At 42.5% G+C, this 60,948-nt stretch overlaps 4 protein-coding genes, 2 long non-coding RNA genes and 2 pseudogenes across 8 annotated transcripts; 6 read left to right on the forward strand and 2 right to left on the reverse strand.

Moving 5' to 3' along the window:
• The first annotated feature begins 29,192 nt into the window (after positions 1-29,192).
• On the forward strand, positions 29,193-31,546 carry LOC117190202 (annotated as a pseudogene).
• A 1,549-nt stretch (positions 31,547-33,095) lies between these two features.
• Positions 33,096-49,738, forward strand: LOC117189498 (23 kDa integral membrane protein-like). Of its 2 annotated transcripts, XM_033394634.1 has the most exons (6): positions 33,099-33,200; positions 34,659-34,786; positions 37,570-37,749; positions 37,820-37,981; positions 38,053-38,247; positions 38,319-38,700. In XM_033394634.1, the coding sequence occupies exons 2-6, from the start codon at positions 34,727-34,729 to the stop codon at positions 38,388-38,390; spliced, it is 669 nt and encodes a 222-aa protein (XP_033250525.1). In that variant the 5' UTR covers positions 33,099-33,200; positions 34,659-34,726; the 3' UTR covers positions 38,391-38,700. The 2 variants fall into 2 exon arrangements, with proteins under 2 accessions (XP_033250526.1, XP_033250525.1); XM_033394635.1 differs by lacking the exons at positions 37,570-37,749; positions 37,820-37,981; positions 38,053-38,247; positions 38,319-38,700 and adding exons at positions 49,100-49,291; positions 49,355-49,516; positions 49,580-49,738 and having other exon boundaries at positions 33,096-33,200.
• Positions 33,512-34,590, forward strand: LOC117189497 (annotated as a pseudogene).
• On the forward strand, positions 39,460-44,161 carry LOC108159375 (23 kDa integral membrane protein). Of its 2 annotated transcripts, XM_033394637.1 has the most exons (5): positions 39,460-39,624; positions 39,689-39,853; positions 39,916-40,817; positions 43,366-43,546; positions 43,603-44,161. In XM_033394637.1, exons 1-3 carry the CDS (start codon positions 39,592-39,594, stop codon positions 40,168-40,170), a joined length of 453 nt encoding a protein of 150 aa, XP_033250528.1. In that variant the 5' UTR covers positions 39,460-39,591; the 3' UTR covers positions 40,171-40,817; positions 43,366-43,546; positions 43,603-44,161. The 2 variants fall into 2 exon arrangements, with proteins under 2 accessions (XP_033250528.1, XP_033250527.1); XM_033394636.1 differs by lacking the exons at positions 39,460-39,624; positions 39,689-39,853; positions 39,916-40,817 and adding an exon at positions 43,142-43,303.
• On the forward strand, positions 40,735-46,329 carry LOC108159370 (23 kDa integral membrane protein). Its single transcript, XM_017292598.2, has 3 exons — positions 40,735-40,817; positions 45,549-45,740; positions 45,794-46,329. The coding sequence occupies exons 1-3, from the start codon at positions 40,758-40,760 to the stop codon at positions 46,229-46,231; spliced, it is 690 nt and encodes a 229-aa protein (XP_017148087.2). The 5' UTR covers positions 40,735-40,757; the 3' UTR covers positions 46,232-46,329.
• On the reverse strand, positions 44,097-45,340 carry LOC117189495 (putative nuclease HARBI1). Its single transcript, XM_033394633.1, has 2 exons — positions 45,155-45,340; positions 44,097-45,101 (listed from the first exon to the last, which is right to left on the reverse strand). The coding sequence occupies exons 1-2, from the start codon at positions 45,271-45,273 to the stop codon at positions 44,180-44,182; spliced, it is 1,041 nt and encodes a 346-aa protein (XP_033250524.1). The 5' UTR covers positions 45,274-45,340; the 3' UTR covers positions 44,097-44,179.
• On the forward strand, positions 46,390-47,245 carry LOC117189500. The gene is made up of 4 exons (XR_004473421.1): positions 46,390-46,497; positions 46,608-46,790; positions 46,857-47,067; positions 47,124-47,245. It is a non-coding gene; the product is annotated as an uncharacterized LOC117189500 (long non-coding RNA).
• LOC117189499 lies at positions 49,275-49,732 on the reverse strand. The gene is made up of 2 exons (XR_004473420.1): positions 49,650-49,732; positions 49,275-49,594 (listed from the first exon to the last, which is right to left on the reverse strand). It is a non-coding gene; the product is annotated as an uncharacterized LOC117189499 (long non-coding RNA).
• Positions 49,739-60,948: the final 11,210 nt, after the last annotated feature.

Genomic DNA, 60,948 nt, shown 5'->3' on the forward strand with positions numbered 1-60,948 from the left:
ATTCTGAAATAAATCCTTCAGCAGAGTGCCCAAAAATTACAGCTTGAAGACGACTTTTGCTGCCAACAGGACAATGATCCGACGCATACTGCCCACAATGTTAAGCTCTGTTTGCTTTACAATGTACAAAATGAGCTTCGATCGCCTCCTTAGTCCCCAGACCTGAATCCCATAGAACATCTATGGGATTTACTCGATCGCAGGATTCGTAAGCACACCATAAGCTCTAAAAACATGTTGAAGGAAGTTATCCTGGAGGAATGGGGCAAAATAACTGCCGAGGACACCAGGAATCTGGTTGACTCAATGCCTAGACGTCTCGCAGATGTTTTAAAACGATATTAAGATCCCACAAAATATTAACAACTTAGAATTTTAGTCGTGTACGCAGAATTGTTAGAGTGTACGCAGACTTTTGAGGTGTCAAATTTGTCTTATGTTTTTTTTAATGATTTTTTTTTCCTATTAAGTTTGTTTTATTGAATAAAAAACAAATGTAGATAGGTTTAGAAATAAGCAAAGAATATTATAAAAAAAAATCTTTGCCCAAAGTGCCTTATATAAGAAGTTATCTGCAACTAAACATGAAAATGTAGTTCGTTTTCTAAGTGTACGCAGAGATATGCGAGCAAGTGTAAGTAAAATCTTAACAGAATTGTATTAAAATTTTTTTTATGGGACTGCTCAATTGATTTTTACAGGGGTTTGAAGTTTGAAAAGTGCTCTGGTTCATTTAAGCTGTGAGGCACTATATGTAAATTAAATAACTGCGGTAGCGGATTGTGTTTTTAAAAAGTTTTTATTTTACTTCTAACTTCACTGATATAGATTTAAGTAGAGGGTCACAAAGGATTCCGGGCAAAGGGTTTGCGCGATCTTAATTTTTAGCTCGACTTTGCGGTGTCGCTTCTGGATCAAGACTGACTTGAACTTTCTGATCTTTGCATCGTTGATCCCTTTCGGGAATAGTTTTTCTATAAACATTTCAATTGATTTCGCCATCCCGAGTATTGGATTTCGTCATCCAAAGAGAGAACTGTAAAATGCCTAAAGTGCAGGATCTGCAGAAAGCCGGGAGTGAGATTGTTTATGAGAAGCCGGGTGTGGGCAAACATTGGTTTTCCATTTAGGCGAGTGTCAAAGATTGGGATTGCGGCGGGAGCCCTTGAGATTGTACATCTTAGAAATCAATTAGGCGGAGGCCCAAGATTGAAATTGTTTTCGTTTTGGAAAGCCAAAGATTGTTTACAACTCGTATAAGAGCTCAATAGAATTGGGTACGTTAACTCCCTCCATTCTCTAATTTCTTCTGACAGTATTTGAATGTTGCTTTCCACTATTTCTTCTGACGGTATTCTTATTGATTTAATAAGTACAAATTTGGTTAATTTATAGCCGAAGTAAAATAACATTATCAATATCAAAATGATTAAGAATAATGTTGTTAATGGTAAGGCCGTATTACCTAATGTTATAAAGGGATTTAAAATATTAACATTATCAAAAGAAAATTGCTTATCATTCGATTGTATATAATCAACTAATTCAAAATCGCTATATGTATGATGCGATATATATCTTAGAATTTTACCCTTATCATTTATGTGGGTTATATTATTTATTAAAATTGTGTTGTTGAATATAAGGAGATACGAACCTAACAAAGTAGTATTGTCTACGATATTTTTGCCTGAAACTAATATGGCACCATCCTGAATGATGTCTATTTCTTTGTTTTTTTCCCCTTTTTTAGTGCAGTTGGCTTTAAAGCCATTAAGTAAATTGGTGAAACAGGTCTTCTTTAAATTTATTTGTGCGTAATTGTTAAAAGTTTCACTTTTAAAACTATTCATTAAATAGTATTTCTCCTTACATTCACAAGCTTTTTCACTTCTAACTAACATTCCATCATTTTGTGAGATGGCTCTTGCATGGTAAAACTTGCAAATATCTTTAATTTCAGGATATTTTATGTAAATGATTATTAAATCAGCATTTCGAATTTTTTTAACCGTTGCAATGTCCAGCAGATCAGACAGTTCAACAGGATGTTTTTCATGCTTATAAATGTCCTCTATTTCGTTTTTATTTAAAATTTTTGTATTGAAAATGTTTACTTTTAAGAGGGTTATGGTATCAACTAAATTTCGTAGGTCAAAAGTTATTAATTTTAAACGATGCTTTCTCAGTATCGTTTCTTCATTGAAGATGACATTTTTTAATGAATTTGATAGCAATTCAATTTCTTTGAAAAATTTGGAATTTATTACAAATTGTTTATTATTATTTTCAGTTAATTCATTTACTTTATTTTGTATTTTCAAAAAGTCGTCTTGATCAGGGCTGCCTGCTATCCATTTCCAAATGGTACCTAATTCATTTATTCCCCTTTCATTCCGTTTTGGAACTAATTCTGAAATCATTAATTTTAATAGACTTAAGTCCATTGATATTTCCCACTCATCGTCTGAATTAATTGATTTGTTGACATATTTGGATTCTTTATCAATTATCTCTCTACAAAAACTCAAATTAGTAATATGGAAAAGTTCAGCGTATGTTTCATAAGTGTAAACGTCTCTGTCGTCTTTGAGCAATAGATAGTCACTATGCGTATAGTCAATTACTTCCGAAGTCGTCAATATAACAAAAGTCAGTATTAGTATATTCGCATACATTTTCTGGAAAAAAAATATTTAATATTTGATGTTATCTTTATGTATAATTCTGTTTCCATTGTTGGTTATAATTTTATTCGGTCGATTTTCCTTAACTACCTGCTTTTTGTATCGGGATTGAAGTTTATTTCTTTCCCCGAATTTCTTTTCATAAACTACTTCTCCTATTTTATAATCTTTTTCTCTTCTATCTTTGTTATGTAGCTTAAGCATTTTGGTCTGAGCTTCCTTAAGTAATATTGGATTATGCTTGTGTTCTATTTTGTTATTCAATATGTCATATGGCATTTGATTGGTCGTTGAATGTATCGTCAGGTTATATTTCAGTGCCGCCCTTATTATTATTTCTGAATAATCTGTTAGATTTAGTTCATCCTTGATGCACCGCGCTATTTCTGTTAGTGTGGAATGTACCCTTTCTACCTGACCATTTGAGGTGCTGTGTCTGGGATCAGCATAATAAATAGTTAAGTTTCTTCTTTGTATGAATGATCTAAATTGTGCTGAAGTAAAGCTTGGTTCGTTGTCAGTCATTAAAGATGTTGCTAACGGAAAGTGTTGCAAAATTTCCATTACCTTATTTTTAATGTTTAATTTACTTTGAATTTCCTTGACCACCAAGTATTTGGAATACGAATCTATACAAGTTATGAATGTTAGGTTTTGGGCATAGTATATGTCTAAGTGTAATTGATCTCCTTCTTTTGCTGGAATGGGAGCTTCCCCAATTGGAATTTTTACAGGGTGTCTGTGATATTTGTTTTTGTTACAGATCTACCAATTTTTTATATATTCTTTTAATTTTTTGTGCAGGTTTGGCCAATAATACAGCTTAGTTATTTGTTTGTAATTTTCGTCTAGTCCTCTATGGGCTCTGCAATGTGTTTCTTCTATAATTATAGCTTTATCTTCTGAATTTACTACATCTTGGAGGAACTTTCTCGTGAAGAGAAATTTATTTATGAAGTTTTCCTTTAGCTTATTTTGGATAAGGTATAAATCTTCTAAAGTGCAGTGTATTCCTGTGGTTAAGTGAGGCTGAATAAATTCTTTTAAAATGATTAGCAGATTGTCTACCGTATCAAATTCAATAATATGTCGGGTATTTTCATAAACTCTTACTAACTCATGAACTGTGAATCTCCCTTGCGCTAATAGTAGCTGCTGTTTAAATTGGTTTAGAGGCTTGCTAGTCTCTTGAATGACGTTTTCAAAACTACTCTCTGCTGAATGCTGAGTATTTATGTCTGATTCTGATTCTGTCTGGTCGACATCACTATCTGTCATATGATTTATTTTAATCCTAGATAAAGCGTCCGCTACTACGTTAGTTGAGCCTGGCTTATAAATGATTTTTGGTGTGAAACTTTCTATGAAGTAATACCAACGTTTCATTTCAACATTTGGATTTTTTTGCGACATTGCAAAGGACAAAGGTTGGTGATCTGTATGTATTTCAATTCCACTCACTCCGTATAAATAATTTCGCAAATTTTTTAATGCCCATACAATAGCTAATAATTCCTTTTTATTAGTAGCATATAATTGCTCGGTTTTACTTAAAGTTTTAGAAATAAATGTTATGGGATTCCCATCTTGCGACAAAACTGCACCTATTGCTATGTCCGATGCATCTGTGGTTAATGTGAATTTTTTATTGTAATCTGGTTGTACTAATTCAATATGTGCTATTAAACTGTCCTTTAAATTATTAAATGCTCCCATTGCTGGTTCATCCAGCTGTATTAATGTTTTCTTGGATGCCCTTCGTGAAACTTTCCCATTTACTCCACTCAGATATTTTGTTAATGGTTTGGCAATTGTAGCATAATTTCGGACAAATTTTCTGTAATACCCTGTTAGTCCTAAGAAGCTACGTAGCTCTCTGATATTTTTAGGAATTGGATAGTTTTGTATTGTGGAGATTTTGTCTGGATCTGTTTTAATGATATTTTGGGAAACAATATATCCCAGAAATTTGGTTTCCAATTGAAAGAATTTAGACTTTTCTAGGGAAATTTTCATGTTAGCGTTTTGCAATATCTGTATTATATGAATTAGATCTTTATAATGTTGTTCTATAGTTTTTGAAAATATTATTATATCGTCCATATAGACGTGACAAGTTTTCCCAACTTGTTCTCTAAGTATATCGTCCATTGCCCTTTGGAAAATTCTGGGAGCGTTCGTCAATCCCATAGGCATTCTTAGAAATTCATATTTGCCGTTATTTATGGAAAAAGATGTTTTTTCAATATCTGATTCGCTCATTAAAATCTGATAGAAACCTGACTCTAAATCAATGGCAGAGAAATACTTTGCCTTACCTAAATTGGCAAGGATTACTGAAGGATCTTGCATAGGGTATCTATCCGGTATGGTGTTTTCATTAAGTTTCTTAAAGTCTATTACTAATCTATGTTTAGGAGTTCCGTCCTCATTTACTCCCTTCTTTGGTACTACTATTACCGGTGAATTATATGGGCTTTTACTAGGTCTGATTATACCTTCATCTAACATTTTACTTATTTCGTTATTAACGAAATCGTTAACCGAATAAGCGTATGGATACTGCTTGCCATATACCGGTCTATCATGTTTAGTGTTAATCTCTCCTTTTATACCCGTTCTGAACGGTAACTGTAAATTTATATTGGCATGGTCTTCTTCGATGATAGATACCATTTTCTCTCTGAGATTTTCTAAATTGTCCTCTTTGTAGGTTATTGTGTTAAACAATTTCATTTTTTTCAATTCAGAATTTTCATAATTTTGAATGTCGGATATTTCTACGACGGCGCGTTCAGGATTTTTGCATCCCAAACTTTTAAATTGTTCATTGTCGGATAATTCAACGACGGCGTGTTCAGGATTCTTTAATCCCAAACTATTCGAACTTTTAGTGTCGGATGATTCAACGACGGCGTGCTCAGGATATTTTAATCCCAAACTATTAAAACTTTGGATGTCGGATAATTCAACGACGGCGGGTTCAGGATATTTGAATCCCAAACTATTGACGGATAATTCTTCGTCGGCGTGCTCAGGATTTTTTGATCCCAAGCTATATAAACTTCCTTCTACCTTTACTGAATCACTTTTCATTTCTTTTTCTTCTTCAAAATATTTTTTTATTATATATTCCTTCAACGGAAGGATGGTTTTTCCTTCTATAAAGGTTAATTTGTTTAAAGAAAGGACCTCGTCATATATTAGTTTCTCCTCATTGTCTTTATAACTTAAAGTCCCCTTTCCTGTATCAATAACAGCTCCGATTTTCTTTAATAGGTTAAATCCTATTAGTAAATCTGCCTCCATTCCATCTATTTCATAAAACACTTGTTTTGTGTTGAAAATAGTTATATTATGGAAATATTTAATTCTTGAAAACCCATTCACTGTAGCAACTTTCTTATAAATTGATAATTCTTTTTTATTTTCGTAAATTCCCTTTTTTATATAACAGGAAGTTGCTCCCGTATCTATCAAAACTTTTAATTCTCTGTTTATTTTTTTATCCACTCTTTTTAAGTAGGGCAGACCTACTTCGGGGGCTGATCTAAAAAATGGTCCTCCTCAATGTTATTTATCCGCATTGCTTTATTAGCCGGTTGTTCCGACATTTCGTTTGGCTTTCGTTTCTGCGCCTGATTTTCGTTTGACTGATTATTCGGTACTGCGTTTGCCCTAAAATGCTGTGCTTGGTTATAATTGTTATTATTTCTCCTATAATAACCGTTAGTATTCTCCCGATAATTTATATTATTATTATTTCCCCTGAATTGATTGCTGTTCTGTCGGTTCTTGATTTGTATCGATTCGTCTACATCCATTGGTTCTGGGGCCTGATTTTGTTGTCTATTACCCAAGAAATAGGGTTGTCCCCATGACATGTTATTCTTCTGAAGATCCCTTTTTTGGTCGAATGGTGAACTATTAGTCCTTGGTTGTCGTTCGTTGAATCTTAATGTATTGTAGTTATTATTCCCTGAATTTCTGGGGCCACTGAATTGGTAGGCAAATTGGGCCCGAATGTTATTTGATTGCAATTCCTGTACCTTTGCCAAGGCATTCGGTAAATCTGGGGGATTCAATGAAAATAGGATTTCTGCAATGCCGCCGTTTAGGCCAGTGACAAAAATGCGTAAGGCATTGTCTCTAATTTTCTTATTTGATTCTTTCGTGATTTCACTGTCCTTTCCGTGAGTCATTATTGTCTTATTTATTAACAAGGTCATTTTCTTGTTAACCTCGTTATAGAAATCTATTATTGAAAGGTTCCCTTGTCGGAGAACGCTTAACTCCTGTTCTATTATGTAAATTGGTCTCTTGTCTTTTGTTTCTCAAAATTGTTAAGGCAATATAATATTGCTTACTTCCTTTCTTATATAACTTCACTGCAGTTTCTGCAGCTTCCCTCCATCCTACGTATTGGTTTAATCCACCATTGAAAATTGGTAGGGATTCTATTACCTTTAATGTGGTGTCATCTTTTATTGTCTCGTCTTTTGTTTTTGCCTGATAATCTGATACCTGATCGGATTTAGTTTCTATTTGTTGTTTTAAATTTACAATTTGCTCCTGTACTTGTGAAATTTGAAATGCTATCAATTGTTTGACCAGATCTGCAGTGAGATCGGTCCTTGTTTGTGAGTTAATCATTTTTAGTTTTTCAAAATCTAAAGTTAGTTGATCCACCTTAAATTTTTCTTATATGTTTGTTTTTATAATCTAATATAACCTAATTGAACTTATATATTTATTAATAAAACTTTTGCTCACGAACTATCCGGTAGGGGTCGTCCGTCTTAGTTTGGCTGACAGATCTTCGAACGGGTCTTCCTTCTTGATTTGGCTGACAGGTCTTCGAACGGGTCTTCCTTCTTAAATTTCTTTGTTTAACTGGGTCTTCTGGGGGTCTTCCTTCTTTGGTTTAGCTGATAGTTTCACTTTCTTTGTGTTTTGGTTTGGTTGGTTTTGTTTAAAAACTTTGGTTTTTTTGGTTTTTTTGTATTTTTGAATTGTCTTGCAAAAGCTAAGTATTTATTTGTATTTTGTATTGTATTTGTATTTGTATTTGTATTGTATATTGTATTTATTTTTGCACACCCTAAGCTCCGGTTTGTTTCCTTTTTATCTCACTTTTTCTTATCTTATATCTCACAGTCACTCCGCGTTTTTATATCTGAACGATTTATTCCATTAATTAATTGTCCTTCGGGTTTCGGCACGACGCAACACTTTTATTATTCGGTGCTTTTTATACAACGTCGCCCCACGTTGGGCGCCAATTAAATAACTGCGGTAGCGGATTGTGTTTTTAAAAAGTTTTTATTTTACTTCTAACTTCACTGATATAGATTTAAGTAGAGGGTCACAAAGGATTCCGGGCAAAGGGTTTGCGCGATCTTAATTTTTAGCTCGACTTTGCGGTGTCGCTTCTGGATCAAGACTGACTTGAGCTTTCTGATCTTTGCATCGTTGATCCCTTTCGGGAATAGTTTTTCTATAAACATTTCAATTGATTTCGCCATCCCGAGTATTGGATTTCGTCATCCAAAGAGAGAACTGTAAAATGCCTAAAGTGCAGGATCTGCAGAAAGCCGGGAGTGAGATTGTTTATGAGAAGCCGGGTGTGGGCAAACATTGGTTTTCCATTTAGGCGAGTGTCAAAGATTGGGATTGCGGCAGGAGCCCTTGAGATTGTACATCTTAGAAATCAATTAGGCGGAGGCCCAAGATTGAAATTGTTTTCGTTTTGGAAAGCCAAAGATTGTTTACAACTCGTATAAGAGCTCAATAGAATTGGGTACGTTAACTTGTATGTATGTACATATATACTTCAGCGGTCGACACGCACACATTACATTGCGTTTGTGTGCGTTGACAGAAGTCAAACTAAAACAAAAAGTATTATTGTGTTGCTGCCGACCACTGTTACAAACGCGTTGTGCCGGGTCGCAGTTTGACATGATCGTTCATGTTCTATTACGTGATCCGGTGTTTCTTGCGAATCATGCCCGCTTTAAGTCCGTTTGCGAGACTTTGGTCGTCGCTCGGTTTTTGACCGGTAAATGCTCGTTTCGAAGTCCGTCTGCGAGCATTGGCCGTGCCGTCCCCTGATGTAAATACATACATATGTACATATGGAGGTGTACATGTATGTATGCGCATGCGAGCAGACAAGAAATGCACACAGACTGATGTATTATTTTTCTATTCAATTAATTAGGAAAACAAAAGGTGAAGCGGAGATTGAAATAAATTATGACTCTGTCAAACGCACTTTGTAAAGAAAGAGACAGCCTTTCTTGCCAAAGCCTCCATCTTCTGCAGAGAATGTTCTGGAAGCTTTTCAAGACGAAAATATTATGAACCGTTTTGGAATAGCCAAGGGAAATACTGCAAATCAGTTCTATAAAAAAGTGTACGCATCGAGCTCGTTTGCTTATTGCATATTGTGGAGATAATGTTTTTTATCCCCAATCGGCCGACTAATTATTTCGAATTAAATAAAACTCGGCGCAGAAATAAAATTACGATATGTTCTTTAATGCGTGACATCCAAATTGCAAGTGTGGCTTGCCTGCCCTTTACATTGCCGCTCCGATCGCTAAGCGCAGCTTCGCTCGGCCGACGTCGGTAGGCAGACGCAATGCGGAGATAGCGAAGAGGGAGCTGGCAGAGAGCGTTTAGCAGGGCAAGCAAGCGCAAAGCTTTAACAAACAAATGAGTGACATAGACATAAGTAACAAACAAAATAAGCGGCTGAGGGCCAAGAACTAGGTGCTATTTGGCAAGCAGCTAATCGGCTGGGTTCTGCTCCGAACATTCACCCCCCGTTGGAAGGCAAAGGCTTTCAACAGATCCATCCTGAAGGGGCAGAACCGCTATTTTTCCAACGGCCCTCTTGAAGATGCTTGCTTGGGCGCAGCTGGCGGCTACGCTGGGATGATCGTCGAACGCAGCAATCGGCGCTTCTTTACGAAGGCGGCTTGTCGTGATTACGTCTTGATCATCGGGAACCTCTGTTATTGTATAGAATGGCAGGAAATTTGGCAATGTAGAAATTGTTGAAAGTTGAATTTCATTTAGCGTGGATATGTAGGTTTTTAATATATGGAAAAGTTCGCGCTGCAGTTCCTGATTCTCCGATCGCAGTTTTTCCACTTGCACCTGGCACTCGAGCAGCTGCTTCCTGCATTGCTGCTCTAAGTTTTGGTACTCCAGCGTTGTGAGACGAAAATCGTCAATAGAGATGCACGAGGAATTTTCAAAAGCGGCTAAAGCTGCACGCTTATTCTCCGAGCTATCAATGCTTCCTGATACTATCCAACCAAGTTTTGTCTCCTGCAATGTTGGCAATTGGGCTGATAGTCGAATCTGTCCGACGCACATTAAATCGAAGAACAAACCAGAACCTATCAACAGATCGATACGTTGGGGCTTGGAGAAATTAAGGCTGAGATTTCTGGATCGAGGGGGAGGGCTGGAACACCCGCTTGCTAGAAGCACAGTCCCGCCCTCTTGCTGGATCGATTCCTCGGCCGGTGAAGAGGAAGATGAAGCACCAGTTCCCGATGGAATGTGGAGTAGCGTGTGATGTTTGGCCTGGCAATGCCTGCAAAGTCCTGACCTGCACCTCTGCAATTCATGGCCTTTGTTGAGGCAGTTCAAACACAAGCGGCTCTTCTTTGCTTCTTTGTATCGTTCAAACGCAGAGAGATTCAGGAATGCCTGACATCTAGATATGTAATGCTCGGAGGAATTGCAATGGTTACATATGGGGTTAGGATGGTCGTTACTGGAGGTGATAAGGGTGACAGGTTTGTCTTCTCCCACCTGTTGACTAGGACTTGTTGCCATGGCTGATCCCAAATTCTCCAGCATCCGACATCTCGCTTCCAGAAATGAGGCCATGCTTGACCACCGAGGCAATCCTGACGTCGGCAAGTTCTCTTCCCATTTCTCCTTTGTTTTGTGGTCCAGTTTCGTGCCTATGATGAAGATCAGCAACCCATCGGATATCTCCTGCGGGGTCGCCAAGGTCTGAAATGCACGCAAGTGCGAATTGTTTTTGCCGCCGAGCGCCCCAAAGCCGATAGCCGAGCCCTTCTCCCCCCCTTGCAGCCCGAAAATAGCCTTGACGTGTGCCTGAAAATGTAACAGTTTATTATCGAATCGCAACATTAGTAAATTCAACGCCTTGTCGTAATTCTCCTCAGAAAGTTCCAAGGAACGAATCGTATCCAGCGCAGCACCATCTAGACATCCACGAAGATATTGGAATTTTTCGATGATTGGTATACGATGGTCTTTGTGCACCATTGTCGAAAACATCGCGTGGAATTCTGGCCAATCCATGTAGCTCCCACTGAATCGCGGAAGCTGCAACTCGGGCATTCGAGAACGGCCTATACTATTATAGGCGAACAACGACGAATTCCCCTCGAGAGTATGCCGAGCCGTTGAATTGGCAACATTTACCGTGCGAGCAGCCATCAACTCCCGCGACAGCCTGGACCTAACCTTGACATAAACATTCGAAAAGTCCAGCCGGGCATCATGGGCTAACTGCAGGAAATCCAGCCTTTCAAGGCTCGTTTGAGCGGTATCGAAATCCGCATTCATTCGCTCGATCTGCTCTAAGCGAGCTTGAAGTTCTGCCTCATCTAACTCGGCAAGCTCTTCCTTGGTGAGAAAGCGATCCATGGCCTTTAGTTGGCGCGCGATGGACTCGGCCTTGTGCTTGTAGAAATCTACATCACTCGGCATTGCTGCGTTCGCGACATTGGTAGGCTCAGGTGCTGCCATGTTGAGGTTTTAAAAGAGTCACTCAGCACGACCGAAAAAGACACCCTGTATACGTATAAACGTGGGAACCGAAAGCAAAGGGATTACAGCTAATGCCTTTAGCTGTGCGGCTGTGCGAGCTGTCCGATTCCGCTTTGTACTCCGCTTGTGTGTATTAGTGAGTTCGCTGCACTGCCTACCGCACTGCACTGACCGAATTGTCGCGACAGAGAAATTAATAGCCAGCAATGCGTGTATGTAGGTGTATGTAAGTGTGTTTTAGCACCGAATTGTGCTTAACCGCCGAAAATTTGCTAGGGCTAACGAATGTCGATCGCGAATGATTATTAATTGACACTGCAACTCAGAGATCACGTCGGGGTCACCAAATTTTATGTGGAGATAATGTTTTTTATCCCCAATCGGCCGACTAATTATTTCGAATTAAATAAAACTCGGCGCAGAAATAAAATTACGATATGTTCTTTAATGCGTGACATCCAAATTGCAAGTGTGGCTTGCCTGCCCTTTACATTGCCGCTCCGATCGCTAAGCGCAGCTTCGCTCGGCCGACGTCGGTAGGCAGACGCAAAGCGGAGATAGCGAAGAGCGAGCTGGCAGAGAGCGTTTAGCAGGGCAAGCAAGCGCAAAGCTTTAACAAACAAATGAGTGACATAGACATAAGTAACAAACAAAATAAGCGGCTGAGGGCCAAGAACTAGGTGCTATTTGGCAAGCAGCTAATCGGCTGGGTTCTGCTCCGAACACATATTTTCATCAGACAAGGTAATCACCTTGATGCAAGCCAACATTCCGGAGCATAATAGGCATTATTTAATTGATGCTACATTTAAAGTGTGCCCTTTTGGAGATTTTAAGCAACATTTAATAATTTATATTAAATATTTGCAGAAGGTAAATTTCTTCTTATGCTACACTTTATTTACTAACTCTAATCAAACATTTTTTTTAATTAGATAACCCCTTTTGTTTTGTTTTGATGACTCGCAAAACGGAGCTGTGTTATCAGCACTTATTCACATATATAGACTCGAACATTTGCTGCCTTAAAGGAGCATCCTTTATATCAGATTACGAAAAGGCAATGCGTAACGCGTTAAAAGGTCTGCATCCCAACATGAATTTTTACGCCTGTTGGTTTCATTTTACTCAAGCATGCAAGAAAAATCGAATGGTTTTGAAAATACGCTGAAATGCAATAAGAAAGCTTACATGCTATTTATGAAATTTTTGCACTTGCCGCTTTTACCAGAAAGCAAAATTGTCGAAGCATTTAACCTTCTAAAAGGCGAAGCAATAAACTTAAATATGAAGCTGTTTTCTCCATTTTTTAAATATTTTAATAGACAGTGGCTTAAAAAGGTATATTTTATTTATTGTTTAATAATTGAGTATTTTACTTATTAATTTTTAACCCTAATTTTATAGGAGGGACCAAAAAGCATATCCGTGTTTAAGAGGTCAACTAGAACCACGAGCCCAGTAGAAGCTTATAATTTGAATTTGGGAAATAAAATTCGAGCAAATGGGCACTTTTTTAAATTTGTTCAATGTCTTATTGATGCAGAAAATGAAAAAAGTCGCGAGTTTGCTTTACTCTTTCAAAATGGTGGTAATGGAAATCAGACACAGAAGAAGAAATTACGTGTAAATAATGGACGGAATGGATCTTTTTGAAAGAGGTGAAATAGATATACAGGGATTTCTGACATGCACTGTTTCCTTAGCTGACCGCTTTTCAAAGCAGGACTTCTTTGAAGGGGTGGACAGTGAAAGCAATTTAACTGGAATGTCTTCTGATATGAAATCTTCCACATCGTCACTTTCATCGAATGCTTCTCATTCAAGTCAGTCATCTGATAAATCATTGGTTCAAATGAATCCATGCAATGTGTGCCTATGTAACCCAAAGTCTGTGTTGTTGCGCCCGTGCAATCACGTAAACATTTGTGGTACATGTTGGGATCAAATTGTGGCACACAACCAAGCAAAAAACGACTTGGAAGAAAATGAAAATATAAAGCCAAAATGTCCAAGTTGCAACCGAGAAGTCGAAGAGGCCATACGCAATGTTTTTATTTACAATTAACTTGTGTAAGTTAAGAACGACAAAATTTAAGAAAACTTTTATTATGATTTCTCTGTATTTGGGCTATTGCACATTTTTTAATTTCAATCAAATCATGTTATAAAATGAAATGCTGTCAAAAAAATATAAGTGTATTTTACATGCGAAATTTGTTAATTATTTTCTGGCGGACTTAAGTCGTTTCGAAACGACATATCTCCGCCGTGTCACAAACGACACGCTCTTCGCTCAAGCAAAGACCGATTTTTTCACTTCTCTTTTGTTCCTGGTTTTCACTGAGCATCTTGTCGCGAGTGAACGAACAAAGTGTCTTTTGCGTATGTATGCGTGCTTGTACGTGTGATGCTTATGGCAACTATAAATTTTTGTGAATTCTATACGGTTTGACTATTGGAGCTTAAAATGAATCGTGAAAACAAAACGAAAATGTTCGTTTGCCAATTTTGCAAATAAATATACATATTACAATACAATAGCCCAAAAGATGCGGAAAACATGAATAAATAAACATATAAACGAAAAAAAAACTAAAAACACTTTACTCAGACACTTTTTGTTGTTCTGCTCATCTAAAGACACTTTTGCTGTGAGCGCTTGACCAAAGTGTCTTTCTAAGTTGTTATTGTGAGACACGATCGTGTGTCGGGCTCACCCGAAAACCCGAAACACAAGAGACAAAAAGTGTTCTGCTCAGTGAGAGACCGTGTCTTCGTGGTCTTTTTCGGTTTTGTCAGTGACGAGACAGCACAGGGAAAAAGTGTTGGCCGTCGTTTGCGAGCTATGATGGTTACATATGGGGTTAGGATGGTCGTTACTGGAGGTGATAACGGTGACAGGTTTGTCTTCTCCCACCTGTTGACTAGGACTTGTTGCCATGGCTGATCCCAAATTCTCCAGCATCCGACATCTCGCTTCCAAAAATGAGGCCATGCTTGACCACCGATGCAATCCTGACGTCGGCAAGTTCTCTTCCCATTTCTCCTTTGTTTTGTGGTCCAGTTTCGTGCCTATGATGAAGATCAGCAGCCCATCCGAAATATCCTGCGGGGTCGCCAAGGTCTGAAGTGCACGCAAGTGCGAATTGATTTTGTCGCTGAGCGCGCGCAAGCCGATAGCTGAGCCCTTCTCCACCCCTTGCAGCCCGAAAATAGCCTTGACGTGTGCCTGAAAATGTAACAGTTTATTATCGAGGAGTCTCGTATCAACTTTCATAGAGATCGGTTGTGTCGCGCTTGTGCAAAGTTGTTTTCTTTATTCTGCTTTAGCGGAGCATTCTCTTGTGTGCTAAAAATAGCATACATCATAAATTCGGGTGCTGCTTTGTGCGGTGTCGGCAATTGGACAAAAACAAAAAACACATTTGTGAACGTTTTTACAACTGTATTCACTGCCCTTCGGGCAAGACATTCCCCTCAGTCTGCGCACAGCCGCACAAGAGGGGCAATAAAAACTTCGCTTATCAGCTACGGTATAATGAATGCGAATAGTTCATCTGACTCTCGGCTTAGAAATACATAAGCGGACTGATCATGAGAGAATGCTTCTAATATCAGGCAAATTACCTTCTGAGATTCGTTCTGAGTACCGTTCAGAGGCTGAACGCTCTACATGCACAGAAACCACAACAACAGTAACATTCACTAGTGCCACCAACAACACCACCTACACCATGGCAACTGCTACAATAAGCAGTATCTGCCCTGCACTAAGCTTTGATAGCCAAGAAAACTCCATATCCACATGCCCCGACGACACTGAGGCAAAAACACTTCGCACTGCTGCCGAACGACTTCTGGATGCTCAAAAACGGAGAACGGGCAAAAGAAAAAACGATCAGACTTTGTCATCCTATTCTAAATCTAAACGAGGGAGCGGCGGCCAGGACCTGGGCTTGCCCCCCACTACAAGCCAACAGGCAAACACCAACAACAGATTTGCCATTCTTGACACGAACATCCCAAGTGATAGTAATAATGAGGAAGCTCGGATGAATGTAGATGCAGGCGCTGGAAATGACCAAATGGATGAACACCTTTATGAAGCAGTTAATACAGACCAGTGTCTTCAAGGAGAATCAACGAGCTCTGGTAATCAGCTTAAAGGCCCTCCAAAACCACCGCAAATAGTTGTCAATATTAGCAACTTAAATGACTTATTTGATGTCATAAAGGACGTTGCAAATTTGAATAACGTTGTCGTCAAAGCTAACCAGGGGGAAACGGTCAGAATCCTCCCCAAAGACAGTGATACCTATAGAGCAATTGTGGATTGTTTCGATGCCATTGGAATAGAATTCCACACATACCAATTGCAGACTGAAAAGCCTCATAGAATTGTTGTAAGAGACCTACATCATAGTACCCTAAACAATGATATTACCGCCGATTTTAAAATGTTGGGCTTTGAGGTCCTTCACATCCATAATCCAAGCTCAAGGACTAACAAGGACGAAAAACTTAATATTTTTTTCCATTTACCAAGTCAAGACCCTTTGCTGCCAAAAAAAAAGGGATTGAAAGGATGCGAAAATCCACAGAGATTGCTCAATGTCGTCGATGCCAGGATTTCGGCCACACAGCCAAATACTGCCGCCGACATCACAACTGTGCCAGATGCGGTGAAAATCACCAGTACAGCCAACCTGCATTCACTGCTCTGGAAGCCATATGGCCAGTTACAAAGGATGCCAATGGTATCAGGAGTTTCTACGCCGATCAATGGGCTCCGCAAAGAAGGAAATTAATACGAACAGGACGGGTCATGTCCCCTTAAATAATCAAGTGGCATATGCTTACTCTACCACACTTCCTGGAGACCAGCAACAGTTTCCTACCTTGCAGTCTAGTCACAAAAAGGGGGCTAATAGACCAACAATACAGCAGCACCAGCGAAATATTGTTCAGCACCAACCTTTGGTAGGCACTAGAAGTAATACAGGAGCCTCCTACGCTGCCGTAGCAAATGGTAATTCAAATGCAATACCTGCTACACCTGCTCAGCGTCGTTTTCATAGTCTACAAGTGCATCAGCCCCAAGGATTGAATAACCAGCAACAGAATTCATATGAAGTTCAGGCACTGCTACAACAACAGCAGACACAATTTCAACAATGGCAACAACAGCTCCAACAGCAGCAGCAGCAGCAGTTTCTTATGTGGCTACAGCAACAGCAGCAAGAACAGCAGCAGCATAATAGTCAAGCCAATCAACGCCTTGAAAAACTCGAAAAAATGGTTTTTGAATTGGCCAACATTATTAAGCAATGGGCTGGATCTAATCTTCAGCTCCAGAACAACGTTTCAGCATCTCAATGAACCCACTAAATGTTCTCATCTGGAATGCTAACGGCATTTCAGGGAAAGCAAAAGAAGTTGAGCTCTTCGCGCACAAGAATAGCGTTGACATTCTTCTTTTGACGGAGATCAGAATTAAAAGATTCGCATCTGTAAAAATACATGGATATGCCTTCTATCCAGCCTTCAAGCCATCGCGGAATAATAATAGCGTTGGTGGAGTTGCGGTTTTAGTTAAGACTTCGCTTCGTCATTTTCCACAAAGGGTCATTGAGACACGCAGCATGCAAATGTCAGCAGTAAAAGTAGCCACAGGACTGGGCTATGTGGAGTTCAGCGCCATTTACTGCCCTCCCAGAGTCAGGATTGAGGAAAGACATTACATCGATGCACTCCGTGCTTGCGGGCAAAGGTATTTGGTTGGTGGTGACTGGAATGCCCGACACTGGCTGTGGGGAGACACTTACAATTCCCCTAGGGGGCGAGAGCTAGCGGAAGCCATCTCTGCTACTGGCGCTAAGATCCTTGCAACTGGATCACCAACCAGGTACCCATATGTACTCAATCACACGCCGTCCTGCATAGACTTCGCAGTACATCATGGTATTCCGGATTCTCGAGCAACAATAAGTCAGAGCTGGGATCTGGACTCCGACCATCTGGCCTTAGTCATCAGCATTAAAACAGATGGCATTATAGAAAATCCAAGCCCTCATCTAGTCACGAAGCGCACTGATCTGCTCGCCTTTAGGCAACATTTGGAGAGGTCGATTCAACTGAACGTCACGCTAAACTCTGAGGAAGATATCGAGATGGCTGTAGATAACATCACAGAGAGTATACACATGGCTGCTGCTGCCTCAACGCCCTCGCCTCCTCCGACAAGCGCCGCCTATGGAATAGTTCTTACAAGAGAGGCCAGAGAGCTTTTGTCACAAAAAAGGAGACTTCTAAGACGCGCAATCCGATCTCAAGACCCATGGGACCGAATTCTATGGAACCGGGCTGCCAAGCAACTTCGAAACACCCTGAGAGAACTTCGAAGCAACTTCTTTGAACAAAAGCTTGCTTGCATGGATTACACCGTGGATGCTGGATATTCGCTTTGGAAGACCACTAAGTCTCTTAAGAGACAACCGTTCAGACAGATTCCCATCCGGTGTCCCAACGGTGAACTTGCTAGAAACGAAGAAGAGCAGGCCAATTCGTTTGCACATCATTTAGGGGACAGGTTCACCCATTACCAATTCGCCACGGAGGCGCAGTACAAAGAGACAAAAGATAGTCTGCAAACACCTCTACAAATGGCCTTACCCATTAAACCCGCCAGGGCTGAGGAGATTGTTGAAGTCATCAAGTCCCTACCGAGGAAGAAGGCTCCTGGCATTGACAGAGTGTGCAATTCCACACTGAAAGCATTGCCTACTCGGGCGATACTCTACATAGTGCTCATTTTTAACGCCATGTTAAGGATGCAGTTTTTCCCTAAGCAGTGGAAGATAGCAACAATCCTGATGATCCATAAGCCTGGAAAACCGGAGGACGACCCTGAGTCGTATCGGCCAATAAGTCTTTTGTCTTCCTTATCTAAGGTATGGGAGAGGCTTCTTGCCAATCGTCTTGGTAGTATTAACAAGGAATGCCGTATCTTGCCGGATCACCAGTTTGGCTTTCGGGAGGGACACGGCACAGTGGAGCAAGTCCACAGATTGGCAGGACACATCCTACAGGCCTATGATGATCTAGAATACTGCAATGCAGTCTTCATTGATATGCAGCAAGCCTTCTATAGAGTTTGGCATATCGGCCTACTGAGCAAAATTAAAAAACTGTTCCCAGCACCATACTACGGTGTCCTACGATCATACTTGGAAGGACGTCAGTTTATGGTCAGGTTCAGGAACACACATTCAACACCTTGCCAAATGAGAGCTGGAGCTCCACAGGGCAGCGTCCTTGGCCCGCTGCTTTACTCTATCTATACTGCAGATCTACCCTCCCCAAGCAAGCAACATATGGAGGCCCCCATAAGGCTCTGCTTGCTACCTACGCGGACGATATAGCACTGCTCTACAGCTCCAAGTGCCGCCTTGAGGCAGCAGATGGTCTCCAAGAGTACCTCTACTCTTTGGCAGCTTGGTGCAAAAGATGGAATTTAAAAGTCAACCCACTGAAGACCACCAATCCATGCTTCACCCTGAAAGCGCTCATAGACCACACCCCACCCATAAAGTTTGAAGGCGTAACTTTGGACCAACCAGAGCAAGCAAAGTATCTCGGTATCACCCTTGATAAGTGTCATACTTTTGGTCCACACTTAAAAGCTACGGCTCGTAAATGTGGGCAAAGAATGCAGCAACTGCGGTGGCTGATTAACAGAAGAAGCACCATGTCACTGAGAGCCAAAAGAGCAGTTTATGTTCACTGTGTAGCCCCGATCTGGCTCTACGGTGTGCAGATTTGGGGTATAGATGCCAAATCGAACTATAAACGGATACAGGTCTTGCAGAATCGCGCCATGAGGCAAATAACGAACTGCCCTTGGTACGTGCGCGGCTCCACCCTACATCGGGATTTAAATTTGCATACAGTAGAGGAGCAGATTGGAAGGCACACCAGCAGATACAGTGACAGGCTAATTAGACACCATAGTATGCTCGCCAGACGATTACTACCTGCCAGGCCTTTGAGGCGGTTGAAGAGATTGGGTTTTGCCAAAACTATTGGCCAACTCTAAGTTTCCATCCCAATATTATAATATTATATTTTTTGTAAGTCCTCTCGCATTTAGCATTAGGTTTGGCTACCCCAATATTATTTACCAGTGATGTTAAGGGGGTAGCGACATATCTCCGCCGATCAACAAACGACATATCTCCTCGCGAAATTATGTCGTTTTAAAGCGACATACCTCCGCGCGGAGATATGTCGTCTCAAAACGTCATAACTCCGCGCGGAGATATGTCGCTTTAAAACGACATAATTTCGCGAGGAGATATGTCGTTTGTTGATCGGCGGAGATATGTCGCTACCCCCTTAACATCACTGGTAAATAATATTGGGGTAGCCAAACCTAATGCTAAATGCGAGAGGACTTACAAAAAATATAATATTATAATATTGGGATGGAAACTTAGAGTTGGCCAATAGTTTTGGCAAAACCCAATCTCTTCAACCGCCTCAAAGGCCTGGCAGGTAGTAATCGTCTGGCGAGCATACTATGGTGTCTAATTAGCCTGTCACTGTATCTGCTGGTGTGCCTTCCAATCTGCTCCTCTACTGTATGCAAATTTAAATCCCGATGTAGGGTGGAGCCGCGCACGTACCAAGGGCAGTTCGTTATTTGCCTCATGGCGCGATTCTGCTAGACCTGTATCCGTTTATAGTTCGATTTGGCAGCTATACCCCAAATCTGCACACCGTAGAGCCAGATCGGGGCTACACAGTGAACATAAACTGCTCTTTTGGCTCTCAGTGACATGGTGCTTCTTCTGTTAATCAGCCACCGCAGTTGCTGCATTCTTTGCCCACATTTACGAGCCGTAGCTTTCAAGTGTGGACCAAAAGTATGACACTTATCAAGGGTGATACCGAGATACTTTGCTTGCTCTGGTTGGTCCAAAGTCACGCCTTCAAACTTTATGGGTGGGGTGTGGTCTATGAGCGCTTTCAGGGTGAAGCATGGATTGGTGGTCTTCAGTGGGTTGACTTTTAAATTCCATCTTTTGCACCAAGCTGCCAAAGAGTAGAGGTACTCTTGGAGACCATCTGCTGCCTCAAGGCGGCACTTGGAGCTGTAGAGCAGTGCTATATCGTCCGCGTAGGTAGCAAGCAGAGCCTTATGGGGGGCCTCCATATGTTGCTCGCTTGGGGAGGGTAGATCTGCAGTATAGATAGAGTAAAGCAGCGGGCCAAGGACGCTGCCCTGTGGAGCTCCAGCTCTCATTTGGCAAGGTGTTGAATGTGTGTTCCTGAACCTGACCATAAACTGACGTCCTTCCAAGTATGATCGTAGGACACCGTAGTATGGTGCTGGGAACAGTTTTTTAATTTTGCTCAGTAGGCCGATATGCCAAACTCTATCGAAGGCTTGCTGCATATCAATGAAGACTGCATTGCAGTATTCTAGATCATCATAGGCCTGTAGGATGTGTCCTGCCAATCTGTGGACTTGCTCCACTGTGCCGTGTCCCTCCCGAAAGCCAAACTGGTGATCCGGCAAGATACGGCATTCCTTGTTAATACTACCAAGACGATTGGCAAGAAGCCTCTCCCATACCTTAGATAAGGAAGACAAAAGACTTATTGGCCGATACGACTCAGGGTCGTCCTCCGGTTTTCCAGGCTTATGGATCATCAGGATTGTTGCTATCTTCCACTGCTTAGGGAAAAACTGCATCCTTAACATGGCGTTAAAAATGAGCACTATGTAGAGTATCGCCCGAGTAGGCAATGCTTTCAGTGTGGAATTGCACACTCTGTCAATGCCAGGAGCCTTCTTCCTCGGTAGGGGCTTGATGACTTCAACAATCTCCTCAGCCCTGGCTGGTTTAATGGGTAAGGCCATTTGTAGAGGTGTTTGCAGACTATCTTTTGTCTCTTTGTACTGCGCCTCCGTGGCGAATTGGTAATGGGTGAACCTGTCCCCTAAATGATGTGCAAACGAATTGGCCTGCTCTTCTTCGTTTCTAGCAAGTTCACCGTTGGGACACCGGATGGGAATCTGTCTGAACGGTTGTCTCTTAAGAGACTTAGTGGTCGTCCAAAGCGAATATCCAGCATCCACGGTGTAATCCATGCAAGCAAGCTTTTGTTCAAAGAAGTTGCTTCGAAGTTCTCTCAGGGTGTTTCGAAGTTGCTTGGCAGCCCGGTTCCATAGAATTCGGTCCCATGGGTCTTGAGATCGGATTGCGCGTCTTAGAAGTCTCCTTTTTTGTGACAAAAGCTCTCTGGCCTCTCTTGTAAGAACTATTCCATAGGCGGCGCTTGTCGGAGGATGCGAGGGCGTTGAGGCAGCAGCAGCCATGTGTATACTCTCTGTGATGTTATCTACAGCCATCTCGATATCTTCCTCAGAGTTTAGCGTGACGTTCAGTTGAATCGACCTCTCCAAATGTTGCCTAAATGCGAGCAGATCAGTGTGCTTCGTGACTAGATGAGGGCTTGGATTTTCTATAATGCCATCTGTTTTAATGCTGATGACTAAGGCCAGATGGTCGGAGTCCAGATCCCAGCTCTGACTTATTGTTGCTCGAGAATCCGGAATACCATGATGTACTGCGAAGTCTATGCAGGACGGCGTGTGATTGAGTACATATGGGTACCTGGCTGGTGATCCAGTTGCAAGGATCTTAGCGCCAGTAGCAGAGATGGCTTCTGCTAGCTCTCGCCCCTAGGGGAATTGTAAGTGTCTCCCCACAGCCAGTGTCGGGCATTCCAGTCACCACCAACCAAATACCTTTGCCCGCAAGCACGGAGTGCATCGATGTAATGTCTTTCCTCAATCCTGACTCTGGGAGGGCAGTAAATGGCGCTGAACTCCACATAGCCCAGTCCTGTGGCTACTTTTACTGCTGACATTTGCATGCTGCGTGTCTCAATGACCCTTTGTGGAAAATGACGAAGCGAAGTCTTAACTAAAACCGCAACTCCACCAACGCTATTATTATTCCGCGATGGCTTGAAGGCTGGATAGAAGGCATATCCATGTATTTTTACAGATGCCCATCTTTTAATTCTGATCTCCGTCAAAAGAAGAATGTCAACGCTATTCTTGTGCGCGAAGAGCTCAACTTCTTTTGCTTTCCCTGAAATGCCGTTAGCATTCCAGATGAGAACATTTAGTGGGTTCATTGAGATGCTGAAATGTTGTTCTGGAGCTGAAGATTAGATCCAGCCCATTGCTTAATAATGTTGGCCAATTCAAAAACCATTTTTTCGAGTTTTTCAAGGCGTTGATTGGCTTGACTATTATGCTGCTGCTGTTCTTGCTGCTGTTGCTGTAGCCACATAAGAAACTGCTGATGCTGCTGCTGTTGGAGCTGTTGTTGCCATTGTTGAAATTGTGTCTGCTGTTGTTGTAGCAGTGCCTGAACTTCATATGAATTCTGTTGCTGGTTATTCAATCCTTGGGGCTGATGCACTTGTAGACTATGAAAACGACGCTGAGCAGGTGTAGCAGGTATTGCATTTGAATTACCATTTGCTACGGCAGCGTAGGAGGCTCCTGTATTACTTCTAGTGCCTACCAAAGGTTGGTGCTGAACAATATTTCGCTGGTGCTGCTGTATTGTTGGTCTATTAGCCCCCTTTTTGTGACTAGACTGCAAGGTAGGAAACTGTTGCTGGTCTCCAGGAAGTGTGGTAGAGTAAGCATATGCCACTTGATTATTTAAGGGGACATGACCCGTCCTGTTCGTATTAATTGCCTTCTTTGCGGAGCCCATTGATCGGCGTAGAAACTCCTGATACCATTTTCATCCTTTGTAACTGGCCATATGGCTTCCAGAGCAGTGAATGCAGGTTGGCTGTACTGGTGATTTTCACCGCATCTGGCACAGTTGTGATGTCGGCGGCAGTATTTGGCTGTGTGGCCGAAATCCTGGCATCGACGACATTGAGCAATCTCTGTGGATTTTCGCATCCTTTCAATCCCTTTTTTTTTGGCAGCAAAGGGTCTTGACTTGTTAAATGGAAAAAAATATTAAGTTTTTCGTCCTTGTTAGTCCTTGAGCTTGGATTATGGATGTGAAGGACCTCAAAGCCCAACATTTTAAAATCGGCGGTAATATCATTGTTTAGGGTACTATGATGTAGGTCTCTTACAACAATTCTATGAGGCTTTTCAGTCTGCAATTGGTATGTGTGGAATTCGCTTCCAATGGCATCGAAACAATCCACAATTGCTCTATAGGTATCACTGTCTTTGGGGAGGATTCTGACCGTTTCCCCCTGGTTAGCTTTGACGACAACGTTATTCAAATTTGCAACGTCCTTTATGACATCAAATAAGTCATTTAAGTTGCTAATATTGACAACTATTTGCGGTGGTTTTGGAGGGCCTTTAAGCTGATTACCAGAGCTCGTTGATTCTCCTTGAAGACACTGGTCTGTATTAACTGCTTCATAAAGGTGTTCATCCATTTGGTCATTTCCAGCGCCTGCATCTACATTCATCCGAACTTCCTCATTATTACTATCACTTGGGATGTTCGTGTCAAGAATGGCAAATCTGTTGTTGGTGTTTGCCTGTTGGCTTGTAGTGGGGGGCAAGCCCAGGTCCTGGCCGCCGCTCCCTCGTTTAGATTTAGAATAGCATGACAAAGTCTGATCGTTTTTTCTTTTGCCCGTTCTCCGTTTTTGAGCATCCAGAAGTCGTTCGGCAGCAGTGCGAAGTGTTTTTGCCTCAGTGTCGTCGGGGCATGTGGATATGGAGTTTTCTTGGCTATCAAAGCTTAGTGCAGGGCAGATACTGCTTATTGTAGCAGTTGCCATGGTGTAGGTGGTGTTGTTGGTGGCACTAGTGAATGTTACTGTTGTTGTGGTTTCTGTGCATGTAGAGCTTTCAGCCTCTGAACGGTACTCAGAACGAATCTCAGAAGGTAATTTGCCTGATATTAGAAGCATTCTCTCATGATCAGTCCGCTTATGTATTTCTAAGCCGAGAGTCAGATGAACTATTCGCATTCATTATACCGTAGCTGATAAGCGAAGTTTTTATTGCCCCTCTTGTGCGGCTGTGCGCAGACTGAGGGGAATGTCTTGCCCGAAGGGCAGTGAATACAGTTGTAAAAACGTTCACAAATGTGTTTTTTGTTTTTGTCCAATTGCCGACACCGCACAAAGCAGCACCCGAATTTATGATGTATGCTATTTTTAGCACACAAGAGAATGCTCCGCTAAAGCAGAATAAAGAAAACAACTTTGCACAAGCGCGACACAACCGATCTCTATGAAAGTTGATACGAGACTCCTCGATAATAAACTGTTACATTTTCAGGCACACGTCAAGGCTATTTTCGGGCTGCAAGGGGTGGAGAAGGGCTCAGCTATCGGCTTGCGCGCGCTCAGCGACAAAATCAATTCGCACTTGCGTGCACTTCAGACCTTGGCGACCCCGCAGGATATTTCGGATGGGCTGCTGATCTTCATCATAGGCACGAAACTGGACCACAAAACAAAGGAGAAATGGGAAGAGAACTTGCCGACGTCAGGATTGCATCGGTGGTCAAGCATGGCCTCATTTTTGGAAGCGAGATGTCGGATGCTGGAGAATTTGGGATCAGCCATGGCAACAAGTCCTAGTCAACAGGTGGGAGAAGACAAACCTGTCACCGTTATCACCTCCAGTAACGACCATCCTAACCCCATATGTAACCATCATAGCTCGCAAACGACGGTCAACACTTTTTCCCTGTGCTGTCTCGTCACTGACAAAACCGAAAAAGACCACGAAGACACGGTCTCTCACTGAGCAGAACACTTTTTGTCTCTTGTGTTTCGGGTTTTCGGGTGAGCCCGACACACGATCGTGTCTCACAATAACAACTTAGAAAGACACTTTGGTCAAGCGCTCACAGCAAAAGTGTCTTTAGATGAGCAGAACAACAAAAAGTGTCTGAGTAAAGTGTTTTGTTTTTTTTTCGTTTATATGTTTATTTATTCATGTTTTCCGCATCTTTTGGGCTATTGTATTGTAATATGTATATTTATTTGCAAAATTGGCAAACGAACATTTTCGTTTTGTTTTCACGATTCATTTTAAGCTCCAATAGTCAAACCGTATAGAATTCACAAAAATTTATAGTTGCCATAAGCATCACACGTACAAGCACGCATACATACGCAAAAGACACTTTGTTCGTTCACTCGCGACAAGATGCTCAGTGAAAACCAGGAACAAAAGAGAAGTGAAAAAATCGGTCTTTGCTTGAGCGAAGAGCGAGTTGAGCAAAAACAGATTTGATCGGGTCTTTTCAGTCCATTTTCTCAATGTGTCCGTCAATGAGAGGTTTTTATCAGACACGCCGAAAGTGTCAACAGTTATTTGCGAGCTATGGTAACCATTGCAATTCCTCCGAGCATTACATATCTAGATGCCAGGCATTCCTGAATCTCTCTGCGTTTGAACGATACAAAGAAGCAAAGAAGAGCCGCTTGTGTTTGAACTGCCTCAACAAAGGCCATGAACAAGGCATTGCCAGGCCAAACATCACACGCTACTCCACATTCCATCGGGAACTGGTGCTTCATCTTCCTCTTCACCGGCCGAGGAATCGATCCAGCAAGAGGCCGCGACTTTGCTTCTAGCAAGCGGGTGTTCTAGCCCTCCCCCCTCGATCCAGAAATCTCAGCCTAGCCAGAACGTGTTGCTACCTACTGCCCTCGTCCATGTAACAGATCGTTATGGAGCACTTATCCCATGTCGTGCCATTTTGGATTTTTCTTCACAGGCAAACTTTGTAACATCTAGACTTGCTGATCAGTTGCAGTTGGATCATCGCTCGTCTTATGTTCACATCTCTGGAATCGGAGATTCCATTCTACCTTCGAGCAAGTCTGTACATATAGTTGTACAATCCCAGGACGCAAGCTATCGAGCTTCCTTCGCTGCAATTGTCACCAACTCAATTACGGAAATGCAGCCTAACTTCGGCGTAGACGCAAAGGATTGGCCAATGCCGAATAATCTAAAACTAGCTGATCCTAATTTCTTCAAGCCCCAACGTATCGATCTGTTGATAGGGTCTGGTTTGTTCTTCGATTTAATGTGCGTCGGAAAGATTCGACTATCAGCCCAATTGCCAACATTGCAGGAGACTAAACTTGGTTGGATAGTATCAGGAAGCATTGATAGCTCGGAGAATAAGCGTGCAGCTTTAGCCGCTTTTGAAAATTCCTCGTGCATCTCTATTGACGATTTTCGACCCACAACGCTGGAGTACCAAAACTTAGAGCAGCAATGCAGGAAGCAGCTGCTCGAGTGCCAGGTGCAAGTGGAAAAACTGCGATCGGAGAATCAGGAACTGCAGCGCGAACTTTTCCATATATTGAAAACCTACATATCCACGCTAAATGAAATTCAACTTTCAACAATTTCTACATTGTTAAATTTCCTGCCATTCTATGCAATTACAGAGGTTCCCGATGATCAAGACGTAATCACGACAAGCCGCCTTCGTAAAGAAGCGCCGATTGCTGCGTTCGACGATCATCCCAGCGTAGCCGCCAGCTGCGCCCAAGCAAGCATCTTCAAGAGGGCCGTTGGAAAAATAGCGGTTCTGCCCCTTCAGGATGGATCTGTTGAAAGCCTTTGCCTTCCAACGGGGGGTGAATTTTCGGAGCAGAACCCAGCCGATTAGCTGCTTGCCAAATAGCACCAAAGACTATACAATACCAAGATGTTGCATGAGCGACCAAAAAGCTGTTCTATGGCGGGTCCTAACATTAGGTCCCAAAATGCTCGAGGGAGCGCGCGGTGTTTCAATTCCCTTTTCGCCTGTACTTCGTCTCTACCGCGACCCCGCTGCCCATCGGTTTCGTCTGTTCGGCAATGCCTTCACCGTCGAAGCGGTGGTCGCGGATCGCCGATGTCATTGGAGCGGCACAGTGGGACCTTTGGCCGTCTCAGCTTGCTAAATTAGTTAGTTAGTCAATAAATATTTGCACACTGAAAAAATGTTAAACTTTGAGTGCTTATATCTCCTAAACTAAAACTATCTTGAAAATTCGATTGGCAAATTCTCTATTAGATGCGTACATTAAATTTATCTAAAGCACTCATACAATTTTTTTACTATTTCGGCTGAGTCCCCACTGTGCCGCGCCAAAGACATCAGCGACCACGCTGCCCTACGGTTTCGGCACGCAGCACTGACATGCTTTCAGTGCGCTTGTGTGTGAAGCTAAAAGCCGTATATGCTGCGGGCGAAACCGGTTTATGGCCGTGCCCATGATGCAATTATACAAGGTGGTCTCGTCGGCAAAAGTTAGTCCCTTAACGTATGCTAGCAATAAGTGCGAGTGAAGGGCACATAGTATAGTGAGTTTGAGTGAGACGGTATATGTTGATGTTGATTAACCCTTAGCAGGCCCGTGAGTTTTAAAATTTTAAAATAAAATGATTTTACTGATATATTAATATTTAAATTTTATGCAGCCATTAATAATTTTTCTTCAACATTTTTAGTTATATTAAAATGTTCTTTTACATAATATATAAATATTACTTCTAATTCTGTGGTATTTTTTTTACATGCTTTTTATAATTTTGTTGTTGTCGGGACATAAGGGCTAAGAATATATCAAAAAATTCGTCCGTGAACAACCTTCATCATCAACAAGCAAGCATGCACTGACGATAAGGGACAACACGAACGAACTTCGGCTCCCGACGAGACCACCTTGTATAATTGCATCATGGCCGTGCCGACCTAGGACATACACACATATACACAACTACAAGCATATTTCTGGGTTGGCTCGAGCTCGTGCTGACCGAAGCCGAGTAGCACTTCGGAGGCGAAGGTAGCGTTAAAGAGAATTGAAGTACTAGCCCCGCGCGCCCGTACCATGAAGCGTCAAACGAAAATTGAAAAAGCATTTGTTCCTCATGCGACATCTTGGTATTGTATAGTCTTTGATAGCACCTAATTCTTGGCCCTCAGCCGCTTATTTTGTTTGTTACTTATGTCTATGTCACTCATTTGTTTGTTAAAGCTTTGCGCTTGCTTGCCCTGCTAAACGCTCTCTGCCAGCTCGCTCTTCGCTATCTCCGCTTTGCGTCTGCCTACCGACGTCGGCCGAGCGAAGCTGCGCTTAGCGATCGGAGCGGCAATGTAAAGGGCAGGCAAGCCACACTTGCAATTTGGATGTCACGCATTAAAGAACATATCGTAATTTTATTTCTGCGCCGAGTTTTATTTAATTCGAAATAATTAGTCGGCCGATTGGGGATAAAAAACATTATCTCCACAATACTCTTAACCCTTATGTCCCGACAACAACAAAATTACATATAATAATATATAAATAGCATATAAAAAAAAATATGAAAGAATTAGAAGTACAGTAGACGCTCAGAAATTATAACCACTTTGTGAATGACGTGGTTCTAATTCTCAAAAGATTCTAATTTCTAAAGGGATTTTTTTTTTTTCAAAACAATACAGAAAAACTACTCTTTTTATTGTACATGATACAATTTTCAGTGCTTCAGTTTTTTTTCATTTAAACTAAGCTACTGGAATGTTTTTTGGGGTGCTTCAAATTACACATCACTATATACTAGGCAGGCAAAAAACTTCGAATTTTGTCGGCATGCAAGGTTCACCCTTTTTCTCAGCATGCTATGGAAATCATGGCATATAGTAATCTTGTGTGATACCAAACCAGGCTGCCAGGGATGTGGCACTGTTAAATGTCCATGTTAATTCTATGTTAAAGATAGCGCGGTAGAGTTGTCCCCGCACACGCAGAATATGATTGTTTATCTCTTAAAATTGTGCTTACTTTAACAAAATACACATTTAGTCAAATAAAAAGATACCATAAAATAGTTTAGAGACTGATTTGGCCGGAATTGTATGAAATAGAGCACATCAGCATAGTCAAACAAGTACTGCGTGGCCGCGACAACACTGCGCTATCAAGGCATAAAATAATTTACATTTATAAACTGTGCGCTGCGTTTTCCCTCTGGCCGTTTAATCACAACACCATTTGTGGAGTGATTTGCTGCGAGGACTGTTCGTAAAGGCTGGTAAAATTGGAAAAATAACTAAGCAGAACGCAAAAATGCCGCCAGCGTCCGCGGTGACGATGCCTATTGCGAGCAGATGCGTGTGCGGTGGGAGGAGGAGGAGCGGGAGCGCGAGAACCAGCAGGCTCTGGAGGAAACACGTGACGAGATCACCAAGCTGGACGAGCAGCTAGCGGATCTGCACAGTCAGAAGCACCAGCTGTTGGTCCAGCTTAAGAAGGTGCTCAACGAAGATGAAACACGCAAAAAGCAGGCCAAGGAGAATGAACTGTTTGCCATGCAACAGGCAGCGGCTACCGTGGCCACCTCGGTATTTCTACCGACCCTGCGACTACAGCATCACCAGCAACTAGCGAAAGTATGCATACGATTGGCAGCTAAAATCAGCCGCAATTTATCAGAGTTTGTTATCGTTTCAGCCACCGCCCGGCAACTAGTCGGGGAAGCGAGGGCGAAGTCCTTCGCCCCCAATCATGCGTATTACAAGAGCACCGCCAGCTTTGCCCAACAAAGTAAGCCAGACTGCGGTCAAGGGCGGACACTTACAGTGAACGCTGCCAAAGACAGACGAAGACAGATTTGAATTAACGTTTAACCACAACACACTTGACACACAATCGATGCTCAGGGAGCCTTCACTGTACTTGATTAGCGTTGTACTATTATTTGCATGACCAACACCCCAGTCTCTAGCCTCCAGTCCCTCCCAATCATGATATACTCATTTGATTCCGCACACTAATCGCTAACCCACACAGGCACACAACTTATTTTCATTTCGTTATTTGTTTACGATTGATTCGCAGAACACGATGACTACCGTCGTGCCGCGGACTATGCTAGATTATCATGGAACAGTAAGAACCATAATCGATACAACACCCATCCATAGAACACCTGCAACAAAACTAGCACCAACGCATCCATCACAGCCCGCCGCCCCACGTCTAATAAGCACTTTCGCTTCCTCTATGTTGCAGAGACCACGGCGCAGTATCCCAGTACGGGCACCCTGTTCTACCAGACCACCGCAGCGCCGCCAACCACACAGCAGCAGGCGGACGCCCGACTGCCGTCCATCTACAATTACGCCCTGCCCCTGAGACAGGCCTACCATGTGGAGCTGCCCAGTGCTACGGTGAGCAAGGCCTCCGACACTCAGTCTCCGAAGGCTCAGCCGATGCAGGTGCTGCACATCAATCTGGATCAACCGCCCATCTCCAAGTCCGACCTGGTGGTGCAGGCCACCAGTGTCGCCAACAGCTTGTCCATTCCGACGTCCAAGCCGTAGGTGACCATGGAGAAGCTGCCGGAACGATATCACATTGAGGTGAAGCATGACGGTGCGCCACAGAACCATGTACCACCGCCGCCGCATCTGCTGTCGGAGGGCGTGATCTTTAAGCCGATGATGAGTGAGCTCTCAATGCATCCCAATGTGCTGCAAATAAGCACCAGCCAGGTGAGTGGGACAGAACAGAACAGACGATGCTCTGCAACAGTTGGGCCTAACAGAAATATTCTCTCTTTCTATGACAGAATTCCAAGACTAATGGCAGCATTACACAAGGCTTTCCGCCGGGACGGGGAAGCTCAGGCCATGAGGGGCAATTGAACCGACAACAGCTGTCGCTGCTGCCTGGCCAGACGGCTACTCCACCCGTTTCGAGCTCTGGACCTGTACCGCCGGCAGCCGGACAGCAACTGCAATATTCACGACGCTTGTACTAGCTCTACCTTCAGACTCACATCAAGATCCAGATCCAGATCTAGATCTAGACCCCCTTCTATGAACTCACTCAGTAATCAAGATACAATTTTTATGGAGAATATATTGACTACGCTGCCTGTTTGCGGTTAGCCACACACGAAATAAAGAACACAATAATGGCGTCCCTATTTTCCAATCGAATATACAGATTTTTAATTTTTAGTTATCTATGTTGATATGTATGTATATATAGAATGTGTAATATTTATCCGCCTGATACTCTCGCAGAACCAAAGATCTCACAGCCCAGTTGCTTGGCTAGCTGTGGAAACAACTTCCATGCTGATCCGTTCGCGAACGAGGAGGGGGCTTTCATTAGATTTTTCCCTGTGGGGTGGTGGATAAGTGGGATGATAATTTGCGAATTAACTCAAGTGTGACGCATGCTGCTTTCCAAATCCGCGCTACCGAGAGCTTTTCCTTCATCATAATGGCATTTCATTCCCCTTATGGGACAATTCCATTTGTTACTTAATTTGTAATTTGCCATTTGCCAGATGTACGCCACGCTAGAGAGGAAACTGGAAATTCATAGTCAACAAGTGATTCATAATCGTTTCTGTATGGTCAATAATTGGGTTCGGTTGTTCGGTAGTTGTTGTTCTTCTAGAATCTATCTGATCGTCTGGGGGAAATACATTTACATACGGAACGCCATAAGGTTAATTGTACGGAGCACCACTTGTTAATTAGCAATGTCAGCAGCGGGAAAGACAAATATGACGGATACAGTTAGGGCTCGCTGTTTTCGGATCCAAAAAATAAAGTTTCGAAGCCACGTTCTCTACAATTGGATTACGAAATTAATTTGGATACCTGTTGTTGTTGTTGTGTGTCAAGGAAAAGTTACAGACAATTACAACGGATACCTCTCGCCTCCTCTCTGCCTCACCCCCGCTGTATGTAATTAAAAGCGGAAGCCATGGCCGAAGCCATAGTAGGGCCAACCAGGCCTTGTGGCTGGGGTGGGGAAAACTGCCGTTGGAGCCCCAACTGGTTGCACGTAAATACTTTCAGGCGCAAACCTGTTCCCTCTTTAAGCAACGCCTACGACAGTGCACAAAACCGCAATATCGTGAAAGTCGCGGGGAAATAGGCCCGTTCTCGATTCCCTTATCGCCATAATTGCTTCAAAGCGACAGCCTATTGATTTGATTATTGATGATATTTAGCCACGATCGATTGGTAAAGCCTCTTTTAATAAATTTTTGTGGAATCGAAATTGAGAAAACTGGCTTCAAATCTTACTGTTCACAATCTCCCAATCTCTTGGGCCGCGGGGCCGATTCACAATCATTACGTACGGGTAGAGCCAGAGGCAGAGGCAGAAAGAGATCTTATCAGCCTTCACCACAACCACCGAAACGCCGCTGGTAATTTGCATAAATAAACAAAAGATTCACCATTTGGTAACAAAAACAAAAGCAAAACAAAAAACAAAACAAGTTAGTGCAATTAAATACTGAAAAAGCGGCTGCTGCCCCCTGAACGATGTCATCGTCACCTAAAGTTGGAGGTGGGGACTTGTGGGGACATGTTGTAAACAAAATGCTACGCGCCAACATCACAACACAAATTGGGGAGCCGAGCGCCAAAGTTCGTACGTGTGTTCGTGTGTGTGAGGCAAGAGCAACAGGCGGTTGCGGTTGGGCAGCGTCAGCTTCTGGCAGTGGCGGCTTTTAAGCGATCTCTCGTCTCAGTCTCTATTGACGTCGGCACCAGTTCATATCGTGAGCGCGCGCAAATAGGACGTACAAAAAAAAAATAACGAAACGGAAGAAAAGTAACGCCAAAGGTGTGTTGTTGAGTGAGTTTTTGTACTCTCTGTACCGAAATATACGGTCTTATTTTCAAAATATATCGTAAATATACCGATGAAATACAACGTACGCAAGATCGCGCACGATCGCGCACACACACGCCATCCCTCTCGCACTCAAGGCGTCGCCGGCCTACAATACATGTCAAAGTCTGTTTAGTAGCAAAAAAGAAGCAGCGCTAAAAGGAAAAGACAAATCTGGCAAAATTAGCCTTATGTAGCGATAATACATATAGATATAAGTAAGATAGTGGAAGATATTACCTTGTTGACTTATTCGGTTGGTAAAATGACGTCATAAGAAATTGCATAAAAAACTACTCTCAACATAAAAACAATTGCAGGCGGTAGTTACTTAATAGAATACGGCCACAGAAATGGAGTCCAATAAAGCCTATTTGTGGGAGAAGTACCAGGGCTTATGTAATTACGCGATACGGTGGGCAGTGAGTTGGTAATTTACGGAACCTCGGCTCTGATGCTGGCGGTGGCCTACGCCAAGCGGAAACCTGCCTATCTGGTGCGCCAGTTCAAGCAGCCGTCGCACATCCCCGAGCGCATCATCAACGAGCGCATTATGCACACGGGCAAGATCAGCGGCGTGCAGCCGCGGGATCAGGACACACTGCTGATGATCAAGCACCGCCCGCTCATACCCATCTTTACTAGCAACACGCGCCTGCTCCCGGTGAAGCTTTCATGGCTGCAGCAGTGCCTCGTGGGACGGGAGGCCACCTTCATCCCACTGAACAAGGGCGGAAAGAAGGACTACATTGTGTGCCAGCTCTGTCTGGTCCATCCGCCCAAGGGCAACCGATTGCTGGATGTCTCCGAGACGCTGCTCAAGCTGCGCTTTGCAAAGTTCGCTCAGGATATGGCCTCCGGGGTGAAGCGCAACGGCAAATACTACAAGCACCTAAAGCGGGTCGAGGAGACCACCGCCGAGAAGGGAGCCTGGCTGTCCTGGGCGGCACGCTATCCCTATATCTGGCGGCGCTACAACGAGCTGAAGGCCTCGCTCCTGCCCAAGAAGAAGCTGCTGCCCGAGCTGGTTCGCTAATCCCGCCCGTTGTCGGGATCCCAATACTGACCGAGCGTATTGTTAACATAGTTCTAAGTTCCAAGGCCGTTGACGAAACGAAATGAAACTGAAAATCCGATCCGATTCCCAACCGCACTCCGGACCGTACGAGTACGTGATTGCGTGCTAATTTTCCCACTCAAATCGAATCAAAATGCTGGCATTTTTTTAAATAAACAAAATATTGAATTTGTTTTGGATGACATCAGTGCGTGGCTGTGTGTGTGCGACCCTGCATTTGTGTGCCGCTGCTTCCCAAATAAAACGATAAAATACTTAATGCTACGTCTGCACGATCCATTTGTATTTCTCAATTCTGAATTCCATTCTATTCTGTATCCACGAACGAACAGTTGCAGCTTCTCCACAATTTCGATAGCCATTCTACACCGTACCTTCCTCACAACGAATCTCAGGCAAAATGAGCTGCGGAATCTCCATGGTTAAATATATACTGTTTATATTCAATTTGCTCTGTTCGGTGAGTAAAAAACAAGCATAGCATCGACATTCATTATAGATTATATCATTTTCCCCCTGCCATTGGCCAAGCCCAGTACGTCCCCAAGTTTAGTCTGGGATATGATATCATAAGTTTTGTTTTACCGTAAAAACTGGTTTTTACGAAAATATTTTGTTTGTTTTAGTTTTTGTGAGAAAGTTGAGGCCTAAAAACCGGTTAACCAAAAACAGTGCGTTTCAGAACAATAATTTCGGTTTCAAGTTTTTTCCGAATAGTCTGATAGAGTTACGTATGAAATCTTACGTATAATGATACGGAGTTTATTATAGATCACTTTCTGCATTTATCCATCTATAAGATCTTAGAGTATTGGAACCCGTGACGTAGTGGTAGCAGGGGGCTCTTTTATATGTAAATTCTGTATAAACAAAAAGGTATTCTGTTTACTTGGGTTGACTATAAGATCTTAGAGTATTGGAACCCGTGACGTAGTGGTAGCAGGGGGCTCTTTTATATGTAAATTCTGTATACACAAAAAGGTATTCTGTTTACTTGGGTTGACTGAAATCGAGTTTGGTTTGAGGTTGAACATTCGTTTGAGAGCTCATAACATTTGGCTCCAAGAAATATCCGTACCATAGCCGGGCATCCGCTCGAGGATAACTGGTTTCAAACATAAACAAAAACAAAAAAGTTACGTTGTTCAGTTGTTTAGCAACTTCTTAGTTCCACAAAAGTCACAGCGGAGGACTGTACTCCGCTGTAACTGGTTTTTGTGGGACTGCGATACAATGTGTGCAGGTGTGATCCGAATCCGACTCCGACTGGTACTTGCTGCAGCGCGGAATTCATTCCAGTCACGCAAACATCAACATCGGCAGTATGACCCCTCCCTTCTACTCTTTTGACGGATTTGTTCAATGTAAAGTTACGTAATTACACTCGAGCGACGGGTGGGTGCTGTCTGACCCCCCACGCCCGAAAATAGTTGACTTAATTAAATGTGAACTTGCTCCCCATTTCAGTCGAGACAAAACTTGGCCAAACACTGCATCCCCACACGCACGGAACGGAACTGAAGGGAGGGCGACGCGTCGGCTTTTAGAGCACACTTGAACTAAATATTCTTCGTTTTTTTTTTGTCGGGGGGGATGGATGGGCAAACAGATATACATCGAAGTGGAGGAGATGGGTTGGTTTTTCAGACATGGTTGGTGTCGCAATTTTCGTCAGATCTCATCCAATAATGCCCTCAACCAAATGGATTAGGTCATGCATCGAAACTATGATCTCCGACAGATAATTACTCCGATCTAATCTAATAAAATAGTTGTTGACGCATTGCGATACAAAATCAAAGCCATAGTAAATATATTCTTCATATTTATCAGAGAAATTAATCTAAATTAACCGCAGCGGGCTCATTGATAAGAGATAATACAGAACAACACCATTGATAGGCCTCGGAAAGAGAGCTCCATCACCACCATCCGTTAGAAATTATTCAAATTACTATGGTACCCTATATTTTTAATAGTTTTCTTGCAGTGTAGAGTATTGTAGCAACTGTTCGGGAAAATCTGTTAAAGCTTTTGACAGAGCTTAGTTGTGATGTTGAAAAGCTTAGAGCTTTACAAATAACATAGGCAAAGTTGATTATTATACCCGATACTCAAAATGAGTATTGGGGTATATTAGATTTGTGGTAAAAGTGGATGTGTGTAACGTCCAGAAGGAATCGTTTCCGACCCCATAAAGTATATATATTCTTGATCAGAATCAATAGCCGAGTCGATTGAGCCCTGTCTGTCTGTCCGTCCGTCCGTCTGTCCGTCTGTCCGTCCCCTTCAGCGCCTAGTGCTCAAAGACTATAAGAGCTAGAGCAACGATGTTTTGGATCCAGACTTCTGTGATATGTCACTGCTACAAGAATATTTCAAAACTTCGCCCCGCCCACTTCCGCCCCCACAAAAGACGAAAATCTGTAGCATCCACAATTTTAAAGATATGAGAAAACCAAAAACGTAGAATTGTAGAGAATGACCATATCTTTAAGACTGCGGAATTTGAATTGGATCGTATTATTATTATAGCCAGCATCAAGAAAACAATTTCATTCTTTCTCGCCCTGTCTCTCTCTAACACACACGTAGCATAGGCGGCTTTGCTTAGAGTAAAACATTAGCGCCTAGATCTCAGAGACTACAAAAGCTAGAGCAACCAAATTTGGTACCCACACTCCTAATATATCGGACCGAGACGAGTTTGTTTCAAAATTTCGCCACACCCCTTCCGCCCCCGCAAAGGACGAGAATCTGGGGATATTCAAAAATCTCAGAGACTATTAAGGCTAGAGTAACCAAATTTGGTATCCGCACTCCTGTTAGATCTATAAAACGTGTATCTCAAAATTTCGCCCCACCCCCTTCCGCCCACACAAAGTACGAAAATCTGTTGCATCCACAATATTGCACATTCGAGAAAACTAAAAACGCAGAATCATAGATAATGACCATATCTATCAGATTGCTGAATCTGGATCAGATCGGATCATTTTTATACCCAAAAGGAACAAATCAATTTGCACTGGCTACGCAGCGACCGACGTCACGCTCAGACTGATTTTCTGTCTCTCTCGCACGCACTCTTTGTCGTGTCGTTTAATATTAGCGGCGCCTGCCGGAGGAGAGCCATACTGACTTAGTATCGGGTATAACCGTAGAGTTGCGGTGTCTGCAGCAACTCACAACGTTCCCCCTCGTTTTATTTTATTAAAACCATACATATATGATCTTTCCCAGATATGCGGCATTTTGTTGATCGTGTTTGGAGGCCTTCTGTTCAGCAACATCCACAACATCGATGACCTGCGCACCCAGCAGGTGCCCATCACAATGATTGTCCTTGGCACTGTTATCCTGCTAATCTCCTGGTTCGGCTGCTGCGGTGCCATTCGCGAGTCCTACTGCATGTCCACGACGGTACGAAATACTCACATTTGATCCTCCCAGCATCGGTCTCTCTTTACCCGTGCACGACCTTTATTTATAGTACTCGATTCTGCTGTTCGTTTTGATGATTGGCCAGCTGGCGTTGGTGATCTACATGTGGCTGCAGAAGGACAAGTATCTGGTCATAATGGGCGATGTGGTGGAGAAGGCCTGGGAGCGACGCACCCGTCGGGCCGACTACATGGATGCCATACAGATTAGCGTTAGTTTTCAGTCCCGTCCTCAGAATTGAAATATCAAAACATCTGACACTCGTTTTTGGTATCTCTCCAGATGGAGTGCTGTGGCCGCACTAACTTCTCGGACTATTCCTTCCAAGGCTACTTCCCCCCCTCGTGCTGCAAGGATACCAACAACTGCCGCCCGGACACTGTCTACCGACGCGGCTGCAAGGCGGCCTTTGTGGAGTTCTGGGACAGAAACAGCGACATCATCAAATATGCCGGCTTGGTTATTGCCGCCATTGAGGTAGGTTCCCCCACAGCGCAGAACGCTGATGGTTATACATATTTAATTGAAAAATTCTTTCGATATTTCAGTTTGTGGGCTTTGTGTTTGCCTGCTGTCTGGCGAACAGCATCCGGAATTACCGTCGCCGCGCGGACTATTAAGTGCTGGACCTGGGAAAGCCTTACTAATTTTAATTGAAACCGAAAGTACCAATTATGTTGCCCAATTTTATTTACATACATACATACATACGAGTATATCGATATAGATCACCTGACACAGATGGCCATTGAAATTTACATAATCTCAAGTTATACGAAGAAAATGAAATCCCATTAATATCTCGCTATAATCGCTCTTCGAAGACTGTAAGTTGAGAGATAGATGTATTGGAGTGCTACAAATTACTGTAAAAAATAATTTATACACCTGACCGAAAGATTGCAATAAACTGAGAAATTTCAAATGGTTTCTGTTTCGTTCGACCCACTTTATGAGACAAACTAACCTACAGAGGTTTATATTTAGTCGGTTTGTCTATCCACATTGTGTAATCTGTGTACATAGGGATTTCTTATCTACGGACAGGGATCTGATGCCAAAGGCGAAAAAACCCCACCAACTGTCAGATTCTTAATTGAAATGTTTAGTATTTCGTCTTGGAGTGCCCTCACCCAGAACGTATACCATATTTATTGGATTGATAAATAATAAATCAACGCGATAAGACGGGGGACTCACGTCGGAACTCCGACCAGCCAGAGTGTCATATGAGTCATCTTATTGGCCAACTTGTAGCCCCCACCGACAACGTATTGCCAAGTGCAAAGAAAGTGCTCGGAATGTAAATGATTCATCTTAGAAGAGAACGGGCTGCCCCCATGTGAGAATTTCATAAGTATGAAGTCATATTCCGTCCATACTCGTAGATAAGTATCTATACGAACTGTTTAGACCAACAAATGATTCACACCTGTTTTGAGTACATTCGTTGGGTTCGGGTTCGGTTGCCAGTAGTTCCAACCACTTTATTGTACTATCTACTCCAGTGCAAGACGATAAGATCCATGAATAACTTTTATGGGTACATATATGAGCTGCGAGATAGGAAACGAGAGAGTGGACCACTTATACATAAAGGTATTTTATTTCCAAGAGGAGATAAGTTCCAACTCTGATAAGATGAGGACCTCTAATGGTTTATTATAATGCCCCCAGGTCTAGATGGAAGCCACTCAGTTTAACGAAAACAGTCCCAACGAACGAACGAGCGTACGGATTATAAAACGAGACATTCGGAATCAGCCGAAATACTATTATATTCACCGAGATACCGTGCAACCTAGAAATCCAGAACCATGAATGATCCGAGAGAATGCCTGTTGCACTACAATCGTAAGTTGGAGAGCACCTCTCGTTGATCCGGAATTCCATTCTGATGTTATTATTTTCTCTATAGTATGCCATCTGTATGCTGGTCTTGTTTGCCCTGCAATTGGCTCTGTCGATTTGGATCTTTGCGGCGAACGACAAGTTCCTGGACAAGATGAGCACAGTGGTGAACACGGCCTGGAATGAGAATAACGCCGCCCAGGGTTATCCCATGGATGCCCTCCAATTGGCCGTAAGTTTGGAAATCGAAGTTCCTGGATATTCTATGGGAATACTAACATATTTCTTATCCAGTTCAAATGCTGCGGAAACACTGGCTACAAGCAATACGGATCTTCAGTCCCCGCTTCCTGCTGCGGCTACAAGGATCGCAATCAGGTGTGCGAGGCTGCCATTTTCACCCAACGTCTTGGCTGCAATGGCGAGTTCGTCGACTTCTGGGCCTCCAACACGGACCTCATTCGATGGAGCAGTCTGATCATCGCGCTCTTCGAGCTGGGCATCTTCATTGTATCGTGCTGCCTGGCCAGTGCAATGAGGAAGCGCTGATATGGAGTATCCACGCCTGAATCATCCCATTAGCTGTAGCTCAGTTCCTAGCATCCATGCAGTTGAAAGTACATGCAACATCAGTCGCCATAAATAAATCAAATAGGTTAAGCTCAATCAAGTATATTTTTTGTATGTCTATGTCTAGCTTTGGCCACCAAATCTTATCTAATCGGAACGGGTCGGTGTTTTCGCCGAAACTATATCCGTGTACCGGTTGATAAGCCCCCACCAACTCCATCCATATTTAGATCGTTTGCCCTCAAACTTTTGCAATGAATCATTTCTAAATTCCAATTGTTATCGCTTGGCCCACCCAATGTTTGCTTTTCTGTGTCCCTTGCTTTTTTGGTCCCCAAAAAGTGATAAGATACATGCGCGTATCTTTCCGATATCGTTCATGTCTGAGGGACAATTTAAAAACAGTAGCCCAACAGAAAGACCAGTCTAATCGAACAATAGCAAACGACGCGTGAACGCGATAAATATCATAAAATTATAGCGCTCAAAAACACACCTGGATAAATTTGATTTAATTTGTATTTGATTTGTTGAACTCGAAAGGATACGAAAAGACAAAAGTCAACATGGGTTGTCTTTCGGGCATAGTCAATTTCATATTATATGTAGTTAATGTTGTGTTCTTGGTGAGTCCATAAACTAAAGAAACTCAGTGAAAACTACAGGATTGTCAACTCAAAAAATGGATATCAATAAAGAAAAGTTTACGCCACGAACCTGCTGGAATAAATAAATAAAACAAAGCTCAGTTAATGACAGCTATAGATACTCGTATATGTATATAATTTCTTTTGGATTTTGTGGACTGCAAACAAAGGATTTTTTTTAATTTTGATAATTAACTAAAAATACAAGACAAGAAAATGGTGTCAATAACAAATATACATACCCAGTGAAATAAGGCCTCAAATTTTAATATTTACACTTTTCAAAAACGTATACGAATTCAATAGATCGTAGACTGGCATTTTAAACATTAGTATGAAAATAGTTGATTTAAATATTTTGTATTTATTAATTTTAATTTTATTCATATTTCAATTGTTCCTGTAATTGGCATTCAAGGCGGCGCAAGCTAGAGCCAGTTGGTCATTCCAGAGACATCAAATAAAAATATAAACTTTGTAAAACCAATAATAATCGTAATAATATTCTATATTATTATGAAACATGTTTAGCAAGAAATTTGTAAACATGTTTTAAATTTAGATAAAATAATACAAAGAATTTTGCATACATTTATGTTTAATATTTATTATACCCGATACTCAAAATGAGTATTGGGGTATATTAGATTTGTGGTAAAAGTGGATGTGTGTAACGTCCAGAAGGAATCGTTTCCGACCCCATAAAGTATATATATTCTTGATCAGTATCAATAGCCGAGTCGATTGAGCCCTGTCTGTCTGTCCGTCCGTCCGTCCGTCCGTCCGTCTGTCCGTCCCCTTCAGCGCCTAGTGCTCAAAGACTATAAGAGCTAGAGCAACGATGTTTTGGATCCAGACTTCTGTGATATGTCACTGCTACAAAAATATTTCAAAACTTCGCCCCGCCCACTTCCGCCCCCACAAAGGACGAAAATCTGTGGCATCCACAATTTTAAAGATATGAGAAAACCAAAAACGTAGAATTGTAGAGAATGACCATATCTTTAAGACTGCGGAATCTGAATTGGATCGTATTATTACTATAGCCAGCATCAAGAAAACAATTTCATTTTTTCTCGCCCTGTCTCTCTCTAACAAACAGGTTTCATGGTCGGTTTTGCCAATTGCAAAATATGAGTTCAAGGATCTCAGAACCCATAAGAGCTAGAGCAACCAAATTTGGTATCCACACTCCTGTGATATCGGACCTTGACCGTTTTGTGTCAAAATTTCGCCACACCCCCTTCCGCCCCCGAAAATCTGGGGATATTCAAAAATCTCAGAGACTGTTAAGGCTAGAGTAACCAAATTTGGTATCCGCACTCCTGTTAGATCTTACTATAAAACGTGTATCTCAAAATTTCGCCCCACCCCCTTCCGCCCACACAAAGGACGAAAATCTGTTGCATCCACAATATTGCACATTCGAGAAAACTAAAAACGCAGAATCAGATCATTTTTATAGCCAATAGGAACAAATCAATTTGCAGTGGCTACGCAGCGCCCGACGTCACGCTCAGACTGATTTTCTGTCTCTCTCGCACGCACTCTTTGTCGTGTCGTTTAATATTAGCGGCGGCTGCCGGAGGAGAGCCATACTGACTTAGTATCGGGTATAACCGTAGAGTTGCGGTGTCTGCAGCAACTCACAACGTTCCCCCTCGTTTTAAATGTGGACGTGTCACTCTTTAATATGCCATATTTCTGCGGATGTATTAGTCCCTTAATAAACCGATCTTTTCAGCATAAAATCTGACATCAGTTCTATAAAAAGAGTCCACGATATGGCGCACTGGAAAGCCAATGGAATGGGCATTGGTTTCATATGATATCATCATAGGGTTTTTGCTGTGGTTTATCACCCATGGAAATGTGCATGAGTGTGTTGCAGCTTGTGTCTTATCAGGCAGCTTGTAATGTCTTTTGACAAATGAGGACCTAATCAGCTAGTTGACATTCGGCCAGGCTCCGTTTTTCACTTTCACAAAAGTTTTCCGATTTACTTTTGAAATCACATAAATTGGGGCTCTCTTTTTCCCATTCCGCAAGATTTCTTCGTTTTCAAACATTTTTGTTGACGAAATGAAAAGTAAACGGCTTTTTATACAACAAAACGAACCCTAATTGCAAAAGGAAAAAAATAGATGACTTATTGATGCATTAACATAAACTTGATACCTATATCAGGGTAATTTAACTTGTGCTTTTTTTATAAATAATTTTATTTTAACCCAACCTCAAATTTGGTTCGGACAAAATTGGCCACAGCAACAACAAATTTCGTTTTGGTGTAAGCAGCTGACGCATTCCGATTTGGTTATCGGAACGTTGGCAAGTAATAAATTTTTGCGTATAACAGCACAAATGTGCATGTAACAGCTCAGACTGTGCTTGTAACATGCGCTTAACAGAACATCTGGGTGAGCACAGCTGTTTCCCGCCCAATTTAATTCGGACTTCAAAATGTACATAAGTGCAGCAAATTAATTTTTTATTTCAAAATTACCGCTTTGTTTTTTATATCCAGGGGAAAGCATAAATCATCTCTTCAAGATGAAGTCCTGGTGGGTTTTATGAAAGACAACCCGGACTTGGCAAAAGGATTTGTGAAGGGCGACCGAGTTGTTGTCGATGCCAAGTGGGCAGAGCTTTGCGGCGCTCTCAATGCTGTTGGGCCGCCAATCAAGGACGCATTGGGTTGGAAAAAGGTATGTGTTGCACAACAAAAGGTAGCACACTACTATATTCAATTCTACAATTTCAGGTTTGGGCAGATTGGAAAACAAACATCCGCAAGAAGATGGCGAAAAACAAATCAGAAACTCGAGCTACAGGTGGAGGGCCCTTCGCTCAGCAATCGCTTGGGGAATTGGAGGAGATAGCTATGTGGCCTCTACGAAATGGTGGAAGGAGTAGGTGGGCCAGCGTATGGACTTCCCCCCGTACGACCAAGGAGGCCGACACTGGGGTTAAGTGCGTGATGGAAGACCCCATTGAGGAGGAACCCTCAGAGAAGGACGAACCCTCAGAGAAGGAGGAGCCCATGCCGAAGCGCCGTCGAACTAGACCAGCGCAGACCATGGACCACAACGATCTCTGCGCTGCTCAGCTGGATGAAATGTCGGCAATTTCCAAGAAAATTTCGGAACATTTCGAACGAATGGAATCGTTAGAGAAGGAGAAGCTCGAGGTCCAAAAGGCGCTTGTAGACAAATTTAGCCAAATTTTGGACAAATTTGCGAAATAATTAGTTTCCTATTAGTTTTTTTGTGAAACTTAGCTTTATTAGTTATAAAGAATATCGAATGACATAAAGAAGAAAACATGAAAAATTTTGCATTTTAATAAGGAATGGCCTGAGCTATTTCATCGCGTATAGATGATCCATTATTTTCAGTGTCGTCGAATTCATTTTCAGTGTCTAAAGGGTCGTCAAATCGAACATCCTCCTCGATTAAGACATTACGTCTTCTACAAATATTGTGCAGGGCACAGCATACATTTATAATTTGGCAACAAAATATTGGTGGGTAATTTAAAGTGCGTTGCAAGCAACGGAAACAGCTTTTAAGGACTCCAATGGTGCGTTCTATAATATTTCGTGCTCCAGTATGCTTTATGTTGAATCTGTGCTGATAGGTGGCTATCTCCGCGCTCCTATAAGGAGTCAGAACAAAACTCTCTAGAGCGTAGCCCGAATCAGCCAAAACAAACCCATTAATGGTCGTGGATAAATATTCCCTAGCAGGGGAGTGATTCCAAATGAAGGAGTCATGGCAGGAACCAGGGTGCGTGGCATCAATAGCAATTATCTCCATGTTGTAGTTACACACCACCATGGCATTCATGCTATAAAATCCTTTCCTATTATAGAACACGGAGTGGTTTTGTACAGGCTTTAGTATTCTGATGTGAGTTCCATCCACACAGGCACCAATTCGAGGCAATTTAAAGTTTCGATAGAAATATTCATATGATTGTTGCAATTGATGATTATTCATCTGCAACGAAATGAACTCAACACATAACAGCCTGTCCATCAACGGAATAAGTTTGTGAAGAATCTTTCCAAATGTACTGCGTCCAATGTTTATATGATGGTCTTTGGCAACTGCCCACTGGTAGCAGCCAGTGGCGAGATATCGCATTACTGAAGCCAATTGCGTAGAGGGAGATAGCTTCCTGGTAACACCTAAATGGGGTTGAACTTTCTCCAAAATCATTTTGAAAGTTTTTTTGTCGATCCGAAATGACTTCACAAATCTGAAAGCTTTACCATTAGCAATTTAATTTTCAATACGCATGCTGTTACTCACAGTTCGTCAGACATGATAAATACACAAGTGTTGCATCTAAGATGTCTAGATCTTCTTAGATCACGTAATTTCTGCAATCGTTTTGCTTCAAAACAAGCAATTGAATAAATAAAAGGCATTTTAATCACGCTGTATTTTTACAAAGCAGCCAGGTCAGCTGTTTTTGTTTGCCAGAAACGATGAAAAAAGAAACATATCGATAAAAAAAATATGTGAAAACTGGAGAACCTAAAAACGAAAACGAAACGTTTTGGCTGAAAACGTAATCCGCAAAAGTAAATGAAAAACGGAGCCTGCCTGATTATCTTTTTTTTTGTAATAAATAAAGTTAAGAGCTCCCGAATAGAACTGCCAATGGAGATTATAAAACCCCCTCACTCTCTGCTCCTTTCAGATCGTTGGCATTCTTCTGATCGTCCTGGGATCGATCATGTTGGCCGACATCAATCGCTTTGCCGGAATGAGTGAGGTAGAGCACACGAACACCATCCCCATTTGCATTACCGTGATTGGAGCCCTGATCTTTGTCGTCTCCTTCTTCGGCTGCTACGGCCTGTTCAGGCAGAGCGCTTGTATGACGGGAGCAGTAAGTACTCCTTGTTGAATGGAAGCTTTAGTTAAACCAAATCTATTTCGCAGTACACCAGCATGATCTTCGTGCTCTTCATCCTTCAACTGGTGCTCACCTGCTGGGTGTTCGTCAACAGAACGGCCTTCCTGAACGACATGAGAAGCCTGGTCACATCGCTATGGAACACAAATGACTCCGAAGCGTTCGTCGTGCTGGAAGTGACCTTCAACTGTTGTGGTAACACTGGCTATGCCAATTACGGTAACCAGACGGTGCCCGGCACCTGCTGCGGCTTTGCCAACCGTCAGACCTCCTGCTCGTCCCAAATTTATGAGACAAAGCCTGGCTGCAATGACAAGTTCGAGGAGTTCTGGTACGACAACATGGACATCATCCGCTGGTCAGGCCTGGGCATTGTCTTATTCGAATTGCTGGTCTTCATCTTCGCCGGCGCCCTGTCCAACTGCATGCGCCGCGAGAATGCTGGCAGGCAAGTGTCCGCCTAGACAGCGAGAGAATCAATTTCCATAGCATACGTATATTAATGTCCATGCAATAATAAAGATTTCTACTGGCCACTGAGTATTCCCCAAGCGATAAGAAATCCACTCGTTTCTCTCAAGTAACGTACTTTATCCCCAGGCAAATTCAGTTGCAACGGGAATACGAAGCATAGCGGGTCAAAAGAATCTCTCCTCAAAATTCTGCAGCAATGGACCGAGATGCACAAAGTGTTATAAGTGTGATGGTTATATTGAACATATTATTCTCGGTGGGAATCGTCAAATGTTCATTAAAGATCGGTTTAAGAGAAAACTGTTCGATCATCCAAATTAAATCATTCAAAGAAGTAATTATGGATTCGCTTTCTTTCACTTACAGTGCTTTGGTTTTTTGTACATCACAGTAGGGTCGTTTATGATCAGCGTGATCAGGGATTATTCGATTATAGATGATACCCAGATTGTCCCCATTACGGTTGTGGTCCTTGGATCCGCCATGATTCTTCTATCTTTGCAGAGCTGCTATGGACTATATCGAGAAAAGCCGAGCGTTATAACCTTTGTAAGATAAAAATAGCTGTAGAAAATAGAATAACAACTTAAATAATTGAGTTTTTCTTTCTTTTAGTACTCCGTTCTGAACCTAATGCTTTTGTTAATCCATATTTCGTCTCCTACTTATGGATGGAGCTGGGCCCTAAAATGCACATGTCTTCGTATTCATATCCCAAATATCCCGCCTCCTGTTTCAATATACCCATCCATGGGGGTGATATGGAGCTAAACCATTGCCGGGAGGCTATGTTTTAGTCTTGGAATATGTGTGCCAACATTTTGAGGTAATGTTCCTAAAATTCCACGCCGGTCAGATACTGATGACAATTTTCTTTCGCAGTTTCTTACATTTGCAATTGGCTGTTATGTGGCGGATTCCGGTCGCAACGCAGAAAGAACTCAGTACCTAAGGAATAGCAAGGATTTAATTTTTAACTTTTAGGAAGTTGTAAATTGTATTAAATTATAAAAATGGTTCATAATGTGGCGATTCTTTTTATACCCGATACTCAAAATGAGTATAGGGGTATATGGGATTTGTGGTGAAAATGGACGTGTGATCCCCCGTGATCAGCATCAATAGCCGAGTCAATTGAGCAATGTCTGTCTATCCGTCCCTATGAGCGCCTAGTTCTTAAAGACTATTAAAAATAGAGCAACGACATTTTGTATACAGACTGCTGTGATATTTCCCGCCCTACAAAGGACGAGAATCTGTCATACACATTTTTGAATTCAAGAGAAAATCAAAAACACAGAATAATAGAGAATGACAATATCTTCTAGACTGCAGAATGTGAACCAGATCGTATCGTTATTATAGCCAGAATGAAGAAAACAATTTTATTTTTTCTCGCTCTGTATTTTTCTAACACACACGATCGAAGATACGAGAAAACTAAAAACGCGCAAGTTAGAGAAGAACAATATCTATCAGATTGTTGAATCTGGATCATTTTTATAGCCAAAAGGAACAAATCAATTTGCAGTGGCTACGCAGCGCCCGACACGCTCAGACTGATTTTCTGTCTCTCTCGCACGCACTCTTTGTCGTGTCGCTTAATATTCGCGGCGTCTGCCGGAGGAGAGCCATACTGACTAAGTATTGGGTATAAATGTAGAGTTGCGGTCGCCGCAGCTACTCACAACGTTCCCCCTCTTTTATTTATGCTTCTCTGAGTGTTCTCTTCGCTTCGCATCTCATGCCGATTCTCGAGTAGAAAACTAGGAAACAAATTTTCGATCTCTTTCCTTTAGAAAAGAAAATAAAATAAATAAAAGTAAACCAATTTTACTATATTATACTATTTATATTTATATTTACTATTTTATACTAATTATCTTGAGCGTTTGAACTTTATAGTTCTTATTCCTCTCTAGAGTGTAACATTTTGGGTCTCTTTTTTAGTTAGGCGGCTAGGCGGCTGCAAAACTGACTCGTCGCTCATGCCTCGCAAAGATAAATATTGAGTTCACCCCAAGAATTACTTAAAACCCCAGCTTGAGTGCTTACCTACGCTGGGATTGGAAATAACTAAAAACGCCCTGACCTTAAGTTAACGTATGATCGATGCAATAAAATGCAACATACTTTTGGGTGGAAGATAAAGCTTTGTTGCAATCTTATTTGAATAGGTGCTTGAAAAGCTTTCGTCGATTTGATTCTCGGTTATATCGGATTTATATCTTATCGCACAAGTGATATGTACAAAGACAAATTAAGTCTCCAACATGAGCCTGTTTGCGTTTGCCCCACCCTGGATACTATTTCCATGCGTTGTCTTATCTGCTTTTATATCGTAGGTAGTGGGTAAAAATTGGTTTAAAAATGTAGAATTCATTAAATAAATCATCGCATGCCAATGATGAACGCAATTACGGTTAATGGGCCGAAACAGATGTCACGACAAAAAACAGTGTACTCAACAATGATAAGGAGGGGATGGGGGGGGGGGGGGCATGAGTAATACTCGTAATTTCGTGATCGTAGATAGCGCAAGAGCTATTCTCCACACAGATGCAAAACCCCGAGTGCATTTCCTATTGTGATAAAATATTTTTCCTGTTTCAAGTATTGGTCATACTTGAGTGATGCGGCTCAGAAACTACTGCTACTACGAACATTTCGACTAAAAAATACTCTTTTTCACACTTAAAAAATAATGAAACTATATCATTCTAATTTTTGGCTCCATCCGTCGTAAAAATATTATGACTGTTGTTATACAACTAATTTTAGCCCTCGCTTGATTCATAGCTGCGGTGACTGTTTATCAACGAGTTTGACTAAGCAAAACAATTTGCACTTTTTTGCAGATATGTGGCATTTTACTCATCACATTCGGTTCCATTATGGTCTCCATCATCAAAGACTTTTCGAGCATGGATGAGACTTTCACAGCCAACAGCGTGGCCATCATAATCCTGGTCCTGGGCTGCCTCATCTTCCTCGTGGCGTTCATGGGCTGCTGTGGAGCCATTCGCGAGGATGCTTGTTGTCTGACCACGGTAAGTTGAAATTTATTACTTAAACATCGAATAAATGTAACCCATTTTACTTCCTCATCGCAGTACTCCAGTGTGATGATGGTCCTGCTGATCAGTCAGCTGGTTTTGATCATCTACGTTTGGGTGGACTATGTACAGATCCAGCAATCCCTGGAGAAAATTGTGGAGACTATTTGGCAGCAGCGCAAGACGGACAGCATTCTCCTGGACACCATGCAGCGCACCGTAAGTTGGAGCCGCGGAAAGCAAATGGAACTACTTGTATCATCCATGTTTATTTGTTTGCAGTTCAAGTGCTGCGGTCTGCATAGATTCTACGATTACGGCGTCTCATACCCAGCTTCCTGCTGTGACTCACCCAGCAATGGTACTTGTGGACTGACGTCGGTCATGCTGCGCCCTGGATGCTTGGACGCGGTTGACTCGTTCTGAGATACCAACGTGAATATTATCAAATACGCCGGTCTGGGTGTCACAGCCATTGAGGTAAATTGCCCTTGTCCTACACTACTTTACTTTACTGATAAGAATAATTATATTTTTCACAGCTCGTGGCCTTTATATTTGGTTGTTGCATGGCAAATCAAACGCGCAACTCAGCGAGACGCCAGAACTATTAAGCTCCAAAGTATTAACTGCTAAGAAACATCTCCTATTCAACTATTTCATGAGTTAAATAAAACGTAATACACTTGAAATACGTACGTTTTCAAGTTCATAAGAAGGCAGCATTTATTTAAAAAAAAGTTCAGCTCTGGACTTTAGCGCGCAGCTTTAATTAAAGCTATCTAAAAACATATCTACAAAATGACAACGATATTTTTGCAGCACTGAACCATAGTATAATAAATGAGGAGGTAGGGAAAACTTAGCGAGCGGCATCTTGTTTGATTTACCGATTCAGGTTTTTTTTTTTAATTTTCGCTCACAGATCGTACTTACTTACTTATTGAATACATTTTTATGGAATACATTTTATTACAATCACTTTCAAACAATTTCAATCGATAACAGAACTTGAATCGGGTAATAGGCTCTGCACACTGAGAATGAAAGAAACTCTCATATGTACTCGTTTCTCTTTTTAAGGGTATTCTATTGTATACCTAGTAAGTTATAAACCATGGTTAAAGTTAAGTTGAATTCATATATACATATATAATATATATGTATATAGTGTATACCGATATATATTCAACAAAAAACGTAAACCACAGGATGACCATTTACGGTTATTATTATGTATACATTATATACTTTTCTGTATATATTGACGTCGAAATTGAGTTGAAGGTATATTTGCTGTATTTCGTTATATAAAATCAATTTAATTTTGAAAGGTATACATGATACCAAAGACTATACAATATTGCATAGTCTTTGATGATACGCATATACGCAAGTTTTTTTACAAGCAATATCGAAATAGGGTATGCAAATGTCCATAACACCGGTTGACAAGCAGTAAATGTTCAAATAACGTACCATTTTATACAAACTTACATACGTTGCATTTCTTTCCCGCTTACCTTTTTTTGATTTGACTTTATTTACTTAAGCCTTATTTTAGTCAATATCAAATAAAGTGGAGTATTTAAAGTTAGCCAATTTGTTGAAAATTGATTCATCAATGGTGTTCGGGCCAGCCGCTGAAGAATAACCGTAACCTTAACATTATTGTATGAGCAGAGAGAGCCGCCTATGTTGTAAAACGTTGACGTTCTGCAGAGCTGCTGCGCTCTCCCGCTAAAGGGGCTCTCTGCCGCCGCCACTTCGGCAACTACTTTGATCTGCTGCCGCCACTTCGGCAATCACTTTGATCTAACGCCGTCGTCTATAGTTTAGTTCTATGATAACCCCTCTGCGCATTGGTTGCATATCGATCTCGCATAAAGTTTATCTGGCAATAGCAAGCAATCGGCTTCCGCTAAGCCACCAAGATTAAATATAATTTTTAACCCAAAATCTCTTTTCATTTTTGAAACACATACATAGGTGCCAAAAAAGCTTGGCATCTCAAACATTGGTGACCCCCCACGTGATATAAAACCATTGCTTAATCGCGTTCCGTTAAAACACTTATTATTTATACAATATTTTGTTGTTGGGTAGTTTAACTACCAACAAATACATTTGGGTGCACGTTGAAAAACAGTTTAAAGTGTAAATTCAGTGAGAGTGCGGCTGGAATATTTATAGACAAATTCCGGTACTTTAAGCGTCGAATCTCTCATTCTCTGCGCAGCTGCAGCCGCGGTTCTTGACTTTTCGTGTCTTGCATTCTCGCTCTCGCGTCTATACATCGTCGCTTAAGCGGTATTTCATTTTCCGTTGTTGTGTCGAATTGCACAACGGTTAACATGGACAACGATCCGAATACAGGCGCGGGCGGAAATATTGTGGTGGCTGATTCCAGACTGAGTCTGTATAAGCGTAAAAGTCAGTCATTATATGATCGATTGCACAGGCTTGGCGAATCCTTCGCGGGGAATAAAATCGATAAGCTGACCGCCGCGGAAGTCGAGGTGCGCCTTGATATGTTGGCAGAAATTCGAGAGGAATTTAATAAGGCCCATAATGAGTTGGAGGCTCTCGATCAAAACGAGATTGGGAGTGAGCTGCGCGAAATCTTCGATACTCTTTTCATATCGTTGAAAGCTGAGTTGCTGGCTGCTGTTGAAGTAAGCCAGTCACACGCCGCTGCCCATTCTACGACTCTGCCAAGCCATTCCGGACATAGTACCATCATCATGGCTCACAAGCAGCGACTTCCTGAGCTGAAGGTGCTTAAATTTTCTGGTGGATACGTCGAGTTCTCGTATTTTATGGCAATGTTCAAATCGGTGATTGAAGCGGATGCGGATCTCAGTGACATCGAGAAATTCCAGCACCTTCGCTCTTGCCTCGCTGATGCGGCTTTGGATTCGGTTCGATCGTTAGAGCTCTCCAGTGCCAATTATCGTGCGGCTCTGGATATACTTAATAAACGCTTTAATAACAAAAGACTTGTTTTCCAGGCACACATCAAGAAGATTCTTGGGCTAAAGAGGGTAGACTCGCCTTCTGCTAAAAGGCTTCGGGAGTTTTCGGATGCAGTCAATTTACACATGCGAGCGTTGCAGACATTGGGAACTGCTGAGGAGATTTCAGGATTCATGGTCATCAACATGCTGCTGCAGAAGTTGGATTCGAAGACGCAAACCAAATGGGAGGAGCACACATCGTCGGATGCTATACCTACCGCAGAGGAATTCTTCGAATTCTTGCAGCAACGCTGCCAGAAAATGGAGCGGTTGGAATATGCTACAGCGACACACGCTAGTAGCGATCAGGTGGGAAAAAACCATTCCTATACGCAGGTTAAGAAAACGTTTGTAGCTTCCAACTCTTCCGCCGACCCGTCTGTATGCGTCTTTTGCCACTCAGCGGGCCATGGAATATACTCGTGCAAGATATTCGGAAATCTCTCACCGTTGCTGCGCGACAAAGAAGTGAAGAAGCTTTCCCTATGCTTCAATTGCCTAAAGCCGGGGCACCGGACCCGCGCATGCAATAGTGGAAAATGTCGAGTATGCGGCGGAAGGCATCATAGTTTGTTGCACTTCGATAGTATACAGCCCACAACACATGGCTGCCCAGGTATTACTCCTCCCGGTCTGGCCGTTCAACCGGACACTCTTTCCGTTGCTCAAAATTCTGCTAGCAGCTCGTCTCTACCTTCGTCTACCTCTCTTGCTGCCCAAGGTCTTCACTCTGATGTCGTGCTTCTGGCTACGTGGTTCTCGTAAAGAATCGGTCTGGCGTTTTAGTTCCTTGTGTTGCCATCTTAGATTCAGGATCGCAGCTGCATCTCGTCACATCCAGGTTCGCCCAGCAGCTTCAGCTTAGGAGAACTCAATCGTCTGCACTTGTGTCTGGGCTGGGCGATACCAGCGTTTCTACTGAGGGATCCACCATAAGCATTTGTATGCATTCTCGCACCTCTGCTTACACAACTACACTAACTGCTCTCATCGCCCCCACGATTACCGATTCTCAACCAAGTATGACAGTAAATGTATCCGATTGGCGTATTTCATCTAACATTCAGCTCGCTGATCCAGCATTTTTCAATCCTCAACGGGTTGATCTTCTCATTGGGGCGAGCGTTTTTTATGATCTCCTCTGCGTAGGGCAAATCAAACTCACCGATGGACTGCCTCTTCTGCAGAAGACCCGGCTTGGGTGGATCGTATCTGGCGGTGGACAGAAGGTATCAAGCTCGGCGCTTTTGGCTACGCACAATTGTCCAGATTCGATAGCTGAGATGGAAGCAAGGTTGGATAAAACTCTTCGTATGTTTTGGGAAGTCGAGAATTGTGTGGAGGCTGGGTTGAATACCAAAGAAGAAGACGATTGTGAAGCACATTTCGTAAGCCACCTTTCACGGTTGCCATCCGGAGTATGCAGTTCGTCTGCCGCTAAATAACAATACTGATCGTTTAGGAGAATCTTATGCTCAGGCTTATCGACGGTTCATCAGTCTGGAGCGAAAACTGGAGCGTAATCCTACACTCAAGGAGCGGTTTTCCGCCTTTATGAGGGAGTACATTGATTTGCATCATATGCACCAGTCCTACCCTCTTGGCTCAGCTGCTCTGCGGCAGGAGTTTTACGTGGATGACCTTATTTCGGGCGGTAATTCGGTCGCACAGGTCATGGACAAGATGCACCAAACATCAGCTTTACTGTCCCGTGGTAATTTTAGACTTAGGAAATGGTGCTCCAGTCACCAGGAAGTACTTGAGGGAACCCCTGAAGATGACATAGAGAAGTTCCTAAAGTTTAATGATGGAAGCGACATTGCCAAAACTCTCGGCTTAGCGTGGGACCCTGCTTCGGATCAGCTGCTTTTTGCCTTGTCCGCACTGGACACAAACTCAAAGCCATCAAAGCGGTCGGTTTTATCTACGATTGCGCGGTTCTACGACCCTCTTGGATTGATAAATCCAGTCATTGTCAGGTGCAAAATCTTCCTTCAGCAGCTTTGGAGAGAAAATTTGGATTGGGATGAAAGCCTACCCTCAGCGTTGCATTCAACTTGGATGGACTTGAGAAATAGTTTGGCAAGCATTTCTCGGATCTCATTTCCTCGCTTGGTTCTTCGTTCTAGTGTGGCTACAGAAGTTCACGGATTCTGTGATGCCAGCTTGGAAGCATATGGCGCTTGCGTGTATGTCGTGTCCAGGGAAGCCCAGTCTTTGAGCCACGTTTTGTGCTCAAAGTCGCGAGTGGCGCCGCTAAAGACTATATCGATTCCTAAGCTGGAATTAAGTGTAGCCCATTTGCTTGCGAAAATCATGCAGAATGTAAAGGACATGGGAATCTTTACAGGTCGGTTCTATTGCTGGTCGGATTCGTCAACAGCATTATCTTGGATTAGGGACGAGCCAGCTAAATTTCAAGTTTTCGTGGCAAATCGAGTGGCATCAATTCAGGAGTTGACGGCAGCCATGGAATGGCGCTATGTTCCCACATCTTTAAATCCTGCTGATATTCTCTCGAGAGGCTCGCTTCCCAACCATCTTATCCAGTCAGAGCTATCTAAGGAACGTTTTGATGGATCTCGAGCTTTTGAAGTCACTGGAGTAGATTACTGTGGACCTTTTTTCTACCGATCAGAAATCCGCACGAGGCCTCCGATCAAGGGGCCTCCTATACACATGGAGCTCGTAAAGGATTTGACCACCGCATCGTTTCTAGGCGCACTAAAGCGTTTTACTTCCACTCGAGGAAGGCCAAGTCAAATTTGGTCGGACAATGCGACAAACTTCGTTGGGGCCAAGAACGAGCTTCTGGAGCTAAAGAAGCTTTGTCTGAGCGAACCGCATATGAAGGAGGTCCACGAATCCTGCTTGGCTGACTCGATCGACTGGCGTTTCATCCCACCTCGCTCTCCGCTCAGTTGGACCATCTGTGCTTAGCTTCGACGAGCTGCGCACTCTGATCTGTCAGATCACTGCAATTGTTAACTCTCGCCCTTTGCTCTCGCTTTCAGAAAATCCTGATGATTTAGACGTTTTGACTCCTGCTCATCTGCTTTTAGGCGGCCCCCATGAGCAAATCCTCGAGCCTGACCTAACGAAGCTGAACTACAATCGTCTGGATGGCTGGCAGCGGGTCACCCAACTATAGCAAATATTTTGGAGCCGTTGGCGCGAAGAGTATCTCACTCTTTTGCAAGAGCGCGCGAAGTGGCGTACCCCCGCGCAAAACATCTGCAAGAACGACCTCGTTCTGGTGAAGGACGAAAATCTTCCTCCAATGCGTTGGCCACTGGCTAGAGTGGTCGATGTCGTTTTGGGCAAGGACGGAGTGTGTCGCGTCGCTGACCTGAAGACATCCTCAGGAAACATCAGGAGGGCCGTCACTCGGCTATGTTTGCTGCCCCTTAAGGAATCTGTTGAGAGACTAGCTCCCAACGGGGGGAGTATGTTCGGGCCAGCCGCTGAAGAATAACCGTAACTTTAACATTATTGTATGAGCAGAGAGAGCCGCCTATGTTGTAAAACGTTGACGTTCTGCAGAGCTGCTGCGCTCTCCCGCTAAAGGGGCTCTCTGCCGCCGCCACTTCGGCAACTACTTTGATCTGCTGCCGCCACTTCGGCAATCACTTTGATCTAACGCCGTCGTCTATAGTTTAGTTCTATGATAACCCCTCTGCGCATTGGTTGCATATCGATCTCGCATAAAGTTTATCTGGCAATAGCAAGCAATCGGCTTCCGCTAAGCCACCAAGATTAAATACGAATTATAAATTTTAACCCAAAATCTCTTTTATTTTTGAAATACATACATAGGTGCCAAAAAAGCTTGGCATCTCAAACATTGGTGACCCCCCACGTGATATAAAACCATTGCTTTATCGCGTTCCGTTAAAACACTTATTATTTATACAATATTTTGTTGTTGGGTAGTTTAACTACCAACAAATACATTTGGGTGCACGTTGAAAAACAGTTTAAAGTGCAAATTCAGTGAGAGTGCGGCTGGAATATTTATAGACAAATTCCGGTACTTTAAGCGTCGAATCTCTCATTCTCTGCGCAGCTGCAGCCGCGGTTCTTGACTTTTCGTGTCTTGCATTCTCGCTCTCGCGTCTATGTATACATCGTCGCTTAAGCGGTATTTCATTTTCCGTTGTTGTGTCGAATTGCACAACGGTTAACATGGACAACGATCCGAATACAGGCGCGGGCGGAAATATTGTGGTGGCTGATTCCAGACTGAGTCTGTATAAGCGTAAAAGTCAGTCATTATATGATCGATTGCACAGGCTTGGCGAATCCTTCGCGGGGAATAAAATCGATAAGCTGACCGCCGCGGAAGTCGAGGTGCGCCTTGATATGTTGGCAGAAATTCGAGAGGAATTTAATAAGGCCCATAATGAGTTGGAGGCTCTCGATCAAAACGAGATTGGGAGTGAGCTGCGCGAAATCTTCGATACTCTTTTCATATCGTTGAAAGCTGAGTTGCTGGCTGCTGTTGAAGAAAGCCAGTCACACGCCGCTGCCCATTCTACGACTCTGCCAAGCCATTCCGGACATAGTACCATCATCATGGCTCACAAGCAGCGACTTCCTGAGCTGAAGGTGCTTAAATTTTCTGGTGGATACGTCGCGTTCTCGGATTTTATGGCAATGTTCAAATCGGTGATTGAAGCGGATGAGGATCTCAGTGACATCGAGAAATTCCAGCACCTTCGCTCTTGCCTCGCTGATGCGGCTTTGGATTCGGTTCGATCGTTAGAGCTCTCCAGTGCCAATTATCGTGCGGCTCTGGATATACTTAATAAACGCTTTAATAACAAAAGACTTGTTTTCCAGGCACACATCAAGAAGATTCTTGGGCTAAAGAGGGTAGACTCGCCTTCTGCTAAAAGGCTTCGGGAGTTTTCGGATGCAGTCAATTTACACATGCGAGCGTTGCAGACATTGGGAACTGCTGAGGAGATTTCAGGATTAATGGTCATCAACATGCTGCTGCAGAAGTTGGATTCGAAGACGCAAACCAAATGGGAGGAGCACACATCGTCGGATGCTATACCTACCGCAGAGGAATTCTTCGAATTCTTGCAGCAACGCTGCCAGAAAATGGAGCGGTTGGAATATGCTACAGCGACACACACTAGTAGCGATCAGGTGGGAAAAAACCATTCCTATACGCAGGTTAAGAAAACGTTTGTAGCTTCCAACTCTTCCGCCGACCCGTCTGTATGCGTCTTTTGCCACTCAGCGGGCCATGGAATATACTCGTGCAAGATATTCGGAAATCTCTCACAGTTGCTGCGCCACAAAGAAGTGAAGAAGCTTTCCCTATGCTTCAATTGCCTAAAGCCGGGGCACCGGACCCGCGCATGCAATAGTGGAAAATGTCGAGTATGCGGCGGTAGGCATCATAGTTTGTTGCACTTCGATAGTATACAGCCCACAACACAAGGCTGCCCAGGTATTACTCCTCCCGATCTGGCCGTTCAACCGGACACTCTTTCCGTTGCTCAAAATTCTGCTAGCAGCTCGTCTCTACCTTCGTCTACCTCTCTTGCTGCCCAAGGTCTTCACTCTGATGTCGTGCTTCTGGCTACGTGGTTCTCGTAAAGAATCGGTCTGGCGTTTTAGTTCCTTGTCGTGCCATCTTAGATTCAGGATCGCAGCTGCATCTCGTCACATCCAGGTTCGCCCAGCAGCTTCAGCTTAGGAGAACTCAATCGTCTGCACTTGTGTCTGGGCTGGGCGATACCAGCGTTTCTACTGAGGGATCCACCATAAGCATTTGTATGCATTCTCGCACCTCTGCTTACAAAACTACACTTACTGCTCTCATCGCCCCCACGATTACCGATTCTCAACCAAGTATGACAGTAAATGTATCCGATTGGCGTATTTCATCTAACATTCAGCTCGCTGATCCAGCATTTTTCAATCCTCAACGGGTTGATCTTCTCATTGGGGCGAGCGTTTTTTATGATCTCCTCTTCGTAGGGCAAATCAAACTCACCGATGGACTGCCTCTTCTTGACAAGACCCGGCTTGGGTGGATCGTATCTGGCGGTGGACAGAAGGTATCAAGCTCGGCGCTTTTGGCTACGCACAATTGTCCAGATTCGATAGCTAAGATGGAAGCAAGGTTGGATAAAACTCTTCGTATGTTTTGGGAAGTCGAGAATTGTGAGGAGGCTGGGTTGAATACCAAAGAAGAAGACGATTTCGAAGCACATTTCGTAAGCCACCTTTCACGGTTGCCATCCGGAGTATGCAGTTCGTCTGCCGCTAAATAACTGTTAGGTATTATATTAATATCTATATACGGTCACACCATCCAAGGGATATAGAATAAAAGAGAATCTTGAAGACAACGCGTGCTTAAGTCTGAGTGTCAATACACTACATAATTGGCGACGAGCATAAAATAAAACGTATTAATATACATACACATGTTAAAAGTGCATATAATATATGAATAGCAACATGACGAAAAATGAAGCAACAACCAACCAACCATCAAATGGCAACAATTGCTGAGTTTTCGCCACACCAAGAAACGTTCTGCATTTGGAAGGAAAAATTCGACATACATTTGTGCGAATTGAATGTGAAAGAGGAAAACACAAAAAAGGCAGTTTTGTTGAAGTCGATCGGTACAGCGGCTTACACTGTACTACATAGTTTGTGCAATCCGGTATCACCCGTATCAAAAGCATACAAAGAATTATGTGAAATTTTAAAAACACACTACACACCACCTACACTCATATTCAGAGAAAGAAAAAAATTTCACATGTCCACAAAAAGTGAAGATGAGACTGTAGCGGAGTGGTATGCTCGAGTTAAACAATTGGCATTGGAATGCAAATTTGGCTCAAATCTGGAAGCGTTTGTATTAAACCAATTTGTGATGAGCCTTCCCAACCCTATATATGAAAGAATATGTGAAGAAGACGAAAATCTAACTCTGGCTGATGCACTCAAGAAGGCGATGATCATGGAGACGAAGATCAGCACAAGGAAGACAGAACACAACGTCAACTACATGCATCAAAAGAACGGGACTAGTCAATGGCAGAGGCAAAGAGGCGAGAACAGAGATCAAGCAAAGAGCAACGGCAGAAGTCATTTCAAGGGCAACCGAAACGTGAGTTACAGAGGCGGCAGAAGCGACGGTGACGGCGACGGCGAAAACGACTGCGACGCTGGCAGAGAAAAGAAGCAGCAGCCATGCACACACTGTGGCTGGCGAAATCATAACTCAAACAATTGCAAGTATAAGGCATGCAAATGTCACAGCTGTGGAAAAATAGGTCACTTGGCGAGCATTTGTAAAAATAAATCAAAAAAATCCGTAAATTATGTATCTCAAACAAAACATGACACCTATTCTGATAATAATTTTGATAATGATAATTATAACTTTTCTATCTATAGCGTTGATACAACCTCAACTAGTGGAGTATATTATTTACCTGTAAAAATTGATGGAAACATAACGAAAATTGCTTGCGACACTGGTGCACCGTGCACATTGGTTCCAAAAACATTTTACGAAAGCTTAAATACCAGCAGACCACTTAGAAAATGTCTAGTTCCATATGTAGATTACAATAGAGATTCAATCAAAGTTATTGGTGAGTACGATGCAACGATCGAATATCGAGGTCTAAAAAAACAAATTGTTGTTGTTGTAACCAATGCAGTGAGTCCACCTTTGCTAGGTAGAACATTTTTGAGAGCTTTTAATTTTGAGTTAATGCAGGTGAACAATGTGTACGTAAATGAACCAAATTCTGTAATTACAGAACAGATTAATTCGGAGTTTGCTGAAGTTTTTGAGCCTCGTTTAGGTTCATATACTACGAATATCGTTACTATTAAAAGAAGATGCAAAACCAATATTTTTCAAGCCTAGGTCAGTACCATTAGCATGGAAAGAAAAGATTGAAGTGCAGTTACGAAAATTCATAGATGATGGAATTTTAGAGCAAGTTGTTAGTTCTGAATGGGCAACACCTTTGGTACCTTTGTGGTGACTATAAGGTTACATTAAACCGGTCTTTAGTCGACGTAAAGTATCCACTACCTCGAATAGACGACATTTTTGCAGCGCTTGAAGGGGGTACACTGTATTCAAAACTAGACCTGTCAAATGCTTACAATCAGCTAAATTTAGATGAGCAATCTCAAAATTTGTGTACTTGGAGCACACATATTGGACTATTGAAAGTTAAACGCTTACCATTTGGTATAAAAACTGCAGCAGCTATTTTTCAAAAAACAATGGAAGGGTTGTTTCAGGGTATGCGAGGAGTTGTGGTTTATCAAGATGACATAACAGTTACAGGACGAGATCTTCAAGAACATATTTCAAACCTAAAAGCTGTACTTAGAAAACTGAAATCAGTTGGACTTAAATTAAATGACAAGAAATGTGAGTTCTTTAAATCCAAAATTTGTTACCTAGGATTTTCAATTGACAGGATAGGACTGAGCAAAAACAATGATAGAGTTGCGAGTGTATTGTTTGCACCGGCTCCGGAAAACCTATCACAGCTTAGAGCTTTCATAGGCATGGTAAATTATTATTCAAAGTTTATCAATAATTTCGCTCAGATAATGAGTCCTTTA

This window comes from Drosophila miranda, assembly GCF_003369915.1.
Source record: "Drosophila miranda strain MSH22 chromosome Y unlocalized genomic scaffold, D.miranda_PacBio2.1 Contig_Y1_pilon, whole genome shotgun sequence".
In the NCBI taxonomy this organism is placed as follows: Eukaryota; Metazoa; Arthropoda; class Insecta; order Diptera; family Drosophilidae; genus Drosophila; species Drosophila miranda.

Bases quoted from the DNA above. Each gene is read 5' to 3' on its own strand.
- LOC117189498 (XM_033394634.1), top strand. From the start codon at position 34,727: ATGAGCTGCGGAATCTCCATGGTTAAATATATACTGTTTATATTCAAT. The intron at 34,787-37,569 runs GTGAGTAAAAAA...GATCTTTCCCAG, and splicing joins TATTCAATTTGCTCTGTTCG to ATATGCGGCATTTTGTTGAT. The intron at 37,982-38,052 runs GTTAGTTTTCAG...GTATCTCTCCAG, and splicing joins TGGATGCCATACAGATTAGC to ATGGAGTGCTGTGGCCGCAC.
- LOC108159370 (XM_017292598.2), top strand. From the start codon at position 40,758: ATGGGTTGTCTTTCGGGCATAGTCAATTTCATATTATATGTAGTTAAT. The intron at 40,818-45,548 runs GTGAGTCCATAA...TGCTCCTTTCAG, and splicing joins TAGTTAATGTTGTGTTCTTG to ATCGTTGGCATTCTTCTGAT. The intron at 45,741-45,793 runs GTAAGTACTCCT...TCTATTTCGCAG, and splicing joins GCGCTTGTATGACGGGAGCA to TACACCAGCATGATCTTCGT.
- LOC108159375 (XM_033394636.1), top strand. The intron at 43,547-43,602 runs GTATGTGTTGCA...CTACAATTTCAG, and splicing joins ACGCATTGGGTTGGAAAAAG to GTTTGGGCAGATTGGAAAAC.
- LOC117189495 (XM_033394633.1), bottom strand. From the start codon at position 45,273: ATGCCTTTTATTTATTCAATTGCTTGTTTTGAAGCAAAACGATTGCAG. The intron at 45,102-45,154 runs GTGAGTAACAGC...TAAAGCTTTCAG, and splicing joins TTTATCATGTCTGACGAACT to ATTTGTGAAGTCATTTCGGA.